General features: G+C 45.5%; 1 protein-coding gene across 1 annotated transcript; it reads right to left on the bottom strand.

The window, feature by feature from the left end:
• Nucleotides 1-3,265: 3,265 nt before the first annotated feature.
• LOC106565616 (protein Wnt-4a) lies at nt 3,266-49,735 on the bottom strand. The gene is made up of 6 exons (XM_014132920.3): nt 48,976-49,735; nt 16,000-16,081; nt 15,014-15,167; nt 13,183-13,314; nt 9,399-9,541; nt 3,266-9,309 (listed from the first exon to the last, which is right to left on the bottom strand). The coding sequence occupies exons 1-6, from the start codon at nt 49,050-49,052 to the stop codon at nt 8,839-8,841; spliced, it is 1,059 nt and encodes a 352-aa protein (XP_013988395.2). The 5' UTR covers nt 49,053-49,735; the 3' UTR covers nt 3,266-8,838.
• Between the last annotated feature and the right edge of the window lie 22,354 nt (nt 49,736-72,089).

Genomic DNA, 72,089 nt, shown 5'->3' on the forward strand with positions numbered 1-72,089 from the left:
AGAGACAGATAGAAAGGGAGACAGATAGAGACAGATAGAAAGGGAGACAGATAGAGAGGGAGACAGATAGAGACAGAAAGGGAGACAGAGACAGAGAGAAGGGATGCCATGTGGTCTGCATTTCAGGGTAATCCCTGCTCTCTGGTATGCTGGCTCTCTCTGCCTCTCTGCCTTTTTACCATCTGATTGGAGCAGAATCAGAGAAGCTGTGAAACACGAGCTTCTGTGCTGTTTCTTCCCAAACCCACTGTGACTGCTCCCATGGCCAGGGGATATGTGCCCTGATATCTGGGATGATAGATGTGCTGATCTCTGGCACATACATTGTGTTTATAGGTGTCAGTGTTGGGGAAAAGAGCCTGGGGGAGTAATGTACCTCACACACACACATAACACATAACACACATAACACACACAACACACATAACACACAAACACACAACACACACATAACACACACACACATAACACACACACACACATACACACATAACACACACACACACATAACACACACACACACGCATAACAGACACACACACACACACACACACACACACACACACATAACACACAAACACACACACACATAACACACAAACACACACACACACACATAACACACAAACACACACACACACACACACACACATAACACACAAACACACACACACACACACACACACACACACACACACACACACACACACACACACACACACATAACACACAAACACACACACACACACACACACACACACATAACACACAAACACACACACACACAACACACAAACACACACACACACACACACACACACATAACACACAAACACACACACACACAACACACAAACACACACACACACATAACACACAAACACACACACATAACACACAAACACACATAACACACACACACACACACACATAACACACAAACACACATAACACACATAACACACAAACACAGACATTTTCAATAGAAATGTGTGTCCTGCGGCGAGGGTGTGTATGGGTGTGGGTGGAGGGTATCAGACTGCAAGAAGGGTCATGTCATGAAGGCTTGTCTCTGGAGTTTCTGTGACAGTAACAAGGCAGAAAGTCATTGTGTAGATTAGATGCCATCTGTATGTTGAGTGACACCTATACACACAAGTAGCTTTTTTCCCTTTTCTATACATGTAGGGTTAATGTAGCTGTTCTCTTATATGGATACCCATCTCCATGTATATTTCCTACATACTGATAAGGTTAAGTCTCTATTTAAGTGTCAGTTAGCATTTACTCCATACCGGTCATTTATTTCTCTTTATTTCATCTTCTATTCTGTATTTGACAATGTGAACATAAACAAAGAGAAGCTCTTTCTCTCTCTCTTTCTAGGTGGGGTACAGCCAGGGTACAGCAAGTCTGTGTCAGGACTCTGTAGGCTGCTGTAGTCAGCCCCTGGTCCCTGATCCCTGGTCCCTGATCCCTGATCCCTGGTCCCTGATCCCTGGTCCCTGGTCCCTGATCCCTGGTCCCTGGTCCCTGATCCCTGGTCCCTGATCCCTGGTCCCTGATCCCTGATCCCTGGTCCCTGGTCCCTGATCCCTGATCCCTGGTCCCTGGTCCCTGATCCCTGATCCCTGATCCCTGGTCCCTGATCCCTGATCCCTGGTCCCTGGTCCCTGATCCCTGATCCCTGGTCCCTGGTCCCTGATCCCTGGTCCCTGATCCCTGGTCCCTGATCCCTGGTCCCTGATCCCTGATCCCTGGTCCCTGCCATTCCTCCTGCCTGCCACTGGGTTATTCCACGAAATGAGTGCCTTTTGTGTCCCATTGATATTTTAAGTAAAAATTGTGCACCAATATAGCATTTTCAAGTAATGTTATATTAAATTAATTTCCTTTTAAATTAGACCACATGGGGAATCTATCCGATTTTTTATATGAATAAAGACTTGCCAAAGTGCCAAAATGCATTTTAACATGTCTGTTCGTGCACCCTTTGTGACTTTTAGGAATATTTGAACCCATTTATCCCCACAATTTCACCAAGTTTTGTAGCTTAGACATTTCTGAAGATTACTATTTATTTCATGTGATTAGTCTGTCCCTCATTTTACTCATTTTAATATGGCAAAACTATTTATTGATAATATTTCTTTCAAAAGAAACATGAATGATCTAATAGTAAAATCATAGTGTAAAAGCAGGTCAGCTGGTTCTACTCATTGTGTTTTGTGGTGGAAAACTGAGCGGGTCGAGCATAACACGTCAACCCTGTTACCCATAGAGAGACAGGCTAGAAATGGAAAGAACATTATAATGTGGAAAGCTCTCCCTATTGCACACAACACGCTTCCATTCCCCCTGACACAAAGGGATTTATGGCAGATATCAACCCTGTTAAGGTCAACCCTGTTACGGTCAACCCAGTTACGGTCAACCCCGTTACGGTCAACCCCGTTAAGGTCAACCCCGTTAAGGTCAACCCCGTTATGGTCAACCCCGTTACGGTCAACCCCGTTAAGGTCAACCCTGTTAAGGTCAACCCTGTTATGGTCAACCCCGTTACGGTCAACCCCGTTAAGGTCAACCCCGTTACGATCAACCCTGTTATGGTCAACACTGTTACGGTCAACCCTGTTACGGTCAACCCTGTTACGGTCAACCCCGTTACGGTCAACCCCGTTACGGTCAACCCTGTTACGGTCAACCCCGTTAGGGTCAACCCCGTTAGGGTCAACCCCGTTACGGTCAACCCTGTTACGGTCAACCCCGTTACTATATTTGGCACTTCATAGGCACTTACTATAGTATTTTTTTATTTAACGTTTTGAAATGGGAAAACATATTTTATTAAGGCAAACATGACAGATTGATAAAATTGTGTGCAATATATATATATATTTTTTACTAAGTTACACTTCTCAAAAGGCACCGAATTGGTAGCACGCCCCCATTATTAAATAAGCTGGAAGGAATCAGGACTGGATTTGGCTTCAGGGCACAACTAGCTGGACTCAGGATATTGACAGGATATTTAAAACATTTTACGTTGGTACCCAGTCAGCTGCAATAATGGTTGTTTTAATGAGTGATATCAAGCCATCACCCACACATAAACAAACACACAGAAACACACAGAAACACAGAAACACACAGAAACACACAGAAACACACAGAAAGCATGAGATGAACATGCAACCCTGATATCAGAGTTGTTTTCTTATGTCGTAAAGAGACATGTACAAAATAAATATGACAAACAAGAGTATAATCTTTGACACAGCATATATTTCATTTTAACATACATTCATACGCAGTATAGTCTTCTTCAGTGTATAAGTCTTTACAGATCTATGTTTCTATAATGAATAGCATGTTACTATAGAAAGCTTTGGCTTATGGTGGTTGTACATGGTAGCCACACATAGGTCAGTCCCTGTGCCCTGGCAGTGACCTGGGGAGACTGTGTGTAGTGTATGGTACGCTGTGTGGCATATGGTGCGGTGTGTGTGGTGTGATGTGTGTGTGTGTATGCTTGTGTGTGTGTTGTGTGGTAATGTGTAGGTACAGTGATGTGTGTGTGTGTATGCTTTGTTGTTTGTGGTAAGGTGTAGGGACGGTGGTATATTGTGTGGTATGTGGTGTGGTGTGGTATGTGGTGTGGTATGTGGTGTGGTATGGTATGTGGTATGTGGTGTGGTATGTTGTGTGGTATGGTATGTGGTGTGGTATGGTATGTGGTGTGGTGTGGTATGTAGTGTGGTATGGTGTGGTATGGTATGTGGTGTGGTATGTGGTGTGGTATGGTATGTGGTGTGGTGTGGTATGTGGTGTGGTATGGTGTGGTATGTGATGTGGTATGTGATGTGGTATGTGGTGTGGTATTGTATGTGGTGTGGTATGTGGTGTGGTATGGTGTGGTATGGTATGTGGTATGTGGTGTGGTATTGTATGTGGTGTGGTATGTGGTATTTTATGTGGTGTGGTGTGGCGTGGTATGTGGTGTGGTACGTGGTGTGTGGTGTGGTGTGGCGTGGTATGTGCTGTGGTATGTGGTGTGGTGTGGTATGTTATGTGGTATGTTATGTGGTGTGGTATGTGGTATGTGGTGTGGTATGTGGTATGTGGTGTGGTATTGTATGTGGTGTGGTATGTGGTGTGGTATGTGGTATGTGGTGTGGTATTGTATGTGGTGTGGTATTTTATGTGGTGTGGTATGTGGTATGTGGTGTGGCGTGGTATGTGGTGTGGTATGTGGTGTGGTATGTGGTGTGGTATTGTATGTGGTGTGGTATGTGGTATTTTATGTGGTGTGGTATGTGGTATGTGGTGTGGCGTGGTATGTGGTGTGGTATGTGATGTGGTATGGTGTGTGGTATGTGGTGTGGTATGTGGTGTGATGGTATGTGGTGTGGTATGGTATGTGGTATGTGGTGTGGTATGGTATGTGGTATGTGGTGTGGTATTGTATGTGGTGTGGTATGTGGTATTTTATGTGGTGTGGTATGTGGTGTGGTGTGGCGTGGTATGTGGTCTGGTATGTGGTGTGGTGTGTGGTGTGGTGTGGTATTTTATGTGGTGTGGTGTGTGGTGTGGTATGTGGCGTGGTATGTGGCGTGTGGTGTGGTATGTGGTGTGGTATGTGGTGTGTGCGCTTAAGTCATCTTGCATAGCATCCCTGCTCCACCCAGCCCTGTCTGTATGTATCTGTCTGTATGTATCTGTATGTACTGTATCTGTCTGTCTGTATGTATCTGTCTGTATGTATCTGTATGTATGTATCTATCTTTACGTATGCGTCTGTATGTACTGTATCTGTCTCTATGTATCTGTCTGTAAACATCTGTATGTATACATCTGTATGTACTGTATGTATCTGTCTGTATGTATCTGTCTGTATGTACTGTATGTATCTGTAAGTATGTATCTGTATGTATGTATCTGTCTGTATGTATCTGTATGTATACATCTGTATGTACTGTATCTGTCTGTATGTATCTGTCTTTATGTATCTGTATGTATGCGTCTGTATGTACTGTATCTGTCTGTATGTATCTGTATGTATGCATCTGTCTGTATGTATCTGTATGTACTGTATGTATCTGTCTGTATGTATCTGTATGTACCTGTCTGTATGTATCTGTCTGTATGTATCTGTCTGTATGTATCTGTATGTACTGTATGTATCTGTCTGTATGTATCTGTATGTATGCATCTGTATGTACTGTATCTGTCTGTATGTATCTGTCTTTATGTATCTGTATGTATGTGTCTGTATGTACTGTATCTGTCTGTATGTATCTGTATGTATGCATCTGTATGTACTGTATCTGTCTGTATGTATCTGTATGTACTGTATGTATCTGTCTGTATGTATGTATATGTATGTACTGTATGTATCTGTAAGTATGTATATGTATGTATGTATCTGTCTGTATGTATCTGTCTGTAAACATCTGAATGTATACATCTGTATGTACTGTATGTATCTGTCTGTATGTATCTGTATGTACTGTATGTATCTATGTATCTGTATGTACTGTATGTATCTGTAAGTATGTATCTGTATGTATGTATCTGTCTGTATGTATCTGTATGTATGCATCTGTATGTACTGTATCTGTCTGTATGTATCTGTCTTTATGTATCTGTATGTACTCTATCTGTCTGTATGTACGCATCTGTCTGTATGTATCTGTCTGTATGTATCTGTATGTACTGTATGTATCTGTCTGTATGTATCTGTATGTACTGTATGTATCTGTCTGTATGTATCTGTCTGTATGTATCTATCTGTATGTATCTATCTGTATGTATGTATCTGTATATATGTATCTGTATGTATCTATCTGTATGTATGTATGTGTCTGTATGTATCTATCTGTATGTATGTATCTGTATGTATGTATCTGTATGTATGTATCTGTATATATGTATCTGTCTGTATGTATCTATCTGTATATATGTATCTGTATGTATGTATCTGTATATATGTATCTATCTGTATATATGTATCTGTCTGTATGTATCTGTATGTATGTATCTGTATGTATGTATCTGTATATATGTATCTGTCTGTATGTATCTGTATATATGTATCTGTATGTATGTATCTGTCTGTATGTATGTATCTGTATGTATGTATCTGTATGTATCTATCTGTATGTATGTATCTGTATGTATGTATCTGTATATATGTATCTATCTGTATATATGTATCTGTATGTATCTATCTGTATGTATGTATCTGTATGTATGTATCTGTATGTATGTATGTGTCTGTATGTATCTGTATATATGTATCTGTATGTATGTATCTATCTGTATGTATGTATCTGTATGTATCTATCTGTATGTATGTATCTGTATATATCTATCTGTCTGTATGTATCTATCTGTATACATGTATCTGTATGTATGTATCTGTATATATGTATCTGTCTGTATGTATCTGTCTGTATGTATGTATCTGTATATATGTATCTGTCTGTATGTATCTGTATATATGTATCTGTATGTATGTATCTGTATATATGTATCTGTATGTATGTATCTGTATGTATGTATCTGTCTGTATGTATCTGTATGTATGTATCTGTATGTATGTATCTGTATATATGTATCTGTATGTATGTATCTGTATGTATGTATCTGTATGTATGTATCTGTATATATGTATCTGTCTGTATGTATCTGTATATATGTATCTGTATGTATGTATCTATCTGTATGTATCTATCTGTATGTATGTATCTGTATATATCTATCTGTCTGTATGTATCTATCTGTATATATGTATCTGTATGTATGTATCTGTATATATGTATCTGTCTGTATGTATCTGTCTGTATGTATCTGTATGTATGTATCTGTATGTATGTATCTGTATATATGTATCTGTCTGTATGTATCTGTATGTATGTATCTGTCTGTATGTATCTGTATGTATGTATCTGTATGGGCAAACTTCCTCCTGGTCTGACACAGACTAAGGCTGAATTCTATCGTATTGTGGGTTATAGGCATTGAGGTTTTTTAAAGGCAACTTCCGATTGAGCAGACATATGCAGCGTTTATCATGAAAGGGATCTCCGCGAATGAGAACATTACATTTCAGAGCTGCAGTGCCTATAACCCGCGATCAGATTGAATTCCAGCCATAACTGATTCTGTGAGTAATTCTGATTTCATGAGTGGAGCAGCATCAGGGCTATACGGGACAAATGTCCACACAACTAAACCGCTACTCAACCCCAACACAACACGGTCATGTACACCTGGACCACAAATCATAATGTCTGTCAGTCAGCATTCCTACTCTGGGCGGTAAAGTCTGTTCTCTCAGACCGACAGGCAGGCGTGTCTCTCCCTTTACATCCAGTGAAGCAGCAGCAAGATGGAGGGAAAACTCAGCTCCCCCACTCTCCCCTTCCCAGGTCCAATATGTCCTGACCTCAGTTCCCCTCTCCCCTTCCCAGGTCCAATATGTCCTGACCTCAGTTCCCCTCTCCCCTTCCCAGGTCCAATATGTCCTGACCTCAGTTCCCCTCTCCCCTTCCCAGGTCCAATATGTCCTGACCTCAGTTCCCCTCTCCCCTTCCCAGGTCCAATATGTCCTGACCTCAGTTCCCCTCTCCCCTTCCCAGGTCCAATATGTCCTGACCTCAGTTCCCCTCTCCCCTTCCCAGGTCCAATATGTCCTGACCTCAGTTCCCCTCTCCCCTTCCCAGGTCCAATATGTCCTGACCTCAGTTCCCCTCTCCCCTTCCCAGGTCCAATATGTCCTGACCTCAGTTCCCCTCTCCCCTTCCCAGGTCCAATATGTCCTGACCTCAGTTCCCCTCTCCCCTTCCCAGGTCCAATATGTCCTGACCTCAGTTCCCCTCTCCCCTTCCCAGGTCCAATATGTCCTGACCTCAGTTCCCCTCTCCCCTTCCCAGGTCCAATATGTCCTGACCTCAGTTCCCCTCTCCCCTTCCCAGGTCCAATATGTCCTGACCTCAGTTCCCCTCTCCCCTTCCCAGGTCCAATATGTCCTACCCTCAGTTCCCCTCTCCCCTTCAGTCCACTCTCACCCTCACCCACCCCAAATCACTCACAACAATATCAAATAAGTTAAAAAACAAACCAAAGAGCAATCACATCAATTAGAATCAACTGTGAGTGAGTGAGGGGGAGGGAAAATACTCTCTGTTGGGACTTGGGAAAACATACACTGAGTATACCAAACATTCCACAGGGATGCTGGCCCATGTTGACTCCAATGCTTCCCACAGTTGTGCCAAGTTGGCTGGATGCCCTTTGGGTGGTGGACCATTCTTGAACCACACAGAATACTGTTGAGCGTGAAAAACCCAGCAGCGTTGCAGTTCTTGACACAAACCGGTGCGCCTGGCACCTACTACCATACCCCGTTCAAAGCACTTACATATTTTGTCTTGCCCATTCACCCTCTGAATGGCACACATACACAATCTCCTCTGCATCTACACTGATTGTAGTGGATTTAACAAGTGACATCAATAAGGAATCATAGCTTCACCTGCATTCACCTGGTCAGTCTATGTCACCTAACGTTTAGTATACTCAGTGTATATTTGTCGTTTTAGTTTTTACATCCTGTGCGTGTGTAAGATGTTCCTTTAACATTGTATGAACATGTCCTCTGTCTGGCTGTTCCCGTGGTCTTGTAAAAGGAATCAGGGTGGCTTTAAAATAGGGGGTAGAGGAAAACCACAAACACCCCTCCCACCCTCCCTTTCTCCCTCCCTCCCCAAGTGCAGGTGAGGAGGGAGAGAGTGGGGAAATTGTTTGGGTCTCCATTGGGGGTTTCCATGGTGATCACCGGCAGGTGTGCATCTCCACCATCTTGCGGCACTGTTTGCACTTGACGTAGCAGCACCAGTGGAACTTACAGCTGCACCTGTCCACCACCTCCACCTCCTCTGTCTGGAAGCCCCGGCCGCAGCACATCAGCTCACAGCCGTCAATGGCCTTCGATGTCCGGTTACACTGCCGCCCCGCTGTACCCAGCATGCCTGGTGTGCGCGGGTCGTGGTCACAGAAGTCGGGGCTGGGCTCCAGGTAGACCAGGTCTTGGTCTGTGTGAGGTTTGAACTGGGAGTTCCGTGGCACCAGGACCTTGGTGGTGCCCACCTTGCGCTGCTCCACCTCGGTGGCGCCGTCAAACTTCTCCTTGATGACGTTGCCCACCTTGCGGAATGGGGGCATGGCCTTCCAGCAGGTCTTCACCTCACAGGACCCTGACACGCCGTGACACTTACACTCCACACGCATGTGGCTCAGGATGGCCTGCAGAAGGACAGAAAGATGGTTTATCTCCTGTTCTCTTCTTTGCTGTTGAGTTTGCTAGTACATATGTTTGTTGTGATAAGTCATACCTTCCTCCCGGCCTCGTTGTTGTGTAGGTTCATGAGTGCTTTGCTGGGGGACTGTCCTTTACTCCTCTCCCTTACGTCAATGAAGGACTGAGAGAAGGCCACTCCGTATGCTATGTTATCACTACAGCCCGACCACTGGAACCCTGGAGGAAGGGAGAGGGAGAGAGACACGGAGGGAGAGAGACACGGAGGGAGAGAGACACGGAGGGAGGGAGACACGGAGAGAGACACGGAGAGAGAGAGACACGAAGAGAGACACGGAGGGAGAGAGACACGGAGGGAGAGAGACACGGAGGGAGAGAGACACGGAGGGAGAGAGACACGGAGGGAGAGAGACACGGAGAGAGACACGGAGGGAGAGAGACGCGGAGGGAGAGAGACACGGAGGGAGAGAGACACGGAGGGAGAGAGACACGGAGAGAGAGAGACACGGAGGGAGAGAGACACGGAGGGAGAGAGACACGGAGAGAGAGAGACACGGAGAGAGAGAGACACGGAGGGAGAGAGACACGGAGGGAGGGAGACACGGAGGGAGAGAGACACGGAGAGAGACACAGAGAGAGAGAGACACGGAGGGAGAGAGACACGGAGGGAGAGAGACACGGAGAGAGACACAGAGAGAGAGAGACACGGAGGGAGAGAGACACGGAGAGAGGGAGACACGGAGGGAGAGAGACACGGAGGGAGAGAGACACGGAGGGAGAGAGACACGGAGGGAGGGAGACACGGAGAGAGACACGGAGAGAGAGAGACACGGAGAGAGAGAGACACGGAGAGAGAGAGACACGGAGGGAGAGAGACACGGAGGGAGAGAGACACGGAGAGAGAGAGACACGGAGAGAGAGAGACACGGAGGGAGAGAGACACGGAGGGAGAGAGACACGGAGGGAGAGTTACACGGAGGGAGAGAGACACGGAGGGAGAGAGACACGGAGGGAGAGAGACACGGAGGGAGAGAGACACGGAGGGAGAGAGACACGGAGGGAGGGAGACACGGAGAGAGAGAGACACGGAGAGAGAGAGACACGGAGAGAGAGAGACACGGAGAGAGAGAGACACGGAGGGAGAGAGACAGGGAGGGAGAGAGACACGGAGAGAGGGAGACACAGAGGGAGAGTTACACGGAGGGAGAGAGACACGGAGAGAGAGAGACACGGAGGGAGAGAGACACGGAGAGAGAGAGACACGGAGGGAGAGAGACACAGAGGGAGAGAGACACGGAGGGAGAGAGACACGGAGAGAGAGAGACACGGAGGGAGAGAGACACGGAGAGAGAGAGACACGGAGGGAGGGAGACACGGAGAGAGAGAGACACGGAGAGAGAGAGACACGGAGAGAGAGAGACACGGAGGGAGAGAGACACGGAGGGAGAGAGACACGGAGGGAGACACGGAGGGAGAGAGACACGGAGAGAGACACGGAGAGAGAGAGACACGGAGAGAGAGAGAGACACGGAGAGAGAGAGACACGGAGGGAGAGAGACACGGAGGGAGGGAGACACGGAGAGAGACACGGAGAGAGAGAGACACGGAGAGAGAGAGACACGGAGGGAGAGAGACACGGAGGGAGGGAGACACGGAGAGAGACACGGAGGGAGAGAGACGCGGAGAGAGAGAGACACGGAGGGAGAGAGACACGGAGGGAGAGAGACACGGAGAGAGACACGGAGAGAGAGAGACACGGAGGGAGAGAGACACGGAGAGAGACACGGAGAGAGAGAGACACGGAGGGAGAGAGACACGGAGAGAGACACGGAGAGAGAGAGACACGGAGAGAGACACGGAGGGAGAGAGACGCGGAGAGAGGGAGACACGGAGGGAGAGAGACACGGAGGGAGAGAGACACGGAGAGAGACACGGAGAGAGAGAGACACGGAGAGAGACACGGAGGGAGAGAGACACGGAGAGAGAGAGACACGGAGAGAGACACGGAGAGAGAGAGACACGGAGAGAGACACGGAGGGAGAGAGACACGGAGAGAGAGAGACACGGAGAGAGAGAGACACGGAGGGAGAGAGACACGGAGGGAGAGAGACACGGAGGGAGAGAGACACGGAGGGAGAGAGACACGGAGAGAGGGAGACACGGAGAGAGAGAGACACGGAGAGAGAGAGACACGGAGGGAGAGAGACACGGAGGGAGAGAGACACGGAGGGAGAGAGACACGGAGGGAGGGAGACACGGAGAGAGACACGGAGAGAGAGAGACACGGAGAGAGAGACACACGGAGAGAGAGAGACACGGAGAGAGAGAGACACGGAGAGAGAGAGACACGGAGGGAGAGAGACACGGAGAGAGACACGGAGAGAGAGAGACACGGAGGGAGAGAGACACGGAGGGAGAGAGACACGGAGGGAGAGAGACACGGAGGGAGAGAGACACGGAGAGAGAGAGACACGGAGAGAGAGAGACACGGAGAGAGAGAGACAGAGAGTGAGAGACATGGAGAGAGACACGGAGAGAGAGAGACACGGAGGGAGAGAGACACGGAGGGAGAGAGACACGGAGGGAGAGAGACACGGAGGGAGAGAGACACGGAGAGAGAGAGACACGGAGGGAGAGAGACACGGAGGGAGAGAGACACGGAGAGAGAGAGACACGGAGGGAGGGAGACACGGAGAGAGAGAGACACGGAGGGAGAGAGACACGGAGGGAGGGAGACACGGAGGGAGAGAGACACGGAGAGAGACACGGAGAGAGAGAGACACGGAGAGAGACACGGAGGGAGAGAGACACGGAGGGAGAGAGACACGGAGGGAGGGAGACACGGAGAGAGAGAGACACGGAGAGAGAGAGACCCGGAGAGAGAGAGACACGGAGAGAGAGAGACACGGAGAGAGAGAGACACGGAGGGAGAGAGACACGGAGAGAGACACGGAGAGAGAGAGACACGGAGGGAGAGAGACACGGAGGGAGAGAGACACGGAGGGAGAGAGACACGGAGGGAGAGAGACACGGAGAGAGAGAGACACGGAGAGAGAGAGACACGGAGAGAGAGAGACAGAGAGTGAGAGACATGGAGAGAGACACGGAGAGAGAGAGACACGGAGGGAGAGAGACACGGAGGGAGAGAGACACGGAGGGAGAGAGACACGGAGGGAGAGAGACACGGAGAGAGAGAGACACGGAGGGAGAGAGACACGGAGGGAGAGAGACACGGAGAGAGAGAGACACGGAGGGAGGGAGACACGGAGAGAGAGAGACACGGAGGGAGAGAGACACGGAGGGAGGGAGACACGGAGGGAGAGAGACACGGAGAGAGACACGGAGAGAGAGAGACACGGAGAGAGAGAGACACGGAGGGAGAGAGACACGGAGGGAGAGAGACACGGAGGGAGGGAGACACGGAGAGAGAGAGACACGGAGAGAGAGAGACCCGGAGAGAGAGAGACACGGAGAGAGAGAGACACGGAGAGAGAGAGACATGGAGGGAGAGAGACATGGAGGGAGGGAGACACGGAGAGAGAGACACGGAGGGAGAGAGACACGGAGGGAAAGAGACACGGAGAGAGAGAGACACGGAGAGAGAGAGACATGGAGAGAGAGAGACACGGAGGGAGAGAGACATGGAGAGAGAGCGACACGGAGGGAGAGAGACGCGGAGAGGGACACGGAGAGAGACACGGAGAGAGACACGGAGGGAGAGAGACACGGAGAGAGAGAGAGACAGAGAGAGAGCGTTAGCAGTCAAACATCAGATAAATTTGTATGTGTGTGTGTGTGTGTGTGTGTGTGTGTGTGTGTGTGTGTGCGTGCGTGCGTGCGTGCGTGCGTGCGTGTCCTACCCTCCGGACTGACTCCGTGGATGTTGCGGTCGCAGCCACATTTCTCCAGCTCTCCGCTGCTGCAGGCCCGGGTCACAGCAAACGCCACACTGGCTGCTGAGATGGCATACACAAAGGCTGCCTCCCGAGTACCTATCACAGGCAGACAATAAATATACAACTACATTCATCACAGATCAGGCAGTACGTTTTTATCTTCAGATATAAAAGTATACTGCTCAAAAAAATAAAGGGAACACTTAAACAACACAATGTAACTCCAAGTCAATCACACTTCTGTGAAATCAAACTGTCCACTTAGGAAGCAACACTGATTGACAATACATTTCACATGCTGTTGTGCAAATGGAATAGACAACAGGTGGAAATTATAGGCAATTAGCAAGACACCCCCAATAAAGGAGTGGTTCTGCAGGTGGTAACCACAGACCACTTCTCAGTTCCTATGCTTCCTGGCTGATGTTTTGGTCACTTTTGAATGCTGGCGGTGCTTTCACTCTAGTGGTAGCATGAGACGGAGTCTACAACCCACACAAGTGGCTCAGGTAGTGCAGCTCATCCAGGATGGCACATCAATGCGAGCTGTGGCAAGAAGGTTTGCTGTGTCTGTCAGTGTAGTGTCCAGAGCATGGAGGCGCTACCAGGAGACAGGCCAGTACATCAGGAGACATGGAAGAGGCCGTAGGAGGGCAACAACCCAGCAGCAGGACCGCTACCTCCGCCTTTGTGCAAGGAGGAGCAGGAGAAGCACTGCCAGAGCCCTGCAAAATGACCTCCAGCAGGCCACAAATGTGCATGTGTCTGCTCAAATGGTCAGAAACAGACTCCATGAGGGTGGTATGAGGGCCCGATGTCCACAGGTGGGGGTTGTGCTTACAGCCCAACACCGTGCAGGATGTTTGGCATTTGCCAGAGAACACCAAGATTGGCAAATTCGCCACTGGCGCCCTGTGCTCTTCACAGATGAAAGCAGGTTCACACTCAGCACATGTGACAGACGTGACACTCTGGAGACGCCGTGGAGAACGTTCTGCTGCCTGCAACATCCTCCAGCATGACCGGTTTGGCGGTGGGTCAGTCATGGTGTGGGGTGGCATTTCTTTGGGGGGCCGCACAGCCCTCCATGTGCTCGCCAGAGGTAGCCTGACTGCCATTAGGTACCGAGATGAGATCCTCAGACCCCTTGTGAGACCATATGCTGGTGCGGTTGGCCCTGGGTTCCTCCTAATGCAAGACAATGCTAGACCTCATGTGGCTGGAGTGTGTCAGCAGTTCCTGCAAGAGGAAGGCATTGATGCTGTGGACTGGCCCGCCCGTTCCCCAGACCTGAATCCAATTGAGCACATCTGGGACATCATGTCTCGCTCCATCCACCAACGCCACGTTGCACCACAGACTGTCCAGGAGTTGGCGGATGCTTTAGTCCAGGTCTGGGAGGAGATCCCTCAGGAGACCATCCGCCACCTCATCAGGAGCATGCCCAGGCGTTGTAGGGAGGTCATACAGGCACGTGGAGGCCACACACACTACTGAGCCTCATTTTGACTTGTTTTAAGGACATTACATCAAAGTTGGATCAGCCTGTAGTGTGGTTTTCCACTTTAATTTTGAGTGTGACTCCAAATCCAGACCTCCATGGGTTGATAAATTGGATTTCCATTGATTATTTTTGTGTGATTTTGTTGTCAGCACATTCAACTATGTAAAGAAAAAAGTATTTAATAAGATTATTTCATTCATTCAGATCTAGGATGTGTTATTTTAGTGTTCCCTTTATTTTTTGGAGCAGTGTATATTTATTCTAAAATTTGTTCTTGATAATGAGCCGTACCCTGTGTGACAATCTTGCCGAAGACGGGCATGGTTTCCAGCGTGGAGCAGTTCCATCGACGGTTCCTGAACTGAAACTGGCACTCGTCTATGGCTAGCTGAGCTCCACGCCGCACAGCATCCATCACCTCCACACTGCGCTTACAGATCTGCACCTGGTTAGAATAATGATCAGAACATTACAGATCTGCTCCTGGTTAGAATATAGATCATTACATTACAGATCTGCACCTGGTTAGAATATAGATCATTACATTACAGATCTGCACCTGGTTAGAATAATGATCATAACATTACAGATCTGCTCCTGGTTAGAATAATGATCATAACATTACAGATCTGCACCTGGTTAGAATAATGATCATTACATTACAGATCTGCACCTGGTTAGAATATAGATCATTACATTACAGATCTGCACCTGGTTAGAATGTAGATCATTACATTACAGATCTGCACCTGGTTAGAATAATGATCATAACATTACAGATCTGCTCCTGGTTAGAATAATGATCATAACATTACAGATCTGCTCCTGGTTAGAATATAGATCATTACATTACAGATCTGCACCTGGTTAGAATAATGATCAGAACATTACAGATCTGCACCTGGTTAGAATGTAGATCATTACATTACAGATCTGCTCCTGGTTAGAATAATGATCATTACATTACAGATCTGCACCTGGTTAGAATAATGATCATAACATTACAGATCTGCTCCTGGTTAGAATAATGATCATAACATTACAGATCTGCTCCTGGTTAGAATAATGATCATAACATTACAGATCTGCTCCTGGTTAGAATAATGATCATAACATTACAGATCTGCTTCTGGTTAAAGAGAATGTTAAATGACTATGACTTGTAGCTTGAATTCAAAGACTTGGACATAACGTCTATAACTTATGTACCATCTTGTCATACACTGCCAACCTTACAAACCTGAAAATACCCACAGTTTGTCATGGTAGATGTGTACCTGTCTCTGGATAAGTCCTCGCAGGCGTTCGCATGTCTCCTCATCACTGATACTGCCAACCGACGACAGCTTAGCCAGGTACCTTACAGAGAAGGGGGGAGAATTAATATGAAATATTAAATTAGACAGATAACAACACAATGAACCCTCCAATTACTGAGATGATATAACAGTGTCCACAGACAGAGATGCTTCAGCATGGGCTATGTATAGGTTTAGTTCTACAGCCTGATAGGGAGAAGTTTGGCTCCCATGATGTTGTGGGAACGTTTTGGTCATCATGTTGAGAGGAGGGAAAGAGGTTTATCATCCACACCACCTCCAGGACACACAGGTCACTCCTCTCTCCTTCAGTCCCATATCTCTTTGGGTCAAAGCACCTTACAGAAATAGGCCCATTTCATACGCTCATCACAGACACACTCTTCACCAGAACTTCCCACGGAGGGGCTGTCTGAGCCTTGTCTGTGGCCCTCCCTCTCTCTCTCTTTCTCTGTCCCTCACCTTACTCTCCTCCTGCTCTCCCTCACCTTGCCCTTCTCCCTCTCTCTCTCTGTCAGTCTCTCTGTCCTTCTCTCCCTCCTATGTTGACAGGGTATCATTAGGTAAGGTTGATTGGGGTCTCTCCCAGGGCTGATAGTCCACACACCTCCTTCTAGCCTTCCACCCACCCTTCCTCTACAGCCCAGATAACCTCTTTCTCTCCCTCTCCCCATCTTTCTCTGTCTCTGTCTCTCCTTCTCTCACAGTCACCTCCTCTCGTCAATGGTCAAATAACCTCTTTCTCTCCCTCTCCCCATCTCTCTCTGTCTCTGTCTCTCCTTCTCTCACAGTCACCTCCTCTCGTCAATGGTCAAATAACCTCGACCGTGACCACTCGACCACACCCTTCCTCCGACAGTCTTGTCTATACAGCAGGGTGACCTCACTCACTATCACACCACTGCTCCCATCCTCTCCTCAGTCTGTCTGACAACAACAACCAATCACTTTCTATTCATGAAGTGCTACAGGATCAGTTCATAACCAACTGTCTACACAGGGGCGAAAATCTGATATCAACTTTGGGGGGGACAATTACATGAAATTTTCTCAAGAGCAATTCCTGAGGGGGACACCAAAAGTAGTGCTGTAACACATAACCTACATTGTAATATGGTAAATGTATATTGAGGAACCAAAGAAATAAGGTGTTTGCGTACTCCTAACTACCGGTACCCAAAACTACACAACTAATCACAACAGCAATGCCATTGCCTTTAACAAATCTTAGTTCAGTCACCAGTTTAAGTTGAGAGTGGGGGTATCCATGGCATTTTCCAATTATGTTCCTATTTTACAAGTAAAAAAAAAATGGAGAACCTTTCATAATGTTGCCAAACAAAGACTCAACAAACTTACCTGAGACTCCCTGTCTCTGCCAGTCTGTCCCTGCATATCTGTCCCCAACTCTGCTGTCTGTGTGCCATCTGTTGCCTGCTCTGCCTAATGACATCATTGTGAAACATTTCCATTAGAATTTCATTTCTTTCTTATGAACATTTTATCAACTAGTCTTTGAGATATTAGGCTACTTGGGTTCTTACTTTGCGTTTTGGTGTACTGAAAAATACTCTGATGTCCGTCTTTTATTTTTCTGCCATTTTTCTACCTGGCTGGCTGGCTACACACACACACAGTGTGTAGGTTATTTACAGTAGGAGATGGGCTTCTATCATCTTATCTTTTATCATTCTATTTGGGCTTCGATCTAAAAGGTAGCTAGCAAATGTGAAACGGATTAAAATGACAAGAGTTGACAGCTGTATGAGTTCACCATTTACACAACATATGCTGCAACCTTTTGTAATTTTAATAGTTTGTTTCATATTGGCTGGCTTCCAACAATAGCTGAATTTGCAAAGCTAGCGAGCACCAATTCAGTTTCAGTGGTGTTTGCTATAATCTTTGCTACCCGGGTTAAATAAAATAAATAAATAAAAGTTCCCTTGCGACAATTTAGCTTTTGCAACGAGACCATTAAATATATTTAAGACAATGGTAGAAGAGAGTGTAGTTCTGTTCAGTTTGGACTTCAGTTTATCGCTAACCTTATCACAGGGACTTTGAAGCACTAACTTACATCATCTGCATGCTGATCTCGGAATAAATTGACGATAGCAAAGATTCCATCTTTGACGAGGCCACATAAATGGAATAGGTACTAGCTAGCTTAATAGTTAATATTTGCGCGCTAGCTCTGCATATTCAGCTAGTGTGTGTGCGCGATTGACTGGATTAACCTCACGTCAGTTACGTTAATTGAGTGCCTTTCAGACAGTGGCTACGATCCCTCTGTTACCTTGCCAGTGGATCAAACCATTGTGAGGCAAAGGGTGGGGGGGTCGCAATCTTTTGAAACTTAAAAACGTGCTATTAAGTGTCTATAATCAGCACAATTGCTTTCATTGCGTATTATTAATATTATTTAAATTACATAGTTATGTTTCAGTGATATATTGGGGGGGACAAATCATATTTTTCCCAGGATGGGGGGGTCGTGTGTCCCCCGTCCCCCCCGGGATTTCCGCCCCTGTGTCTACACCAACAGAGAAGGTGGTAAATACTAAACAAATGACTGAACATATAGAATCACATGTTTCTCTCTTCAGTTTTGTCATGTACCTGAGAATAATGGCTGCATCATTCTCTTCATGTTAAAGTTAATCAGTTAAAGAATTATCTTCCCTCAATTTGTACATACCACTCTTCCTTCAGCACAGGAAAAAAAATGTATGAAATGTATGCATTCACTACTGTAAGTCGCTCTGGATAAGAGCGTCTGCTAAATGACTAAAATGTAAAAAAAAAAAAAAAATGTAAAATGTAATAAAAGACATTGAAGTTCCTCTACAGCTATACAACAATAAGAGCCTCAACCTTGAGCTGTGTGCTCTGTATGTCTGGGTCTACAGTCTCCAGGCATCCAGCTGTGAAACCTCTTCTGAATACTGGAGAATCCTTGTCTGGCTGTACTGCAGCTACTGACACACAGCATCTCTCCCAACACAGAAACCTGTCCCCCTCAGACTCAATACCTTTACACACACACACACACACACACACACGCACACGCACACGCACACACACACACACACACACACACACACACCACACACACACACACGCACACGCACACGCACACACACACACACACACAGATGAAAGTACTCATAAAGCACCAGTTGCTGGCATGTCACTGGCCCAGCCCTGACCCTGGAAACATTTAATAATCATTGGATAACCCACATGACAAAACGACAGATAAGCTCTACGAAGCTGGTGTTCTGGCTGTGGATTTGTGAGACGGTGCTACATGGGAAAAGACTAGCCCAGACATTTGGGAAGTGTGTGTTAGTGTGTATGTAATACTGTGTATTCAGTCATTTTACATTTATGTCATTTAGCAGATACTTATCCAGAGCGACTTACAGGAGCAATTTAGGTTAAGTGCCTTGCTCAAGGGCACATTGACAGATTTTTCTTCAGTTACTGGCCCACCGCACTTAACAGCTAGGCTACCTGCTAGGCTACCTGCTAGGCTACCTGCTAGGCTACCTGCTAGGCTACCTGCTATTGTGCAATTTTTTACATTCAGCATCTCTCCGTCAAGGGAAATATATTATTTACTTGTCATTTAGTAGATGCTCTTATCCAGAGCGACTAGGGTTAAGTACCTTGCTCAAGGGCACATTGACAGATTTTTCACCTAGTCAGCTGGGGGATTCAAACCAGGAACCTTTCGGTTACTGGTCCTTACGTAAGCGCTAGGCTACCTGCCGCCCTAACAAAGATATCTACATATACAGTGCCTTGCGAAAGTATTCGGCCCCCTTGAACTTTTCGACCTTTTGCCACATTTCAGGCTTCAAACATAAAGATATAAAACTGTATTTTTTTGTGAAGAATCAACAACAAGTGGGACACAATTATGAAGTGGAACGAAATTTATTGGATATTTCAAACTTTTTTAACAAATAAAAAACTGAAAAATTGGCCGTGCAAAATTATTCAGCCCCTTTACTTTCAGTGCAGCAAACTCTCTCCAGAAGTTCAGTGAGGATCTCTGAATGATCCAATGTTGACCTAAATGACTAATGATGATAAATAGAATCCACCTGTGTGTAATCAAGTCTCCGTATAAATGCACCTGCTCTGTGATAGTCTCAGAGGTCCGTTTAAAGCGCAGAGAGCATCATGAAGAACAAGGAACACACCAGGCAGGTCCGAGATACTGTTGTGGAGAAGTTTAAAGCCGGATTTGGATACAAAAAGATTTCCCAAGCTTTAAACATCCCAAGGAGCACTGTGCAAGCGATAATATTGAAATGGAAGGAGTATCAGACCACTGCAAATCTACGAAGACCCGGCCGTCCCTCTAAACTTTCAGCTCATACAAGGAGAAGACTGATCAGAGATGCAGCCAAGAGGCCCATGATCACTCTGGATGAACTGCAGAGATCTACAGCTGAGGTGGGAGACTCTGTCCATAGGACAACAATCAGTCGTATACTGCACAAATCTGGCCTTTATGGAAGAGTGGCAAGAAGAAAGCCATTTCTTAAAGATATCCATAAAAAGTGTTGTTTAAAGTTTGCCACTAGCCACCTGGGAGACACACCAAACATGTGGAAGAAGGTGCTCTGGTCAGATGAAACCAAAATCGAACTTTTTGGCAACAATGCAAAACGTTATGTTTGGCGTAAAAGCAACACAGCTCATCACCCTGAACACCATCCCCACTGTCAAACATGGTGGTGGCAGCATCATGGTTTGGGCCTGCTTTTCTTCAGCAGGGGCAGGGAAGATGGTTAAAATTGATGGGAAGATGGATGGAGCCAAATACAGGACCATTCTGGAAGAAAACCTGATGGAGTCTGCAAAAGACCTGAGACTGGGACGGAGATTTGTCTTCCAACAAGACAATGATCCAAAACATAAAGCAAAATCTACAATGGAATGGTTCACAAATAAACATATCCAGGTGTTAGAATGGCCAAGTCAAAGTCCAGACCTGAATCCAATCGAGAATCTGTGGAAAGAACTGAAAACTGCTGTTCACAAACGCTCTCCATCCAACCTCACTGAGCTCGAGCTGTTTTGCAAGGAGGAATGGGCAAAAATGTCAGTCTCTCGATGTGCAAAACTGATAGAGACATACCCCAAGCGACTTACAGCTGTAATCGCAGCAAAATGTGGCGCTACAAAGTATTAACTTAAGGGGGCTGAATAATTTTGCACGCCCAATTTTTCCGTTTTTTATTTGTTAAAAAAGTTTGAAATATCCAATAAATTTCGTTCCACTTCATGATTGTGTCCCGCTTGTTGTTGATTCTTCACAAAAAATTACAGTTTTATATCTTTATGTTTGAAGCCTGAAATGTGGCAAAAGGTCAAAGTTCAAGGGGGCCGAATACTTTCGCAAGGCACTGTATTTCACCTAACAAACACTTTGTAATTTTTTCAAACACATTTAACATAGGCCAGGTCCTGTTGTTACCTCTTATCCCAGCGGTAAGGCCTTGCATTAGGCCAGGTCCTGTTGTTACCTCTTATCCCAGCGGTAAGGCCTTGCATTAGGCCAGGTCCTGTTGTTACCTCTTATCCCAGCGGTAAGACCTTGCATTAGGCCAGGTCCTGTTGTTACCTCTTATCCCAGCGGTAAGGCCTTGCATTAGGCCAGGTCCTGTTGTTACCTCTTATCCCAGCGGTAAGGCCTTGCATTAGGCCAGGTCCTGTTGTTACCTCTTATCCCAGTGGTAAGGCCTTGCATTAGGCCAGGTCCTGTTGTTACCTCTTATCCCAGTGGTAAGGCCTTGCATTAGGCCAGGTCCTGTTGTTACCTCTTATCCCAGCGGTAAGGCCTTGCATTAGGCCAGGTCCTGTTGTTACCTCTTATCCCAGCGGTAAGGCCTTGCATTAGGCCAGGTCCTGTTGTTACCTCTTATCCCAGTGGTAAGAGCCTTGCATTAGGCCAGGTCCTGTTGTTACCTCTTATCCCAGTCGGTAAGAGCCTTGCATTAGGCCAGGTCCTGTTGTTACCTCTCCCGCGGTAGGCCTGCGGCCAGGCCTGGCCCTACCCAGGGAGCCTTGCATTAGGCCAGGTCCTGTTGTTACCTCTTATCCCAGTGGTAAGGCCTTGCATTAGGCCAGGTCCTGTTGTTACCTCTTATCCCAGCGGTAAGGCCTTGCATTAGGCCAGGTCCTGTTGTTACCTCTTATCCCAGCGGTAAGGCCTTGCATTAGGCCAGGTCCTGTTGTTACCTCTTATCCCAGTGGTAAGGCCTTGCATTAGGCCAGGTCCTGTTGTTACCTCTTATCCCAGCGGTAAGGCCTTGCATTAGGCCAGGTCCTGTTGTTACCTCTTATCCCAGCGGTAAGGCCTTGCATTAGGCCAGGTCCTGTTGTTACCTCTTATCCCAGCGGTAAGGCCTTGCATTAGGCCAGGTCCTGTTGTTACCTCTTATCCCAGCGGTAAGGCCTTGCATTAGGCCAGGTCTGTTGTTACCTCTTATCCCAGCGGTAAGACCTTGCATTAGGCCAGGTCCTGTAGTTACCTCTTATCCCAGTGGTAAGGCCTTGCATTAGGCCAGGTCCTGTTGTTACCTCTTATCCCAGCGGTAAGGCCTTGCATTAGGCCAGGTCCTGTTGTTACCTCTTATCCCAGCGGTAAGACCTTGCATTAGGCCAGGTCCTGTAGTTACCTCTTATCCCAGTGGTAAGGCCTTGCATTAGGCCAGGTCCTGTAGTTACCTCTTATCCCAGTGGTAAGGCCTTGCATTAGGCCAGGTCCTGTTGTTACCTCTTATCCCAGTGGTAAGGCCTTGCATTACGCCTGGGAAGAACAACACTTAAATTCGCTCAAATTGTCTGTCATTGGCTCAACATACCCCATGGCCATTGGCCCATTACCTCAAGGCACACATTTTGACTATATTAGCCCACCCAGCTACAAGGATGCACTTTCATGCAAGGTTTAGGACCTCATATTGCAGCTTATAGAGACCAACTGATCTATAAAACAATCTTAAAATGATCTACTGGGTTTAGATACAAGCATCAGGAAACCTCAAACAATAAATTCATTTGACTTGGTGAAAATCTGTTTTTTTGGACTTAACTTGCTTACCACTTTTCCCATGTGGTTTCATCCTTCACAGACCCCATGAAATGATGACCTCTTCCTAAATATTTGGTCAAAATATTCATTTTGTGTATGGCTTCCTAGAAACAATCCCGCTCTCCCCCACCCTCTATTTCCCAAGCCAGGGGTACCAAAACAACACAGAGACGTTAGGTTTTCTACAGGCATCCTCCTCCTACTTACAGCAGAATATGTTGACCTCTCTCTTTCCACTGTTTCATCTTGCTCCCCTTCTTCCTTTCTCTACCACACACTCCTCTCTCTATCCCCTTCTTCCTTTCTCTACCACACACTCCTCTCTCTATCCCCTTCTTCCTTTCTCTACCACACACTCCTCTCTCTATCCCCTTCTTCCTTTCTCTACCACACACTCCTCTCTCTATCCCCTTCTTCCTTTCTCTACCACACACTCCTCTCTCTATCCCCTTCTTCCTTTCTCTACCACACACTCCTCTCTCTATCCCCTTCTTCCTTTCTCTACCACACACTCCTCTCTCTATCCCCTTCTTCCTTTCTCTACCACACACTCCTCTCTCTATCCCCTTCCTCTCTCTACCACACACTCCTCTCTCTATCCCCTTCTTCCTTTCTCTACCACACACTCCTCTCTCTATCCCCTTCTTCCTTTCTCTACCACACACTCCTCTCTCTATCTCCTTCTTCCTTTCTCTACCACACACTCCTCTCTCTATCCCCTTCTTCCTTTCTCTACCACACACTCCTCTCTCTATCCCCTTCTTCCTTCTCTACCACACACTCCTCTCTCTATCCCCTTCTTCCTTTCTCTACCACACACTCCTCTCTCTATCCCCTTCTTCCTTTCTCTACCACACACTCCTCTCTCTATCCCCTTCCTCTCTCTACCACACACTCCTCTCTCTATCCCCATCTTCCTTTCTCTACCACACACTCCTCTCTCTATCTCCTTCTTCCTTTCTCTACCACACACTCCTCTCTCTATCTCCTTCTTCCTTTCTCTACCACACACTCCTCTCTCTATCCCCTTCCTCTCTCTACCACACACTCCTCTCTCTATCTCCTTCTTCCTCTCTCTACCACACACTCCTCTCTCTATCTCCTTCTTCCTTTCTCTACCACACACTCCTCTCTCTATCCCCTTCTTCCTTTCTCTACCACACACTCCTCTCTCTATCCCCTTCTTCCTTTCTCTACCACACACTCCTCTCTCTATCTCCTTCTTCCTTTCTCTACCACACACTCCTCTCTCTATCCCCTTCTTCCTTTCTCTACCACACACTCCTCTCTCTATCCCCTTCTTCCTTTCTCTACCACACACTCCTCTCTCTATCTCCTTCTTCCTTTCTCTACCACACACTCCTCTCTCTATCCCCTTCTTCCTTCTCTACCACACACTCCTCTCTCTATCTCCTTCTTCCTCTCTCTACCACACACTCCTCTCTCTATCCCCTTCCTCTCTCTACCACACACTCCTCTCTCTATCTCCTTCTTCCTTTCTCTACCACACACTCCTCTCTCTATCCCCTTCCTCTCTCTACCACACACTCCTCTCTCTATCTCCTTCTTCCTTTCTCTACCACACACTCCTCTCTCTATCTCCTTCTTCCTTTCTCTACCACACACTCCTCTCTCTATCTCCTTCTTCCTCTCTCTACCACACACTCCTCTCTCTATCCCCTTCCTCTCTCTACCACACACTCCTCTCTCTATCTCCTTCTTCCTTTCTCTACCACACACTCCTCTCTCTATCCCCTTCCTTTCTCTACCACACACTCCTCTCTCTATCCCCTTCCTCTCTCTACCACACACTCCTCTCTCTATCCCCTTCTTCCTTTCTCTACCACACACTCCTCTCTCTATCCCCTTCTTCCTTTCTCTACCACACACTCCTCTCTCTATCCCCTTCTTCCTTTCTCTACCACACACTCCTCTCTCTATCTCCTTCCTCTCTCTACCACACACTCCTCTCTCTATCTCCTTCTTCCTTTCTCTACCACACACTCCTCTCTCTATCCCCTTCCTCTCTCTACCACACACTCCTCTCTCTATCCCCTTCTTCCTTTCTCTACCACACACTCCTCTCTCTATCCCCTTCTTCCTTTCTCTACCACACACTCCTCTCTCTATCCCCTTCTTCCTTTCTCTACCACACACTCCTCTCTCTATCTCCTTCTTCCTCTCTCTACCACACACTCCTCTCTCTATCCCCTTCCTCTCTCTACCACACACTCCTCTCTCTATCCCCTTCTTCCTTTCTCTACCACACACTCCTCTCTCTATCCCCTTCTTCCTTTCTCTACCACACACTCCTCTCTCTATCTCCTTCTTCCTTTCTCTACCACACACTCCTCTCTCTATCCCCTTCCTTTCTCTACCACACACTCCTCTCTCTATCTCCTTCTTCCTTTCTCTACCACACACTCCTCTCTCTATCTCCTTCTTCCTCTCTCTACCACACACTCCTCTCTCTATCTCCTTCTTCCTCTCTCTACCACACACTCCTCTATCTCCTTCTTCCTTTCTCTACCACACACTCCTCTCTCTATCCCCTTCCTCTCTCTACCACACACTCCTCTCTCTATCTCCTTCTTCCTTTCTCTACCACACACTCCTCTCTCTATCCCTTCTTCCTTTCTCTACCACACACTCCTCTCTCTATCTCCTTCTTCCTTTCTCTACCACACACTCCTCTCTCTATCTCCTTCTTCCTCTCTCTACCACACACTCCTCTATCTCCTTCTTCCTTTCTCTACCACACACTCCTCTCTCTATCCCCTTCCTCTCTCTACCACACACTCCTCTCTCTATCTCCTTCTTCCTTTCTCTACCACACACTCCTCTCTCTATCCCCTTCCTCTCTCTACCACACACTCCTCTCTCTATCTCCTTCTTCCTTTCTCTACCACACACTCCTCTCTCTATCTCCTTCTTCCTTTCTCTACCACACACTCCTCTCTCTATCTCCTTCTTCCTTCTCTACCACACACTCCTCTCTCTATCCCCTTCTCTCTCTACCACACACTCCTCTCTCTATCTCCTTCTTCCTTTCTCTACCACACACTCCTCTCTCTATCTCCTTCTTCCTTTCTCTACCACACACTCCTCTCTCTATCTCCTTCTTCCTTTCTCTACCACACACTCCTCTCTCTATCTCCCTCTTCCTTTCTCTACCACACACTCCTCTCTCTATCTCCTTCTTCCTTTCTCTACCACACACTCCTCTTTCTATCCCCTTCCTCTCTCTACCACACACTCCTCTCTCTATCTCCTTCTTCCTTTCTCTACCACACACTCCTCTCTCTATCTCCTTCTTCCTTTCTCTACCACACACTCCTCTCTCTATCCCCTTCCTCTCTCTACCACACACTCCTCTCTCTATCTCCTTCTTCCTTTCTCTACCACACACTCCTCTCTCTATCTCCTTCTTCCTTTCTCTACCACACACTCCTCTCTCTATCCCCTTCCTCTCTCTACCACACACTCCTCTCTCTATCCCCTTCTTCCTTTCTCTACCACACACTCCTCTCTCTATCTCCTTCTTCCTTTCTCTACCACACACTCCTCTCTCTATCCCCTTCCTCTCTCTACCACACACTCCTCTCTCTATCTCCTTCTTCCTTACTCTACCACACACTCCTCTCTCTATCCCCTTCCTCTCTCTACCACACACTCCTCTCTCTATCTCCTTCTTCCTTTCTCTACCACACACTCCTCTCTCTATCTCCTTCTTCCTTTCTCTACCACACACTCCTCTCTCTATCTCCTTCTTCCTTTCTCTACCACACACTCCTCTCTTTATCTCCTTCTTCCTTTCTCTACCACACACTCCTCTCTCTATCCCCTTCCTCTCTCTACCACACACTCCTCTCTCTATCTCCTTCTTCCTTTCTCTACCACACACTCCTCTCTCTATCCCCTTCCTCTCTCTACCACACACTCCTCTCTCTATCTCCTTCTTCCTTTCTCTACCACACACTCCTCTCTCTATCTCCTTCTTCCTTTCTCTACCACACACTCCTCTCTCTATCCCCTTCCTCTCTCTACCACACACTCCTCTCTCTATCCCCTTCTTCCTTTCTCTACCACACACTCCTCTCTCTATCTCCTTCTTCCTTTCTCTACCACACACTCCTCTCTCTATCCCCTTCCTCTCTCTACCACACACTCCTCTCTCTATCTCCTTCTTCCTCTCTCTACCACACACTCCTCTCTCTATCCCCTTCTTCCTTTCTCTACCACACACTCCTCTCTCTATCCCCTTCCTCTCTCTACCACACACTCCTCTCTCTATCCCTTCTTCCTTTCTCTACCACACACTCCTCTCTCTATCCCCTTCTTCCTTTCTCTACCACACACTCCTCTCTCTATCCCCTTCCTCTCTCTACCACACACTCCTCTCTCTATCCCCTTCTTCCTCTCTCTACCACACACTCCTCTCTCTATCTCCTTCTTCCTTTCTCTACCACACACTCCTCTCTCTATCCCCTTCCTCTCTCTACCACACACTCCTCTCTCTATCCCCTTCTTCCTTTCTCTACCACACACTCCTCTCTCTATCTCCTTCTTCCTCTCTCTACCACACACTCCTCTCTCTATCTCCTTCTTCCTTTCTCTACCACACACTCCTCTCTCTATCCCCTTCCTCTCTCTACCACACACTCCTCTCTCTATCCCCTTCTTCCTTTCTCTACCACACACTCCTCTCTCTATCTCCTTCTTCCTTTCTCTACCACACACTCCTCTCTCTATCTCCTTCTTCCTTTCTCTACCACACACTCCTCTCTCTATCTCCTTCTTTCTCTCTCTACCACACACTCCTCTCTCTATCCCCTTCTTCCTTTCTCTACCACACACTCCTCTCTCTATCTCCTTCTTCCTCTCTCTACCACACACTCCTCTCTCTATCCCCTTCTTCCTTTCTCTACCACACACTCCTCTCTCTATCCCCTTCCTCTCTCTACCACACACTCCTCTCTCTATCCCCTTCCTCTCTCTACCACACACTCCTCTCTCTATCCCCTTCTTCCTTTCTCTACCACACACTCCTCTCTCTATCTCCTTCTTCCTTTCTCTACCACACACTCCTCTCTCTATCCCCTTCTTCCTTTCTCTACCACACACTCCTCTCTCTATCTCCTTCTTCCTCTCTCTACCACACACTCCTCTCTCTATCCCCTTCTTCCTTTCTCTACCACACACTCCTCTCTCTATCTCCTTCTTCCTTTCTCTACCACACACTCCTCTCTCTATCCCCTTCCTCTCTCTACCACACACTCCTCTCTCTATCCCCTTCTTCCTTTCTCTACCACACACTCCTCTCTCTATCTCCTTCTTCCTTTCTCTACCACACACTCCTCTCTCTATCCCCTTTTTCCTTTCTCTACCACACACTCCTCTCTCTATCTCCTTCTTCCTTTCTCTACCACACACTCCTCTCTCTATCCCCTTCCTCTCTCTACCACACACTCCTCTCTCTATCCCCTTCCTTTCTCTACCACACACTCCTCTCTCTATCTCCTTCTTCCTTTCTCTACCACACACTCCTCTCTCTATCCCCTTCCTCTCTCTACCACACACTCCTCTCTCTATCCCCTTCCTTTCTCTACCACACACTCCTCTCTCTATCTCCTTCTTCCTCTCTCTACCACACACTCCTCTCTCTATCCCCTTCTTCCTTTCTCTACCACACACTCCTCTCTCTATCCCCTTCTTCCTTTCTCTACCACACACTCCTCTCTCTATCCCCTTCTTCCTTTCTCTACCACACACTCCTCTCTCTATCTCCTTCTTCCTTTCTCTACCACACACTCCTCTCTCTATCCCCTTTTTCCTTTCTCTACCACACACTCCTCTCTCTATCTCCTTCTTCCTTTCTCTACCACACACTCCTCTCTCTATCCCCTTCTTCCTCGCTCTACCACACACTCCTCTCTCTATCCCCTTCTTCCTTTCTCTACCACACACTCCTCTCTCTATCTCCTTCTTCCTTTCTCTACCACACACTCCTCTCTCTATCCCCTTCTTCCTTTCTCTACCACACACTCCTCTCTCTATCCCCTTCCTCTCTCTACCACACACTCCTCTCTCTATCTCCTTCTTCCTTTCTCTACCACACACTCCTCTCTCTATCCCCTTTTTCCTTTCTCTACCACACACTCCTCTCTCTATCCCCTTCCTCTCTCTACCACACACTCCTCTCTCTATCCCCTTCCTCTCTGTACCACACACTCCTCTCTCTATCTCCTTCTTCCTTTCTCTACCACACACTCCTCTCTCTATCCCATTCCTCTCTCTACCACACACTCCTCTCTCTATCTCCTTCTTCCTCTCTCTACCACACACTCCTCTCTCTATCCCCTTCCTCTCTCTACCACACACTCCTCTCTCTATCTCCTTCTTCCTTTCTCTACCACACACTCCTCTCTCTATCTCCTTCTTCCTCTCTCTACCACACACTCCTCTCTCTATCCCCTTCTTCCTCTCTCTACCACACACTCCTCTCTCTATCCCCTTCTTCCTTTCTCTACCACACACTCCTCTCTCTATCCCCTTCCTCTCTCTACCACACACTCCTCTCTCTATCCCCTTCTTCCTTTCTCTACCACACACTCCTCTCTCTATCCCCTTCCTCTCTCTACCACACACTCCTCTCTCTATCTCCTTCTTCCTTTCTCTACCACACACTCCTCTCTCTATCCCCTTCTTCCTTTCTCTACCACACACTCCTCTCTCTATCCCCTTCTTCCTTTCTCTACCACACACTCCTCTCTCTATCCCCTTCCTCTCTCTACCACACACTCCTCTCTCTATCCCCTTCTTCCTTTCTCTACCACACACTCCTCTCTCTATCTCCTTCCTCTCTCTACCACACACTCCTCTCTCTATCTCCTTCTTCCTCTCTCTACCACACACTCCTCTCTCTATCCCCTTCCTCTCTCTACCACACACTCCTCTCTCTATCTCCTTCTTCCTCTCTCTACCACACACTCCTCTCTCTATCCCCTTCTTCCTTTCTCTACCACACACTCCTCTCTCTATCCCCTTCCTCTCTCTACCACACACTCCTCTCTCTATCTCCTTCTTCCTCTCTCTACCTCCACTCATTTCTTTCCACCCCATTCCCTTCCTTTATATTTCATGTCCTTTAAACTCCCTATATTTCCTGCTCTCCCTACTCCGCTAACTCTCTCTCTCTCTGGGAGGAATAGTCAGTGGGTTCGTGGGAGAATTCACCTGGAGTGGTGTGTTTTTGTTGCATTAGGCATCGCAGCCCTCACAACACCGCTGCTTCCAACAGGCTTAGTCCTGCACAACTTAGCACGCACCACTCCACTACAGCCCTACCGCTACTGTCTGAGAGACAGAGACAGACAGCAACCACTCCACTACAGCCCTACCGCTACTGTCTGAGAGACAGAGACAGACAGCAACCACTCCACTACAGCCCTACCGCTACTGTCTGAGAGACACAGACAGACAGCAACCACTCCACTACAGCCCTACCGCTACTGTCTGAGAGACAGAGACAGACAGCAACCACTCCACTACAGCCCTACCGCTACTGTCTGAGAGACAGAGACAGACAGCAACCACTCCACTACAGCCCTACCGCTACTGTCTGAGAGACAGAGACAGACAGCAACCACTCCACTACAGCCCTACCGCTACTGTCTGAGAGACACAGACAGACAGCAACCACTCCACTACAGCCCTACCGCTACTGTCTGAGAGACACAGACAGACAGCAACCACTCCACTACAGCCCTACCGCTACTGTCTGAGAGACAGAGACAGACAGCAACCACTCCACTACAGCCCTACCGCTACTGTCTGAGAGACAGAGACAGACAGCAACCACTCCACTACAGCCCTACCGCTACTGTCTGAGAGACAGAGACAGACAGCAACCACTCCACTACAGCCCTACCGCTACTGTCTGAGAGACACAGACAGACAGCAACCACTCCACTACAGCCCTACCGCTACTGTCTGAGAGACAGAGACAGACAGCAACCACTCCACTACAGCCCTACCGCTACTGTCTGAGAGACAGAGACAGACAGCAACCACTCCACTACAGCCCTACCGCTACTGTCTGAGAGACAGAGACAGACAGCAACCACTCCACTACAGCCCTACCGCTACTGTCTGAGAGACAGAGACAGACAGCAACCACTCCACTACAGCCCTACCGCTACTGTCTGAGAGACAGAGACAGACAGCAACCACTCCACTACAGCCCTACCGCTACTGTCTGAGAGACAGAGACAGACAGCAACCACTCCACTACAGCCCTACCGCTACTGTCTGAGAGACAGAGACAGACAGCAACCACTCCACTACAGCCCTACCGCTACTGTCTGAGAGACAGAGACAGCAACCACTGCAGTTCTACAGTGAAAGAGCGTGAGAGCGAGAGTGGGAGCTTGGAGTGGAGAGAAAGGAAGAGAGATAGATAGGAGAGAGAAAACATCCTTGGCGAAGCAAGTGTGATGCTCTAACGATGCCACGCTGTACACCATATATCTATGATAGATAGGTCTGTATCAACTACCCCTTCCTCCGAGGACTGATCAACCTCTAGAAGTAGCTCTACTCACACAGAGGAGGACCTCACAGAGACCAGCCCTCACACGCTCTTACAGACACCTCTCTCTGTCTCTGTCTCTCTTTCCTCTGCTGAGTACACAGGAGAGGTAAACAGGTGGAGGTTTATATAGAAGCTTAGGGAGCTGCAACAGCTAGTTTTATACTATAGTAACTTATCATTGCTTCACATACACATGGTGCACTTAATGTAAAATGTTGTCCCTGATCTGAACAGGGGCCAGGCACAACAACACTCTGACAGCACAGCTAGTGATCTGAACAGGGGCCAGGCACAACAACACTCTGACAACACAGCTAGTGATCTGAACAGGGGCCAGGCACAACAACACTCTGACAACACAGCTAGTGATCTGAACAGGGGCCAGGCACAACAACACTCTGACGACACAGCTAGTGATCTGAACAGGGGCCAGGCACAACAACACTCTGACAACACAGCTAGTGATCTGAACAGGGGCCAGGCACAACAACACTCTGACAACACAGCTAGTGATCTGAACAGGGGCCAGGCACAACAACACTCTGACGACACAGCTAGTGATCTGAACAGGGGCCAGGCACAACAACACTCTGACAGCACAGCTAGTGATCTGAACAGGGGCCAGGCACAACAACACTCTGACAACACAGCTAGTGATCTGAACAGGGGCCAGGCACAACAACACTCTGACGACACAGCTAGTGATCTGAACAGGGGCCAGGCACAACAACACTCTGACAACACAGCTAGTGGAGGACACAGCTAGTGGAGGACACAGCTAGTGGAGGACACAGTTAGTGGAGGACACAGCTAGTGGAGGACACAGCTAGTGGAGGACACAGCTAGTGGAGGACACAGTTAGTGGAGGACACAGCTAGTGGAGGACACAGTTAGTGGAGGACACAGTTAGTGGAGGACACAGCTAGTGGAGGACACAGCTAGTGGAGGACACAGCTAGTGGAGGACACAGTTAGTGGAGGACACAGTTAGTGGAGGACACAGTTAGTGGAGGACACAGCTAGTGGAGGACACAGCTAGTGGAGGACACAGTTAGTGGAGGACACAGCTAGTGGAGGACACAGCTAGTGGAGGACACAGTTAGTGGAGGACACAGCTAGTGGAGGACACAGCTAGTGGAGGACACAGCTAGTGGAGGACAAAGTTAAGCCAGCCAACAGGACAACCACAGACATTCTGGAAGCATGATTGGGAAAGTAAGTGGAAAGGTTTGTGGCAAGGCACAAGCGCACATACTCAAACATGTACACACACACACACACACACACACACACACACACACACACACACACACACACACACACACACACACACACACACACACACACACACACACACACACACACACACACACACACACACACACACACACACACACACACACACACACACACCAGTCCTAGATTACAATCTTTGGATTCCTTCATACTGTGGTTTGCCACAGCACAATAATGACCCTAGATATATGGCCATATAGAATAGATTGAATCGTACCTATGTTTCCGCATCGCGGTTGACCCTGGCTGACCCTGTGTGTGTGTGTGTGTGTGTGTGTGTGTGTGTGTGTGTGTGTGTGTGTGTGTGTGTGTGTGTGTGTGTGTGTGTGTGTGTGTGTGTGTGTGTGTGTGTGTGTGTGTGTGTGTGTGTGTGTGTGTGTGTGTGTGTGTTTCTCGTGGGGTTGGGTTTAAAGCAAAATATGAATTTCCATGATCTGAAAAAAAAAGGACAATAAAGTATTCTTCTAGTCTAGAAAACTCCAGGCCCTTTTATATGAGAGCAGCACGGATGACTCTGCACCTCCACTCACCAAGGTAGTATGATGGGATAACCTCTGCTAGACAGCAGTCAGAGACACACCTGCAACACCCAGCCTGGACTGCAGAGGGCAGCCTGATCTCAGCCTCCCCTCAGGAGTCTCCCCTCAGCAGTCTCCCCTCAGCAATCTCCCCTCAGGAGTCTCCCCTCAGGAGTCTCCCCTCAGCATTCTCCCCTCAGCATTCTCCCCTCAGCAATCTCCCATCAGAAGTCTCCCCTCAGAAGTCTCCCCTCAGCAGTCTCCCCTCAGCAATCTCCCCTCAGGAGTCTCCCCTCAGAAGTCTCCCCTCAGAAGTCTCCCCTCAGCAGTCTCCCCTGAGGAGTCTCCCCTCAGCAGTCTCCCCTGAGGAGTCTCCCCTGAGGAGTCTCCCCTCAGCCACAGAGGCAGTACAGCCACAGGCCATCAACAGCCATACCTCAAAAGAGTTCATAATTTCAGGTTTCAACCAAGAAGCTTATAATGCTCTTATATGTCGACGTCACATAATTCCATGGCAGCCATGTTAGTGCTTTCCAGGCAATGTTCTGTAAAGACTGACTCTGACAATATCAAACTCACAGTCTGCACCCGACAGCAAATGTGTTACATCAGAAACATATGTAAACATTTTAAGAAAAGGGGCAAAGAATGATACATTTGACAAGCATTAATTTAGAGCCTGATTGTCAGTAGAGAAAACAGGTGCATCTCAAGGGGAGAGGAGAGGAGAGGAGAGGAGAGGAGAGGAGAGGAGAGGAGAGGAGAGGAGAGGAGAGGAGAGGAGAGGAGAGGAGAGGAGAGGAGAGGAGAGGGGAGTGGAGGGGGGAGGAGAGGAGAGTGGAGGGGGGAGGAGAGGAGAGGGGAGTGGAGAGGAGAGGAGAGGAGAGGAGAGGAGAGGAGAGGGGGGAGGAGAGGAGAGGACTCCTATTCAGACTATTGAGATGTACTCCATAAGAATCTATGGGAATCTGGGCAGCTGTGCTGCTACAATACAGCAAATATTTTATATACAGCAAGGACATATTTCAAGAGTAATTGTAAAGACCATGATAACAATCTCAGCAATATGATGCAGATGAGGAGGAAAAGGTCAAGGAAAAGGAAAGGAAAGAGTGGAGGAGAAAGGAGTGTGATGCTGTTTACTGTTTTATTTTTTTGCAACACCTTATTGTGTACAAACCATTAGAAACACCTTCCTAATGTTGAGGCATGGATTCTACAAGGTATCGAAAGCGTTCCACAGGGATGCTGGCCCATGTTGATTCCAATGCTTCCTACAGTTGTGTCATGTTGGCTGGATGCCCTTTGGGTGGTGGACCATTCTTAATACACACAGGAAACTGTTGAGCGTGAAAAACCCAGCAGCTTTGTTGTTCTTGACACACTCAAACCGGTGCGCCTGGCACCTACTACCATACGCCATTCAAAGGCACTTCAATCTTTTGTCTTGCCTATTCACCCTCTAAATGGTACACATACACAATACATGTCTCAATTGTCTCAAGGTTTATAAATCCTTCTTCAACCTGTATCCTCTCCTTCATCTACACTGATTGAAGTGGATTTAACAAGTGACGTCTATAAGGGATCATAGCTTTCAACTGGATTCACCTGGTTAGTCTTTATTTATTTATATATATATATATATATATATATATATATATATATATAATATACCTTACTAGTCAGCATATATATATATAAATATATATATACAGTTGAAGTCGGAAGTTTACATACACTTAGGTTGGAGTCATTAAAACTCGTTTTTCAACCATTCCACAAATTTATAGTTTTGGAAAGTCGGTTAGGACATCTACTTTGTGCATGACACAAGTCATTTTTCCAACAATTGTTTACAGACAGATTATTTCACATATAATTCACTGTATCACAATTCCAGTGGGTCAGAAGTTTACATACACTAGGTTGACTGTGCCTTTAAACAGCTTGGAAAATTCCAGAAAATTATGTAATGGCAATAGAAGCTTCTGATAGGCTAATTGACATCATTTGAGTCAATTGGAGGTGTACCAGTGGATGTATTTCAAGGCCTGTCTTCAAACTCAGTGCCTCTTTGCTTGACATCATGGGCAAATCAAAAGAAATCAGCCAAGACCTCAGAAAAAAAATTCTAGTTCATCCTTGGGAGCAATTTCCAAACGCCTGAAGGTACCATGTTCATCTGTACAAACAATAGTACGCAAGTATAAACACCATGGGACCACGCAGCCGTCATACTGCTCAGGAAGGAGACGCGTTCTGTCTCCTAGAGATGAACGTACTTTGGTGCGAAAAGTGCAAATCAATCCCAGAACAATAGCAAAGGACCTTGTGAAGATGCTGGAGGAAACAGGTACTGTGGATAAAGTATCTATATCCACAGTAAAACGAGTCCTATATCGACATAACCTGAAAGGCCGCTCAGCAAGGAAGAAGCCACTGCTCCAAAACCGCCATAAAAAAGCCAGACTACAGTTAGCAGTGGCACATGCGGACAAAGATCGTACTTTTTGGAGAAATGCCCTCTGGTCTGATGAAACAAAAATAGAACTGTTTAGCCATAATGACCATCGTTATGTTTGGAGGAGAAAGGGGGAGGCTTGCAAACCGAAGAACACCATCCCAACCGTGAAGCACGGGGGTGGCAGCATCATGTTGTGGGGGTGCTTTGCTGCATGAGGGACTGCTGCACTTCACAAAATAGATGGTATCATGAGGAAGAAAAATTATGTGGATATATTGAAGCAACATCTCAAGACATCAATCAGGAAGTTAAAGCTTGGTCACAAATGGGTCTTCCAAATGGACAATGACCCCAAGCATACTTCCAAAGTTGTGGCAAAATGGCTTAAGGACAACAAAGTCAAGGTATTGGAGTGGCCATCACAAAGCCCTGACCTCAATCCTATAGAAAATTTGTGGGCAGAACTGAAAAAGCATGTGCGAGCAAGGAGGCCTACAAACCTGACTCAGTTACACCAGCTCTGTCAGAAGGAATGGGCCAACATTCACCCAACTTATTGTGGGAAGCATGTGGAAGGCCACATGAAACATTTGACCCAAGTTAAACCATTTAAAGGCAATGCTACCAAATACGAATTGAGTGTATGTAAACTGCTGACCCAATGGGAATGTGATGAAAGAAATAAAAGCTGAAATAAATCATTCTCTCTACTATTATTCTGACATTTTACATTCTTAAAATAAAGTGGTGATCCTAACTGACCTAAAACAGGGTATTTTTTACCAGGATTAATCGTCAGGAATTGTGAAAAACTGAGTTTAAATGTATTTGGCTAAGGTGTATGTAAACTTCCGACTTCAACTGTATATATATTTAAAAACATGTTTTTTTAAGGGTGATTCCTATTCGTGCTTTGAGATCATTTTTTTGTTGTTGATTTGGACTATTTACATTAAGAGTTTGGAGAGAATTCTATATTCATTATATCATTGAAAGAATGTTATTTGTTCATTTTGATTGAAATCTAATGGTTACAATGTACTCATCTTTGCTCTCATATTGACACAGTATTTCTTTGAACTTTAAAAGGGTAACTTGGTTTATGATCCAAGCTGATTGTTACAGAAGGAGGGTATAAAGAAGAAAGAAAAGGAGGACAAGGTGGACGAGGAGATTAGTTGTTGGAGGAGAGGAGAAAGAGGGGAGGAGGGAGGAAAAAGAGGAGAGGATATGAGAGAGTTGCATAGATGCACAGGAGATGGGCTGAGATGAGGAAAGGAGACAAGGAGGAGGAAAAGGAGAGGCGAGAGAAAAGAGGAGGTGGGGGAATGAGGAGTGAGACAGAGGAAAGAGGAGGTGGGGGAATGAGGAGTGAGACAGAGGAAAGAGGAGGTGGGGGAATGAGGAGTGAGACAGAGGAAAGAGGAGGTGGGGGAATGAGGAGTGAGACAGAGGAAAGAGGAGGTGGGGGAATGAGGAGTGAGACAGAGGAAAGAGGAGGTGGGGGAATGAGGAGTGAGACAGAGGAAAGAGGAGGTGGGGGAATGAGGAGTGAGACAGAGGAAAGAGGAGGTGGGGGAATGAGGAGTGAGACAGAGGAAAGAGGAGGTGGGGGAATGAGGAGTGAGACAGAGGAAAGAGGAAGTGGGGGAATGAGGAGTGAGACAGAGGAAAGAGGAGGTGGGGGAATGAGGAGTGAGACAGAGGAAAGAGGAGGTGGGGGAATGAGGAGTGAGACAGAGGAAAGAGGAGGTGGGGGAATGAGGAGTGAGACAGAGGAAAGAGGAGGTGGGGGAATGAGGAGTGAGACAGAGGAAAGAGGAGAAAGAGGAAGCAGCCCTAGTCAGAACATAAACAGTCTCACCCCAGTCACTCAGACTGACCCTACAAGTGAACTCTGACCCTAACACCTGAACCCTGGCTTTCACTCTTAGCTGCTGATGTTCATATACAGTCTGACTCTTACCCAAGCTAAACTCATACCCCATCATGGCTCCTGTAGAGCAGGAACTGTGTAGGCCTACATGAACAGAGCAGCTGGATCCAGATTGGATTTACAGGAAAGGCTTTTGCCATATGTCATGAGGGTGTCAGTACAGCATTCAATTCCATACAGTATGTAGCTCTCTTCACGACAACAGACACAGGTTGGTTCCTTGAAACGGGCGTTTATTGCATTGCATGTCTTTTTCTCCGATGCATCCACGTCACGCCGTGAGAACTATATGTTTGAATGAACACAGTAACGTTGATAAATTATACAGTACTGAAACAACGAAATACAAATGGCGCTCGGCGCAACAATACAAATGGCGCTCGGCGCAACAATACAAATGGCGCTCGGCGCAACAATACAAATGGCGCTCGGCGCAACAATACAAATGGCGCTCGGCGCAACAATACAAATGGAACTTGCCGCGACTATGAACAAAGTTCTATAGGTAGAACAAAATACCTCGTTGGCTGCTTGTCCTGAAAAGAGGTTCTTGAATCCTTAAAGTCCCTTGAAAGTCCCTTTACTGTCTTTCTTAGCCTCTGCCATCAACAATTATGACTCAGACTAAGATCTGCTTAAGTTAGATTGCACACAGTCAATTAACAAATTCCGTAGCAGTAACACAACAGAGAACGTTAGTTCCGGGATGGAACATAAAAACACAAACAATGGCCTAACGTTAATTTACCTGTTACATCACATTTAAATTCTTATCTACACATCAATAAATCATTTATTTATTTACTACATCAAATAAACCTTGAATTATGTATTAATCATGCATCGTGAACACAGCATCAACACTTACACAGTACATAAAGTTCAGTCTGTTCAAATATACCTTACTAGTCAGTTTGCAAAAACAAACCCATCCTGTTTCAAATCAAATCTCTAATGATGGTTAACATGCTCTGCTCTGTGAAGATTTGAAACCAGCGAGTTCAGAAGTTGATGATCAACACACACTCTGTCTGCATCGTTTCTTTCTACTGTTCCCGATAGTTAAACGCCTGTATATCAAGTTCCTGTTATTGTTTCTGATGTAATTACTGTGTGTTTTATGGTAATTCTTTTAGCCTTGTCACTTCTCGGCAAAGGAACATAACCATAATATTAACTAATTACTTAATTATTTGAAATTTGAATTTGTCTTTGAAAGAAACATTGATTTATGACCTAGGAATAATTGATTGAATTCTATTGTTCTCTCTGGCAGGAACAGAACCCCATTCTATTTCAGCATGGTGAGATTCAGGAGGGAGGCAACAGTCTATTGTTTAAGTCACTATCTAAATTTGTGACCAATAATGCTTAAAATAGCCATGCTCTCATGCATTTAACCATACACACACCACGTGCCAAGCTAGCCCTTACCGCAAAACTCAATCCCGCTGCCATGACGCATTGACAAGCACACACACATGCACGTACACACGCACAGACATATATGTGTGTGTGTGTGTGTGTGTGTGTGTGTGTGTGTGTGTGTGTGTGTGTATGTGTGTGTGTGTGTGTGTGTGTGTGTGTGTGTGTGTGTGTGTGTGTGTGTGTGTGTGTGTGTGTGTGTGTGTGTGTGTATGTGTGTGTGTGTGTGTGTGTGTGTGTGTGTGTGTGTGTGTGTGTGTGTGTGTGTGTGTGTGTGTATGTGTGTGTGTTAGCGATGGGGTCATGGTGTGGGCAGAGACTGTTATTTTTAGGGGAAAATGAGCACTAGTGGAGACAGCAGCAGAGCATGAAAATACACACACACACACACACACACACACACACACACACACACACACACACACACACACACACACACACACACACACACACACACACACACACACTCAGTAGAGAAGAGAAGAGGCAATAAAAGCTATGAAATCAACCTCCCGCCTGGTTTTCTAATCCCCTGGCCCCAACAGAGACTGCTCTGTGTGTGTGTGTGTGTGTGTGTGTGTGTGTGTGTGCGTACGTGCGTACGTGCGTATGTGTTTCATCAGACATCCACCTTGTACCTCTTCCTTTCTTATCTTACCCCCCCCCCCCTTTGTTTTCAGTCAATGCAGTTGTGCTTTTCCTCTGGTATTATTAGGGCTCTATGTTAGCCTGTGGGTTAGCCTGTGGGTTAGCCTGTGTGTTAGCCTGTGTGTTAGCCTGTGTGTTAGCCTGTGTGTTAGCCTGTGGGTTAGCCTGTGTGTTAGCCTGTGTGTTAGCCTGTGTGTTAGCCTGTGTGTTAGCCTGTGGGTTAGCCTGTGGGTTAGCCTGTGGGTTAGCCTGTGTGTTAGCCTGTGTGTTAGCCTGTGTGTTAGCCTGTGGGTTAGCCTGTGGGTTAGCCTGTGGGTTAGCCTGTGTGTTAGCCTGTGTGTTAGCCTGTGTGTTAGCCTGTGGGTTAGCCTGTGGGTTAGCCTGTGGGTTAGCCTGTGTGTTAGCCTGTGTGTTAGCCTGTGTGTTAGCCTGTGTGTTAGCCTGTGGGTTAGCCTGTGGGTTAGCCTGTGTGTTAGCCTGTGTGTTAGCCTGTGTGTTAGCCTGTGGGTTAGCCTGTGTGTTAGCCTGTGGGTTAGCCTGTCGGTTAGCCTGTGGGTTAGCCTGTGTGTTAGCCTGTGGGTTAGCCTGTGGGTTAGCCTGTCGGTTAGCCATAGCATATTAGCGTGAGCGGCAGGGGGTCTGGGGACAGGCCGCTGACAGGAGGACAGGAATGTGACAACACGACTACAGCTTCATCACACCACTTCGTCACCGCTGGTATTTGTATTTGCTGTGTGTGGTGTGTGTCTGTTTGCAGTGTCTGAGTGTAGTGTGTGTGTGTTTGCAGTGTCTGAGTGTAGTGTGTGTGTGTTTGCAGTGTCTGAGTGTAGTGTGTGTGTGTTTGCAGTGTCTGGGTGTAGTGTGTGTGTGTTTGCAGTGTCTGAGTGTAGTGTGTGTGTGTTTGCAGTGTCTGAGTGTAGTGTGTGTGTCTGTTTGCAGTGTCTGAGTGTAGTGTGTGTGTCTGTTTGCAGTGTCTGAGTGTAGTGTGTGTGTCTGTTTGCAGTGTCTGAGTGTAGTGTGTGTGTCTGTTTGCAGTGTCTGAGTGTAGTGTGTGTGTGTTTGCAGTGTCTGAGTGTAGTGTGTGTGTGTTTGCAGTGTCTGAGTGTAGTGTGTGTGTGTTTGCAGTGTCTGAGTGTAGTGTGTGTGTCTGTTTGCAGTGTCTGAGTGTAGTGTGTGTGTGTGTGTGTTTGCAGTGTGAGGCGCCACAGCGTAGTGCAACACCAAGGTCCCTGCTTTCTCTGGTTACTGATCAGCTGCCATCTCTTTATCGCCTGAAGAACAACTGACCATCATGGCCTTATAGTCTATTTCACACACACCAATGCTGCTCCAAGGTGGCACTGCTCACAGCGTGTAAACTCACCAGACAGTCTACAGAATCCTCAACAGGTTTGTCATTTCACAGAGCCAACATGGCGCAGTAAAATAAAAACATATTCTTTATCATAACAGACTAAGTTTAATATTTAATTGTGTTTGAATTTATATTTACTTATAGTTCAGCTTTAACTAGAAGAGCATGACCATCGTTTATTCTGTCATTTCTTTACAACAACCCTGACATATCAACTCAGCACGTGTATTAAAATCAGCAGGTTCAGGGTCGGCTTGGTTCAATCATCACTGACATTGGTCCTCAAAGGCTAATGGGCTTTACTAAGTTAAAGGTTAATGGGCTTTACTAAGTTAAAGGTTAATGGGCTTTACTAAGTTAAAGGTTAATGGGCTTTACTAAGTTAAAGGCTAATGGGCTTTACTAAGTTAAAGGTTAATGGGCTTTACTAAGTTAAAGGTTAATGGGCTTTACTAAGTTAAAGGTTAATGGGCTTTACTAAGTTAAAGGTTAATGGGCTTTACTAAGTTAAAGGTTAATGGGCTTTACTAAGTTAAAGGTTAATGGGCTTTACTAAGTTAAAGGTTAATGGGCTTTACTAAGTTAAAGGCGAATGGGCTTTACTAAGTTAAAGGTTAATGGGCTTTACCAAGTTAAAGGTTAATGGGCTTTACTAAGTTAAAGGTTAATGGGCTTTACTAAGTTAAAGGCTAATGGGCTTTACTAAGTTAAAGGTTAATGGGCTTTACTAAGTTAAAGGCTAATGGGCTTTACTAAGTTAAAGGCTAATGGGCTTTACTAAGTTAAAGGCTAATGGGCTTTACTAAGTTAAAGGCTAATGGGCTTTACTAAGTTAAAGGCTAATGGGCTTTACTAAGTTAAAGGCTAATGGGCTTTACTAAGTTAAAGGCTAATGGGCTTTACTAAGTTAAAGGTTAATGGGCTTTACTAAGTTAAAGGCTAATGGGCTTTACTAAGTTAAAGGCTAATGGGCTTTACTAAGTTAAAGGCTAATGGGCTTTACTAAGTTAAAGGCTAATGGGCTTTACTAAGTTAAAGGCTAATGGGCTTTACTAAGTTAAAGGTTAATGGGCTTTACTAAGTTAAAGGCTAATGGGCTTTACTAAGTTAAAGGTTAATGGGCTTTACTAAGTTAAAGGCTAATGGGCTTTACTAAGTTAAAGGCTAATGGGCTTTACTAAGTTAAAGGCTAATGGGCTTTACTAAGTTAAAGGCTAATGGGCTTTACTAAGTTAAAGGTTAATGGGCTTTACTAAGTTAAAGGTTAATGGGCTTTACTAAGTTAAAGGTTAATGGGCTTTACTAAGTTAAAGGTTAATGGGCTTTACTAAGTTAAAGGCTAATGGGCTTTACTAAGTTAAAGTTTAATGGGCTTTACTAAGTTAAAGGCTAATGGGCTTTACTAAGTTAAAGGCTAATGGGCTTTACTAAGTTAAAGGTTAATGGGCTTTACTAAGTTAAAGGCTAATGGGCTTTACTAAGTTAAAGGTTAATGGGCTTTACTAAGTTAAAGGTTAATGGGCTTTACTAAGTTAAAGGTTAATGGGCTTTACTAAGTTAAAGGTTAATGGGCTTTACTAAGTTAAAGGCTAATGGGCTTTACTAAGTTAAAGGTTAATGGGCTTTACTAAGTTAAAGGCTAATGGGCTTTACTAAGTTAAAGGCTAATGGGCTTTACTAAGTTAAAGGCTAATGGGCTTTACTAAGTTAAAGGCTAATGGGCTTTACTAAGTTAAAGGTTAATGGGCTTTACTAAGTTAAAGGCTAATGGGCTTTACTAAGTTAAAGGTTAATGGGCTTTACTAAGTTAAAGGCTAATGGGCTTTACTAAGTTAAAGGCTAATGGGCTTTACTAAGTTAAAGGCTAATGGGCTTTACTAAGTTAAAGGCTAATGGGCTTTACTAAGTTAAAGGTTAATGGGCTTTACTAAGTTAAAGGTTAATGGGCTTTACTAAGTTAAAGGTTAATGGGCTTTACTAAGTTAAAGGCTAATGGGCTTTACTAAGTTAAAGGTTAATGGGCTTTACTAAGTTAAAGGCTAATGGGCTTTACTAAGTTAAAGGCTAATGGGCTTTACTAAGTTAAAGGTTAATGGGCTTTACTAAGTTAAAGGCTAATGGGCTTTACTAAGTTAAAGGTTAATGGGCTTTACTAAGTTAAAGGTTAATGGGCTTTACTAAGTTAAAGGTTAATGGGCTTTACTAAGTTAAAGGTTAATGGGCTTTACTAAGTTAAAGGCTAATGGGCTTTACTAAGTTAAAGGTTAATGGGCTTTACTAAGTTAAAGGCTAATGGGCTTTACTAAGTTAAAGGCTAATGGGCTTTACTAAGTTAAAGGTTAATGGGCTTTACTAAGTTAAAGGTTAATGGGCTTTACTAAGTTAAAGGTTAATGGGCTTTACTAAGTTAAAGGTTAATGGGCTTTACTAAGTTAAAGGTTAATGGGCTTTACTAAGTTAAAGGCTAATGGGCTTTACTAAGTTAAAGGAGTTACATGAAGAATTGTTTCAGAAAATGTCCATAATATGAATTTCAGTTTATGTGAGAAAACAAGCACAGAATTGTGTAGGGAATCATTGTACCATTTAAATAGCTTTGAAATATATTTTCAATAAGAAAAAAAAACATCATTTATAAGGCTTTGAAGTTAGTGGAGGAAACTGAAAGTTAAATAGTCTCCTCCATGATCCATGCTATTCGAGATCCTTGGGGTGTTGGATAACGCTAACCTTTCCAGGATGTTGTGGAAAATAGGATGCGGGGAAGGGGGAGAGTTGTTTATATTCAGCCTAAGAGTTGTTGCAATTCACCTAGCTTCCACATGGACGAGATATTCTACATATAGCACCTTTAATATGTAGCTACTGTAGGCATATTCCTTCAAACTGGGAGATCAAGTCAATCAATAGTCTATGAAAACACTGCATGGGTGTTTAAAAAACAATTACTCAATGGGCTTGACGTTTCAAATGCGATGACCAATCTAAAACAAATAAACGAGGATTATGATATTCTCCCCGGGGCAATTCACGCGGCTTATGCTGAGTAAATAAATGAAACTGAAGCAAGAAACCAACACATCTAACCGCTGACGGGTCGCACGCACTCCGCTTTCTCTTTGACGCATGCCAGACGTCTGTCAGTTATAAGATGACGCGCCTAATCCCCCTCACACACACACACACACACACACACACAGGAGCCAGCTGTTTACCGGGCCTGGGAGCTGGAACCCCTCGAGCCTCGAGCAGGTGCAAGTCGCTAGCGCTAGGAGAGGAAAGGAAAAGGAGAGGAGGGTGAAAAGAAGGTGTTGACGGATAAACTAATGAACACTAGTACTGCAGGCCAGTCAGCCTTCTGGAGAGGCTGTAGGAGCATGACTCAGCGCTTAGTAGCCGATGAGTGGTTTAGAGAGGGAACCCGAAATTCACACGGGATATCAGGCAATAAGAAAATGATTTAGGCCAAAACCAAATAGTTCACTCAACAGTGCTCTATCAAACTGTTATGACTAAAATAATTAGTTTACCCAAAATCTTAAGCAAATTCGAAAGATAATTTTAAACATTCACGAGATTTGGCAGGTTTATAGCCTTAACGAATTGTGTCCTAAATTGGAATCAAGGATTTTATCTTTGTTGTTTTGAAGAGCCAAAAAGGCAAAAGCATGCAATTAGGTTATCCCCCCAAAAATGTGTCCTAATAATTTTTCTAATAATTGAATAACTCTTCCATCCGCTGACAATGTTCAACAGAATGAGAATGTTAGAATAGCCTACGTTGCAAATGATTGTCTGACTAACGTGCGTGACAAAATGAAACACCGTCACTAAAAACATAAATAAATACTTTCGTCGACGTCATTGAGTTATGTATTAAACAATTGTATCAGCTATTACCTGTAGGCTAATTTAAATGTATATCTGCATGTCGCTACAGGCCTTTTCGATTTCAGCAAAGAACAAAACAAGTATTTAAAAGATTATTGAGATCACCAAGAGAACATAGGCCTACAGAAATCATTTAGGCTTTTTTATTTTTCTGCGTTAGCCTAGACAATTAAAATGCGCTGAGCCATAACAAGTTGGACATGTTTCAGGAAAATGTATATAGAAGTCTACAAAATGTGGACAAATATTCTAAATCGACCCTTTCATCGAAAACAGCTATTTTTCGTCAAATAATGTCTAAATCTCCAGCTCTTGTTCAATGAGCATAACAGACATTGATAAGGAAATAACTCTGGAAAATAATACCAGCATTATGACGATGATGATGATGCTCAGTAGCTCGAAATAATCTATTCGGTCATATTCGATTCATTCATGAGATATATTATGGATAGATTTGTATTAATGTGTATAATGATCCACAGTTATATGCCCATGATTTCGATGTCAAAATTAGGGTATTACTTTCGAATTTAAAACCTCTTTAATAAAATCTACAAATTAATTAACATTTTGTCCATATACCTTCAAAATGTAGGCTACCTGACCTACATAAATATGTGTATTATTGTGCAATATAGGCCAGGCCAATACATAGGCCTATTTTAAATGTATCACTCCAGTGAATGTTCACATGATCTGACCTAGAGATAGTTTTCCTCTGCAGTGTTTGCTCTGAGAACCTGTTTCCTCTCTCGTCTACCTGTTCCCACCTGACAGGTCTCCTACCGGACCGGGGGAGACGGGGCTATGGGTTTAGGGGTGAGGGGGTGAGGGGGAGAGGTGTACATGCTCCCGGTGGGATCCCTCAAGCAGAATAATCATATTTAGCAGACTAGCGAGGGTTTTCACTTCGCGTGGAACATGCCTGCACACGCCCGCGTTCTGCACTCTCACCACGCCTTGAGTCAAAAAACACGAGCTGCCATCAAACCCTGTAGCAGTTATTAATAATCCACCATCTACGCGTAATATAATCACACAGGCTGAATGAGTGTATCATTTGAAGACATTGTAATTTATTGGGATACTATGCATTCATCATGTATACAATTTATAAATGTTTAATGCAAGATTGAATCATGGATATATGAAGTGAAATAATGATCAGAATTGGGTAGGGCTACCCTCCTGTCTACAGAGCCCATTTCTGTCATACATTAAGTTCACCAGTAATTCACTACATGCCTCACGCCATATCATACAAACACTAATCATTCAAATGAAAGTTGGTCACACAGTCTTTTAATCCTAAGAAAGAAGAACGGTAAAACAGAGTTGTTGCTCAGCTCTTTCTCTTGAGGTATGCAGACCCACCTAACCACCTCCCACGAGCTCCACCGAGAGCAAGCACGCACATGCGACGGAACAGCGAGGCTCGCGCAGTGAGGAGAAACAGGCAACAATGTGTCTATAGTGTAGTCTAGACCTAGTGACGTACTCTGTGTAGCCCACCTTTCACACTGCAGTGCCCAGGAGGCAACTGAGACGGACAACGATGGGTTTTTACCAGGACAACTGAGACTGACAACTATGGGTTTTTACCAGGATAACTGAGACTGACAACTATGGGTTTTTATTACCAGGACAACTGAGACTGACAACTATGGGTTTTTACCAGGACAACTGAGACGGACAACTATGGGTTTTTATTACCAGGACAACTGAGACTGACAACTATGGGTTTTTATTACCAGGACAACTAAGACTGACAACTATGGGTTTTTATTACCAGGACAACTGAGACTGACAACTATGGGTTTTTATTACCAGGACAACTAAGACTGACAACTATGTTTTTTTTTACCAGGACAACTAAGACTGACAACTATGGGTTTTTATTACCAGGACAACTGAGACTGACAACTATGGGTTTTTATTACCAGGACAACTGAGACTGACAACTATGGGTTTTTACCAGGACAACTGAGACTGACAACTATGGGTTTTTATTACCAGGACAACTGAGACTGACAACTATGGGTTTTTATTACCAGGACAACTGAGACTGACAACTTTGGATTTTTTACCAGGACAACTGAGACTGACAACTATGGGTTTTTACCAGGACAACTGAGACGGATAACTATGGGTTTTTATTACCAAGATAACTGAGACTGACAACTATGGGATTTTATTACCAGGACAACTGAGACTGACAACTATGGGTTTTTACCAGGACAACTGAGACTGACAACTATGGGTTTTTTACCAGGACAACTGAGACGGACAACTATGGGTTTTTATTACCAGGACAACTGAGACTGACAACTATGGGTTTTACCAGGACAACTGAGACTGACAACTATGGGTTTTTACCAGGACAACTGAGACGGATAACTATGGGTTTTTATTACCAAGATAACTGAGACTGACAACTATGGGATTTTATTACCAGGACAACTGAGACTGACAACTATGGGTTTTTACCAGGACAACTGAGACTGACAACTATGGGTTTTTTACCAGGACAACTGAGACGGACAACTATGGGTTTTTATTACCAGGACAACTGAGACTGACAACTATGGGTTTTACCAGGACAACTGAGACTGACAACTATGTTTTTTTACCAGGACAACTGAGACGGACAACTATGGGTTTTTATTACCAGGACAACTGAGACTGACAACTATGGGTTTTTATTACCAGGACAACTGAGACTGACAACTATGGGTTTTTACCAGGACAACTGAGACTGACAACTTTGGGTTTTTATTACCAGGACAACTGAGACTGACAACTATGGGTTTTTACCAGGACAACTGAGACTGACAACTATGGGTTTCTTACCAGGACAACTGAGACTGACAACTATGGGTTTTTATTACCAGGACAACTGAGACTGACAACTATGGGTTTTTATTACCAGGACAACTGAGACTGACAACTATGGGTTTTTATTACCAGGACAACTAAGACTGACAACTATGGGTTTTTATTACCAGGACAACTAAGACTGACAACTATGGGGTTTTATTACCAGGACAACTGAGACGGATAACTATGGGTTTTTATTACTAGGACAACTAAGACTGACAACTATGGGTTTTTTACCAGGACAACTGAGACTGACAACTGTGGATTTTTAGACTGACAAATAGCCAATCATGGAATAGGTCATTCCACACTCAAAATGCCCTAAAACTGACTTCAGCGATGTAAACAGCGAGGTGAGAGATTATCCTTATTGGACATCGGTGCAGACTGCAGACCAAATATAATATTGTTACGACATAGCCTATAGCATAATAACCACAAGGATACTGCCGGCTGGATGAGTGGAGTGGTCACTGGTCGGGTTAACATTTAAACAAGACAGGGCATTGAGCTGTGACCCTGCCGACAAAAACACAGAGATCACAGAAACAGGGGCAGAGACAGCGAAAATGACAGAGAATGACAGCGTTTGTGATAATGACAGGAACAAGGAAACTAGGAAAGTAATAGGTTTGGGGTGGTTTGAGGAGAGATGGGGAAAATGTTTTGGGAAGAGACGAGGGAGGTAAAAGGAGAGAGTAGGTAAAGGGATGGGATGTGGAGGCAAGGCAGAGGTTGTGGGCAGAGAGGGGAAGATGCAGAGGTTAGAGAGAAACATAGAGAGAGTTGGAGTCCACAAACTTCACTTACAGCCAGTTACTGGCGTTGGCCGAGAGCAGCGCGAGGAAGAGCATCAGCAGGGACCGTAAAACATATTCCGCGGTCATCTCGAGCGCTACCGGGGGAGAAAGAGCCCAGAGAGAGTTAAAATAATCCACACAAGGTATGGCGGTGATCTCTGCGGGGGGAGGGATGAGAGGTGGCAGCGATGGTCTCGTAAAGGACCGGAGATACGTGGGATCCCGTTAAAGACAGTTAATCCATTGTCACACATCCACAGAGATCCACCGGAGAGGCGCGAGACTCACAGCTGAATCGCCCGGTCCGTTCGTCTCCCGCTCTCTCTCCACACAGAGAGGAAAAGAAGGGAGGAGAGGGAAAAGAGAGGATGCTAAAAATACGGTAAAACTCTCTTCTCTGTGGCACGGCGCCAAACTCGGGCAGGCTGGGACTGAATTGGACCCTTCTTATTTCACGTGTTTACTCTCGTTCCTGTTTTCTTGGTAACACTACAGGGCGCGCGAGGAAAGGCCAGTAAAAAGCTACAGATTTATTCGCCAGTTGGAGTTTTAATCCCTCAGGTGCTCCTCGAGACACTCTTTGATTACGGTGCTGTGGTCCATTCCAAAGGATGGGCTTTCGTTCTCTCCACGTTGTCACACACACATTCACTTGGAAACACACTCTTCACACACTCTTTGTCACACACACTGTCTGTCTCTGTGCGTCAGTTCTGTGGATGGCACTCTGCGAGGGGAGAGAGGGTGAAAGCTGACTTTAGTGGAGGGGCGGCGCGAGGCTAAAGGGAGGTATGGGAGTGAGTTTGAAGATGAAGGCGGGTTTAGTGCGTTATGAAGGTATTGTGTGTGTGTGTGTGTGTGTGTGTGTGTGTGTGTGTGTGTGTGCGCGCGCGCTCCGTTTTAAAGCTCTCCTGGGAGGATGCAATAGCACGCAGCCATTTACCACGCACCATGGCTGGATGGACGTCGAATACTGACTTGCATCACGGGTGACCTGGCTGCGCACACACACACACACACACACACACACACACACACACACACACACACACACACACACACACACACACACACACACACACACACACACACACACACACACACACACACACACACACACACACACACACACACACACACACACACCACAAAGAGATGTGCAGCCACTTGGGTGTGAGAAGGTGGACAAAACCTTTCCGTAACTGAGTCAGACTGAAAGATCCTAACTGAGCTTCTGAAGGACAGGTTGAGTACCAGCATCAGTGAGATGTTCTGGACATGTTTACAGAACCAATACCTGCTTTTATTCCACAGGAACTCACTGCCACCACATATAATATAGCCCAAATAATGACTTGACAGATGTTATAAACAGTCATAACAGCTAATGACAAGTGAATGAACTCAGTGATGATACCGACCATGATGCATTATGCTCACCAGGGTCAGTCTGAAGATGAGGTCCTAGAATGGCCAACAGAGGGGGACAGTGAGTAATGTTGGTAGGTGTGTGAAAATCAGGATCAGAACAGTGGACTGAAGCACACACACGCACGCAAGCACGCACGCACGCAAACACACGCACGCAATCACACACACACACACGCACACACACACACACACACACACACACACACACACACACACACACACACACACACACACACACACACACACACACACACACACACACACACACACACTCAGCTGCCCAGAGTTCTATTGGGCTGATCTGATTTACTGGTCTTTGGCCGTGGGACAATCCCACAGGAACAATAGACGTGATTGGTTGTCCTGCAGACGCCAAGGACGAGGTTGTGAAAGTGTGTGTGTCCTTTATCCCCCTTCTAGTCAACCAGATCCAAAACGTACAACTATCCTCTATGGTACATTCTTATTGCCATTCCTACAAGGACATAACTGTCTTGGAACTTTGGTACCAACATGGCTTTCATGAAAACTGGGTTACTCTACCCATGACAACTCTCCGGTGTGTCCCTGGGGTGTTTCCAGCCAGCCTCATTACCTATAAATTACCTCCCGTAATGTCCCGTGTGTGTGTGTGTGTGTGTGTGTGTCTGTGTGTGTGTGTGTGTGTGTGTGTGTGTGTGTGTGTGTGTGTGTCTGTGTGTGTGTGTGTGTGTGTGTGTGTGTGTGTGTGTGTGTGTGTGTGTGTGTGTGTGTGTGTGTGTGTCTGTGTACATGTGTAAGTATGTTGTAAGTGGCTGCCAGTCCCCTGCTGTGTGTTTAAGTAAAATTAGGGCAGGCATGCGCTGCCTGTGAAAGAAACCAGTATCCCTCTATGGACCCCAGAGATCTGGGCTCACTACACAAAGCATGCAGCCAGCCCACACACTACATGCAGCCAGCCCACACACTACACCCAGCATGCAGCCAGCCCACACACTACACCCAGCATGCAGCCACCCCACACACTACACCCAGCATGCAGCCACCCCACACACTACACCCAGCATACAGCCACCCCACACACTACACCCAGCATACAGCCAGCCTGCACCCAGCATGCAGCCAGCCCACACACTACACCCAGCATGTAGCCAGCCCACACACTACACCCAGCATGCAGCCAGCCCACACACTACACCCAGCATGCAGCCAGCCCACACACTACACCCAGCATGCAGCCAGCCCACACACTACACCCAGCATACAGCCAGCCCACACACTACACCCAGCATGCAGCCAGCCCACACACTACACCCAGTATGCAGCCAGCCCACACACTACACCCAGCATGCAGCCAGCCCACACACTACACAAAGCATGCAGCCAGCCCACACACTACACCCAGCATGCAGCCAGCCCACACACTACACAAAGCATGCAGCCAGCCCACACACTACATGCAGCCAGCCCACACACTACACCCAGCATGCAGCCAGCCCACACACTACACCCAGCATACAGCCAGCCCACACACTACACCCAGCATGCAGCCAGCCCACACACTACACCCAGTATGCAGCCAGCCCACACACTACACCCAGCATGCAGCCAGCCCACACACTACACAAAGCATGCAGCCAGCCCACACACTACACCCAGCATGCAGCCAGCCCACACACTACACAAAGCATGCAGCCAGCCCACACACTACATGCAGCCAGCCCACACACTACACCCAGCATGCAGCCAGCCCACACACTACACCCAGCATACAGCCAGCCCACACACTACACCCAACATGCAGCCAGCCCACACACTACACCCAGCATGCAGCCAGCCCACACACTGCACCCAGCATGCAGCCAGCCCACACACTACACCCAGCATGTAGCCAGCCACCACACTACACCCAGCATGCAGCCAGCCCACACACTACACCCAGCATGCAGCCAGCCCACACACTACACCCAGCATGCAGCCAGCCCACACACTACACCCAGCATGCAGCCAGCCCACACACTACACCCAGCATGCAGCCAGCCCACACACTACACCCAGCATACAGCCACCCCACACCCTACACCCAGCATGCAGCCAGCCCACACACTACACTCAGCATGCAGCCACCCCACACACTACACCCAGCATGCAGCCAGCCCACACACTACACCCAGCATGCAGCCAGCCCACACACTACACCCAGCATACAGCCAGCCCACACACTACACCCAACATGCAGCCAGCCCACACACTACACCCAGCATGCAGCCAGCCCACACACTACACCCAGCATGCAGCCAGCCCACACACTACACCCAGCATGCAGCCAGCCCACACACTCACCTGTGTGCAGTATGTGTGTGTGAGAGAGATAAAGCTGTGTGAGAGGGGGTCCTGGGAGAAAGTCCTGAGTCAGGACAGCGTTCCACTAACAGCCTTGTCTCCATAGCAACATGAGCTGGCTCATCCGTCCGTCACAAAGGCATTCTGGGAGGACAGGTTTTATATAGCCTTAGCCAGCATGCTTGGCCCGTTACCCTGGAAACACCAATGTCACAGGACCCCTGTAACATTTACCCCTGGGCCTCTGACACACACACCCACTACAATACTCTGGACGTCCGGTGCCCTAAAACTTCCCCCCCCCCTCTCTCTCTCAGGACCACGAGGGAAAGTGTCTGTCTCTCATCTAAGATCACATCAGGTTAAGTGTGCATTCTCCCCACTCCTCCTCCTCCCTGCTCAAACACACACACACACACACACTTGCAAATATTGACCGTGTGGATGTTTCTCTTTCAGGGTAGTGTATGTGGTCAAACTGCGGTGCTCTAGTTGTTTAGGTGTCAGGTTGCAGTTACATGGTTCAGGTCTGGACACTATTTCTTGACATGACCTTGATGACCACATGACCATGACCTCAGCTGTAGAGGATATCTTCACATACTATATGAGCAGAATTCTCTCTCTCTCTCTCTCTCTCTCTCTCTCTCTCTCTCTCTCTCTCTCTCTCTCTCTCTCTCTCTCTCTCTCTCTCTCTCTCTCTCTCTCTCTCTCTCTGGAGTGCATGCTGGGAGTGAGTCGTGAAGCAGGAGTGATTGTGAGAGCGACTGGAATTATCTTCACTCTATTGGGTTTTGGTGTGTATATATTGGTGTGTATATATATATATATATATGTTGATTAGTTTAGTTGTTTTAAGGGTATCTTCTCTAAATATCACTAAGCACGTACAGGGGTGGTGGCATCGTTGAGGTTGGTTTTCGCGAGGGCACAACCACCGGGTGGGGCTGGTTGCAATGGCCACTCGCTGAAGTTTGGAGATTGAAAAACTTAGTCGGCGACATGGAGTAAAGATTCCTGCTGCGGCCGGGTGTTCAGTGGAAGAATGTAGCTTGGCAGTGGGTGCTATCATTGGGTATGATAGTATCAAATCAGCCTCAAGGATGAATAGCGCTGTAGTGATATTCTTAGATTCCATTGAAAAGGTGAATACGATAGTTGAGAGTGGTGTTGTGTTGCGGGAGACACAGACACCGGTATTTCCGCTTATGAATCCGGCAAAGAAAGTTATACTTTCTAACGTGCCACCATTTGTTAGAGATGAAGTGTTGGAGCGAGAGTTATCTCGTCATGGTCAAATTGTATCAACAATAAAGAAGGTTCTTTTTGGATGTAAATCTCCGTTGCTGAAACATGTCGTGTCTCATAGGAGACAAGTGCATATCATTTAAAAAAAGGACACTGATGAACTGAATTTAGCATTCAGTTTTAAGATTGATGGATTTGATTATGTCTTCTACGCTTCTACTGAATCAATGAAATGCTTTGGCTGTGGAAGAGAGGGGCATTTGGTGCGTAATTGTCCCGAGAATGAGCACGCAGAGCCCGGTAGCAGCTCTAGTGCTGGTGCAGCTAACGCACCACCGCGAAGGGATGAACATGCTAAGGGTGCAGGGGAAGGGAGAAGGTGGGCAGATGTGGTAGGAAAAGTAGGAGAGGAAGCCAGTGTGGATAAGGTGGCAATTGTGGTAGATCAGAACAAAGAGGGAGGGGAAACAGTCGGTGAGATTGCGATTGCCGTCGCTGAGGTGGTGCTGGAAAATGAAATTGGAGGTCAAGAGGAGATTGGAATAATGGAAAAGGAAGCAGCTGTTTTCAAAGTACCGAGGAGTAAGAGGAAGAATGAAAGGGGTGGGGAAGGGTCTAATTCCAAGAGGAAGGTAGAGATTGATAAATCACTTGAAGATAAACAGGTTGTAGAGATGGTGGAGTTTTCTTCTGGGGAGGATAGCGAGAGTGAGTCATCTGACGCGTCACAACAAAATAGTGAGATAAATGGGGTGGAAGGGAGGTATGGGATTGAGAAGGTACGTCAATTTCTGAAGTTGACAAAAGGGAAGAAATATATGCAGGATTACAATGTAACAGATTTTTTCCCTGAAAGCGAATTGTTTATTGATTCAGCAAAGTTTATGATGTCAAAAATAACAGGGGGAGGTTTGACAAGCCCTGAAATTGCTAGACTCAAGAAAGTGGTCGCGAGAGTGATAAGTGATGTAAATTCAAAAGAAAATGAAAGAGTTCAGTCGCAGTTTTACCTCTGTAAAGAGATGTGGTTTCTGGGTCTTCCTCTGTATTTTTTTATCACCCATGAGCAGTTTTAAGATTTCTTCTTTAAACGTAAATGGGGCAAGAGACATAAAAAAAAAGCCATAGTGTATGAGAGGGAATACTCTAAACCCTGGGTCAACAGTCACCTTCTACTGCTGAGGGAACACTCTAAACCCTGGGTCAACAGTCACCTACTGCTGAGGGAACACTCTAAACCCTGGGTCAACAGTCACCTTCTACTGCTGAGGGAATACTCTAAACCCTGGGTCAACAGTCACCTTCTACTGCTGAGGGAATACTCTAAACCCTGGGTCAACAGTCACCTTCTACTGCTGAGGGAACACTCTAAACCCTGGGTCAACAGTCACCTTCTACTGCTGAGGGAACACTCTAAACCCTGGGTCAACAGTCACCTTCTACTGCTGAGGGAACACTCTAAACCCTGGGTCAACAGTCACCTTCTACTGCTGAGGGAACACTCTAAACCCTGGGTCAACAGTCACCTACTGCTGAGGGAATACTCTAAACCCTGGGTCAACAGTCACATTCTACTGCTGAGGGAATACTCTAAACCCTGGGTCAACAGTCACCTACTGCTGAGGGAATACTCTAAACCCTGGGTCAACAGTCACCTTCTACTGCTGAGGGAATACTCTAAACCCTGGGTCAACAGTCACCTACTGCTGAGGGAATACTCTAAACCCTGGGTCAACAGTCACCTACTGCTGAGGGAATACTCTAAACCCTGGGTCAACAGTCACCTTCTACTGCTGAGGGAACACTCTAAACCCTGGGTCAACAGTCACCTTCTACTGCTGAGGGAACACTCTAAACCCTGGGTCAACAGTCACCTACTGCTGAGGGAATACTCTAAACCCTGGGTCAACAGTCACCTTCTACTGCTGAGGGAATACTCTAAACCCTGGGTCAACAGTCACCTTCTACTGCTGAGGGAACACTCTAAACCCTGGGTCAACAGTCACCTTCTGGAAATGCTGGAGTCTTTGTTTAAAGCTGTAGGGGAGATTTTCAATAACACTGTTTTTATTTTGGGGTTTCAATATAGTAAGCAACAGAAAAGAAAATGTCAACTGTAAAATTTTTTGGGGGGACAAGCTAAGATGTCAATTTTTCTGAGTAGGAAATATAAGATAGAAACGGGATATGGGGAGGAGGTAAGATGTGTTTTTAAAGGATTAGTGAAAGTAAGAATAAAAGTGGATTTTGAGTTCTTCTCAGCTGTAAAAGGTCTCCCATTGTTTGAGGGGAAGTGGGCATACGAAGGAGCGCTTTGTTTTGTAGAGGAGGGGAAACTATTTTTTGTTGATGAAATAAGTTGAATGTATATGTTCTTTTGTATTTTTTTTTTTTTTGTATTTATTTTTTTAGGAATTACATTTGTTGTTTCATTTATCTATCTATCTATCTATCTATCTATCTATCTATCTATCTATCTATCTATCTATCTATCTATCTATCTATCTATCTATCTATCTATCTATCTATCTATCTATCTATCTATCTATCTATCTATCTATCTATCTATCTATCTATCTATCTATCTATCTATCTATCATCTATCTATCTATCTATCTATCTATCTATCTATCTATCTATCTATCTATCTATCTATCTATCTATCTATCTATCTATCTATCTATCTATCTATCTATCTATCTATCTATCTATCTATCTATCTATCTATCTATCTATCTATCTATCTATCTATCTATCTATCTATCTATCTATCTATCTATCTATCTATCTATCTATCTATCTATCTATCTATCTATCTATCTATCTATCTATCTATCTATCTATCTATCTATCTATCTATCTATCTATCTATCTATCTATCTATCTATCTATCTATCTATCTATCTATCTTTCTGCCAACATCACTAATACAATCACAGATACACACTCTCTAAAACACTCACAAAGAGTCAGGGGCGGACTGGGACAAGAAATCGTCCCTGGCATTTTATCCACACCAGCCCACATCAGTTGCGCACCGCCAACTCACCCCCCATACACACCCTCCTTAGACACAGGCAGTAGTGCTGACACATACAGTTTTTCTCAGTCGCTTTGGTGAATTTTTCACATCATCCCTAACATGTGCAAAATAATAAGTGCATTTCTCAGAACAATTTGTACAAACTGCAATATACAATAGATGTGTTTCTAAAGCTAGTCAGTCACTAAAAATCCTTAGTACATCTCTCAAAAGTAAATATTCATGCCAATGATCATGTCAGTGTCATCAGAATGATAAGTCATTGAGTCATTGTTCACGAACAAAAAATGTTTAGGCATGTTGTCAATGGAACTGTGTACTTTGACAGTATTACCTGATGTAAACTTAGGCTACAGTTTGGATGACAGTTACTGTATTGAAAATGCACAAGGCTGCACTTCTATGGCATATATCAATTTCAACAGTACTATTTACATATTACTGTATGTGGGTTATTGATTGAAAGAGACTGGACAACCCAAGGGGCACAAAGGAAAAAAAACTAAATTAGAAAGAAACACAGGAACCCCCCCCTAAGGCACAACTTTTCCCGCAGCACTGTTCTAGTGCTGTCTCTACACATCCAGACGTTCCTGTCTGTCGGCCCACATATTCTCATCCACATCACACCGGATATTTTCCCTTCCAATGCAACGTGGAAAGAATCTTTTGGAATGCCTTATCCATCCTCTGCAGGCGTCTACTGTGATGTCCTCACATGCTGCATCCATTGCAGCCAGCAGGGTCATCTGTGTGTGTGGCTGACGATCGTACATCTTCCACCTCCATGCTGAAAAGAACTCCTCGATTGGGTTAAGCAATGGTGAATAAGGTGGGAGGAATTCTATGAGCATCCTCAGGTGGGTCACAAACCATTGCCTTATGATGTTTGATCGATGGAAACTCACATTATCACAAATGACCACATACTTTGGCAAATCCTCTCTAAACAGACCCCTCTCATCATCAGGGATGAGAGCCCTGTAGAGAGTCTCTAAAAAGTTGAGTAGATGCTGGGTGTTGTATGGCCCTATAAGGGGGATATGGGTTAGGACACCATGCTCCGAAATAGCAGCACACATGGTGATATTTCCTCCCCGTTGGCCTGGCAAATCCACAGTAGCTCTGTGACCGATGATATTCCGACCCCGCCTTCTGCATTTGGTCAGGTTGAAGCCAGCCTCATCCACGTATACAAAGTTGTGAGAGGGTTCACTTGATTCCAACTCCATTATACGCTATATCCCAGAACACACAGTTGAATTTGTTTTGGTAAGGAAGAGTGACATAAAATGTACATATATTGCATGTTCCTTCCACAGCAATGGAAATGTGTGCAGTTTATGCTTACTGTACTATGTATCACTATAAAATGTTGCTGTAAAGTAGTTACATAGATATATGTTTTACCTGTACATACTGGTACCGTAGCTCCTTAACTCTGTCCTCATTCCTTTGGAATGGTACACGGTACAGCTGTTTCATACTCATCTGGTTTCTATGCAGCACCCTGTCGATGGTTGAGATGCTAACCGTATGGATGTTTTCAAAGACATCGTTGTCTTCTATAATGGTCCTTTGTATTTCCCTGAGTCTCATGGCATTGTTTGCTCGGACCATGGTGCAAATAGCCTCCTCCTGTTGAGGTGTGAAAAGGCGTCCTCTGCCACCAGTTTGAGGTAATCTTGCAGTCCTATGTGGGGAAAAATGCAGTGATGCATCGCACACTTTCACATAGACAAAAACTATGCAAACACACATTTTACTGTAAAACATACAGGTGGGTGCATGTAAGGTGCAGTATGTATCTGTATAGAGTATATTTCTGTATGCTGTGAAATACAAGTGGACTACTGTAATATGAAGCATTGTAGGAAGTATACAGTATACTGCTTATATACAGTAACTGTGCACTGTACATTGGTGGACATACCTGTTCTCTCTTCGAAACGTTTGAACTATTGAGGACACGGTTGATCTCCCAATATTCGGCTGCACCCTTCGACCCGCCTCAGCCATTGAAAGGCCATGATTGACAACATGGTCTACAATAGTGGCCCTTATGTCATCAGATATGCGCCTATGTCCTCTTCTGCCTCTTCCTCTGTTTTGCCTTCCATCACGCATCCTTGCTCCTCTTCTTCCTCCTATTGGCTGTTGACCCTGTTCGTTTCCTGGTCCATCCATTATTGGAAAATTGCAACTCTGTGTGGTCTGTCTATATATGCTTGCCAATTGATTCTCCATGCACCTTTGAGCAATTTAGACAACTGGTTGATTGTTGGTTGAACTAACACTTTACATTCCTTCATGAGTGAGGGTCAATTTCACCTGCACCATTCATCAATTCACCTTTTTGTACAAAAGGTCTAATAGAAATGTGTAAAACTATGCTTGACAGTTTATGACAAATAGTTCAACAATTTTGCATGTAATGGCTTATGCAAGGAACTAATGCCTAGATGTTTTGAGGGGTAAGACTATTCAACAGAGAACCATCTACTATATTTTGATCAACATGACATGAGCAATTGAAAATGTGGAAAAAAGCTGACACTTGTACATTATCAATTGCAATATGTACAAAAGCAATTGCAATTTGTTCAAAGGAATAAGAAATTGCTTTAATGATGTGCACAAGTGACTAGATGATTTGGAATTTGTACAAGTAGTATCAAGAATGGCACTTTTGATCTAAGAAATGCACCAAAGCGACTGAGAAAAACTGTAACACATTGGCAGTACAGTACAGCGTTTCTGTACCAGTGACTGGCGAGACATGGTCCTCCTCTTTTTAACCAGTTCATGTTTAAAACAAATACAATATGTAAAACACCTCTGGAGATACAACTCACCACTATAACTGTTCCTCTGTCTGGAGATACAACTCACCACTATAACTGTTCCTCTGGAGATACAACTCACCACTACAACTGTTCCTCTGGAGATACAACTCACCACTATAACTGTTCCTCTGTCTGGAGATACAACTCACCACTACAACTGTTCCTCTGGAGATACAACTCACCACTATAACTGTTCCTCTGTCTGGAGATACAACTCACCACTATAACTGTCCTCTGTCTGGAGATACAACTCACCACTATAACTGTTCCTCTGTCTGGAGATACAACTCACCACTATAACTGTTCCTCTGGAGATACAACTCACCACTATAACTGTTCCTCTGTCTGGAGATACAACTCACCACTATAACTGTCCTCTGTCTGGAGATACAACTCACCACTATAACTGTTCCTCTGGAGATACAACTCACCACTATAACTGTTCCTCTGTCTGGAGATACAACTCACCACTACAACTGTACCTGTCTGGAGATACAACTCACCACTATAACTGTTCCTCTGTCTGAAGATACAACTCACCACTATAACTGTTCCTCTGTCTGGAGATACAACTCACCACTACAACTGTTCCTCTGTCTGGAGATACAACTCACCACTATAACTGTCCCTCTGTCTGGGGGTACAACTCACCACTATAACTGTGCCTCTGTCTGGAGATACAACTCACCACTATAACTGTTCCTCTGTCTGGAGATACAACTCACCACTATAACTGTGCCTCTGTCTGAAGATACAACTCACCACTATAACTGTTCCTCTGTCTGGAGATACAACTCACCACTACAACTGTTCCTCTGTCCTGTCTCAGCCTCCAGTATTTATGCTGCAGTAGTTTATGTGTCGGGGGGCTAGGGTCAGTCTGTTACATCTGGAGTATTTCTCTTGTCTTATCCGGTGTCCTGTGTGAATTTAAATATGCTCTCTCTAATTCTCTCTTTCTCTCTTTCTGTCTTTCTCTCGGAGGACCTGAGCCCTAGGACCATGCCTCAGGACTACCTGGTATGATGACTCCTTGCTGTCCCCAGTCCACCTGGCCGTGCTGCTGCTCCAGTTTCAACTGTTCTGCCTGCGGCTATGGAACCCTGACCTGTTCACCGGACGTGCTTGTTGCACCCTCGACAACTACTATGATTATTATTATTTGACCATGCTGGTCATTTCTGAACATTTTAACATTTTAACATCTTGACCATGTTCTGTTATAATATCCACCCTGCACAGCCAGAAGAGGACTGGCCACCCCTCATAACCTGGTTCCTCTCTAGGTTTCTTCCTAGGTTTTTGGCCTTTCTAGGGAGTTTTTCCTAGGGAGTTTTTCCTAGCCACTGTGCTTCTTTCACATGCTTTGCTTGCTGTTTGGGGTTTTAGGCTGGGTTTCTGTACAGCACTTTGAGATATCAGCTGATGTACGAAGGGCTATATAAAAATAAATTTGATTGATTGATTGATTGGAGATACAACTCACCACTATGACTGTTCCTCTGTCTGGAGATACAACTCACCACTATAACTGTTCCTCTGTCTGGAGATACAACTCATCACTATAACAGTTTCTCTGGAGATACAACTCACCACTATAACTGTTCCTCTGTCTGGAGATACAACTCACCACTATAACTGTTCCTCTGTCTGGAGATACAACTCACCACTATAACTATACTCTGTCTGGAGATACAACTCTCCACTATAACTGTTCCTCTGTCTGGAGATACAACTCACCACTATAACTGTTCCTCTGTCTGGAGATACAACTCACCACTATAACTGTTCCTCTGTCTGGAGATACAACTCACCACTATAACTGTTCCTCTGTCTGGAGATACAACTCACCAATATAACTGTCCTCTGGAGATACAACTCACCACTATAACTGTTCCTCTGTCTGGAGATACAACTCACCACTATAACTATACTCTGTCTGGAGATACAACTCACCACTATAACTGTTCCTCTGTCTGGAGATACAACTCACCACTATAACTGTTCCTCTGTCTGGAGATACAACTCACCACTATAACTGTTCCTCTGTCTGGAGATACAACTCACCACTATAACTGTTCCTCTGTCTGGAGATACAACTCACCACTATAACTGTCCTCTGTCTGGAGATACAACTCACCACTATAACTGTTCCTCTGGAGATACAACTCACCACTATAACTGTTCCTCTGTCTGGAGATACAACTCACCACTACAACTGTACCTCTGTCTGGAGATACAACTCACCACTATAACTGTTCCTCTGTCTGGAGATACAACTCACCACTATAACTGTTCCTCTGTCTGGAGATACAACTCACCACTATAACTGTGCCTCTGTCTGGAGATACAACTCACCACTATAACTGTGCCTCTGTCTGAAGATACAACTCACCACTATAACTGTTCCTCTGTCTGGAGATACAACTCACCACTACAACTGTTCCTCTGTCTGGAGATACAACTCACCACTATAACTGTCCCTCTGCCTGGAGGTACAACTCACCACTATAACTGTGCCTCTGTCTGGAGATACAACTCACCACTATAACCTTTCCTCTGTCTGGAGATACAACTCACCACTACAACTGTTCCTCTGTCTGGAGATACAACTCACCACTATAACTGTCCCTCTGCCTGGAGGTACAACTCACCACTATAACTGTGCCTCTGTCTGGAGATACAACTCACCACTATAACCTTTCCTCTGTCTGGAGATACAACTCACCACTATAACTGTGCCTCTGTCTGAAGATACAACTCACCACTATAACTGTTCCTCTGTCTGGAGATACAACTCACCACTACAACTGTTCCTCTGTCCTGTCTCAGCCTCCAGTATTTATGCTGCAGTAGTTTATGTGTCGGGGGGCTAGGGTCAGTCTGTTACATCTGGAGTATTTCTCTTGTCTTATCCGGTGTCCTGTGTGAATTTAAATATGCTCTCTCTAATTCTCTCTTTCTCTCTTTCTGTCTTTCTCTCGGAGGACCTGAGCCCTAGGACCATGCCTCAGGACTACCTGGTATGATGACTCCTTGCTGTCCCCAGTCCACCTGGCCGTGCTGCTGCTCCAGTTTCAACTGTTCTGCCTGCGGCTATGGAACCCTGACCTGTTCACCGGACGTGCTTGTTGCACCCTCGACAACTACTATGATTATTATTATTTGACCATGCTGGTCATTTCTGAACATTTTAACATTTTAACATCTTGACCATGTTCTGTTATAATATCCACCCTGCACAGCCAGAAGAGGACTGGCCACCCCTCATAGCCTGGTTCCACTCTAGGTTTCTTCCTAGGTTTTTGGCCTTTCTAGGGAGTTTTTCCTAGGGAGTTTTTCCTAGCCACCGTGCTTCTTTCACATGCTTTGCTTGCTGTTTGGGGTTTTAGGCTGGGTTTCTGTACAGCACTTTGAGATATCAGCTGATGTACGAAGGGCTATATAAAAATACATTTGATTGATTGATTGATTGGAGATACAACTCACCACTATGACTGTTCCTCTGTCTGGAGATACAACTCACCACTATAACTGTTCCTCTGTCTGGAGATACAACTCACCACTATAACTGTTCCTCTGTCTGGAGATACAACTCACCACTATAACTGTTCCTCTGTCTGGAGATACAACTCACCACTATAACTGTTCCTCTGTCTGGAGATACAACTCACCACTATAACTGTTCCTCTGTCTGGAGATACAACTCACCACTATAACTGTTCCTCTGTCTGGAGATACAACTCACCACTATAACTGTTCCTCTGTCTGGAGATACAACTCACCACTATAACTGTTCCTCTGGAGATACAACTCACCACTATAACTGTTCCTCTGGAGATACAACTCACCACTATAACTGTTCCTCTGTCTGGAGATACAACTCACCACTATAACTGTTCCTCTGTCTGGAGATACAACTCACCACTATAACTGTTCCTCTGGAGATACAACTCACCACTATAACTGTTCCTCTGGAGATACAACTCACCACTATAACTGTTCCTCTGTCTGGAGATACAACTCACCACTATAACTGTTCCTCTGGAGATACAACTCACCACTACAACTGTTCCTCTGGAGATACAACTCACCACAACAACTGTCTGTCTGGAGATACAACTCACCACTATAACTGTCTGTCTGGAGATACAACTCACCACTACAACTGTTCCTCTGTCTGGAGATACAACTCACCACTATAACTGTCCCTCTGCCTGGAGGTACAACTCACCACTATAACTGTGCCTCTGTCTGGAGATACAACTCACCACTATAACCTTTCCTCTGTCTGGAGATACAACTCACCACTACAACTGTTCCTCTGTCTGGAGATACAACTCACCACTATAACTGTCCCTCTGCCTGGAGGTACAACTCACCACTATAACTGTGCCTCTGTCTGGAGATACAACTCACCACTATAACCTTTCCTCTGTCTGGAGATACAACTCACCACTATAACTGTGCCTCTGTCTGAAGATACAACTCACCACTATAACTGTTCCTCTGTCTGGAGATACAACTCACCACTACAACTGTTCCTCTGTCCTGTCTCAGCCTCCAGTATTTATGCTGCAGTAGTTTATGTGTCGGGGGGCTAGGGTCAGTCTGTTACATCTGGAGTATTTCTCTTGTCTTATCCGGTGTCCTGTGTGAATTTAAATATGCTCTCTCTAATTCTCTCTTTCTCTCTTTCTGTCTTTCTCTCGGAGGACCTGAGCCCTAGGACCATGCCTCAGGACTACCTGGTATGATGACTCCTTGCTGTCCCCAGTCCACCTGGCCGTGCTGCTGCTCCAGTTTCAACTGTTCTGCCTGCGGCTATGGAACCCTGACCTGTTCACCGGACGTGCTTGTTGCACCCTCGACAACTACTATGATTATTATTATTTGACCATGCTGGTCATTTCTGAACATTTTAACATTTTAACATCTTGACCATGTTCTGTTATAATATCCACCCTGCACAGCCAGAAGAGGACTGGCCACCCCTCATAGCCTGGTTCCACTCTAGGTTTCTTCCTAGGTTTTTGGCCTTTCTAGGGAGTTTTTCCTAGGGAGTTTTTCCTAGCCACCGTGCTTCTTTCACATGCTTTGCTTGCTGTTTGGGGTTTTAGGCTGGGTTTCTGTACAGCACTTTGAGATATCAGCTGATGTACGAAGGGCTATATAAAAATACATTTGATTGATTGATTGATTGGAGATACAACTCACCACTATGACTGTTCCTCTGTCTGGAGATACAACTCACCACTATAACTGTTCCTCTGTCTGGAGATACAACTCACCACTATAACTGTTCCTCTGTCTGGAGATACAACTCACCACTATAACTGTTCCTCTGTCTGGAGATACAACTCACCACTATAACTGTTCCTCTGTCTGGAGATACAACTCACCACTATAACTGTTCCTCTGTCTGGAGATACAACTCACCACTATAACTGTTCCTCTGTCTGGAGATACAACTCACCACTATAACTGTTCCTCTGTCTGGAGATACAACTCACCACTATAACTGTTCCTCTGGAGATACAACTCACCACTATAACTGTTCCTCTGGAGATACAACTCACCACTATAACTGTTCCTCTGTCTGGAGATACAACTCACCACTATAACTGTTCCTCTGTCTGGAGATACAACTCACCACTATAACTGTTCCTCTGGAGATACAACTCACCACTATAACTGTTCCTCTGGAGATACAACTCACCACTATAACTGTTCCTCTGTCTGGAGATACAACTCACCACTATAACTGTTCCTCTGGAGATACAACTCACCACTACAACTGTTCCTCTGGAGATACAACTCACCACAACAACTGTCTGTCTGGAGATACAACTCACCACTATAACTGTCTGTCTGGAGATACAACTCACCACTACAACTGTACCTCTGTCTGGAGATACAACTCACCACTACAACTGTTCCTCTGTCTGGAGAAACAACTCACCACTACAACTGTTCCTCTGGAGATACAACTCACCACTATAACTGTTCCTCTGTCTGGAGATACAACTCACCACTATAACTGTTCCTCTGTCTGGAGATACAACTCACCACTATAACTGTTCCTCTGTCTGGAGATACAACTCACCACTACAACTGTACCTGTCTGGAGATACAACTCACCACTATAACTGTTCCTCTGGAGATACAACTCACCACTATAACTGTTCCTCTGTCTGGAGATACAACTCACCACTATAATTGTTCCTCTGTCTGGAGATACAACTCACCACTATAACTGTTCCTCTGTCTGGAGATAAAACTCACCACTATAACTGTGCCTCTGTCTGAAGATACAACTCACCACTATAACTGTTCCTCTGTCTGGAGATACAACTCACCACTACAACTGTTCCTCTGTCTGGAGATACAACTCACCACTATAACTGTCCCTCTGTCTGGGGGTACAACTCACCACTATAACTGTGCCTCTGTCTGGAGATACAACTCACCACTATAACCTTTCCTCTGTCTGGAGATACAACTCACCACTATAACTGTGCCTCTGTCTGAAGATACAACTCACCACTATAACTGTTCCTCTGTCTGGAGATACAACTCACCACTACAACTGTTCCTCTGTCCTGTCTCAGCCTCCAGTATTTATGCTGCAGTAGTTTATGTGTCGGGGGGCTAGGGTCAGTCTGTTACATCTGGAGTATTTCTCTTGTCTTATCCGGTGTCCTGTGTGAATTTAAATATGCTCTCTCTAATTCTCTCTTTCTCTCTTTCTGTCTTTCTCTCGGAGGACCTGAGCCCTAGGACCATGCCTCAGGACTACCTGGTATGATGACTCCTTGCTGTCCCCAGTCCACCTGGCCGTGCTGCTGCTCCAGTTTCAACTGTTCTGCCTGCGGCTATGGAACCCTGACCTGTTCACCGGACGTGCTTGTTGCACCCTCGACAACTACTATGATTATTATTATTTGACCATGCTGGTCATTTCTGAACATTTTAACATTTTAACATCTTGACCATGTTCTGTTATAATATCCACCCTGCACAGCCAGAAGAGGACTGGCCACCCCTCATAACCTGGTTCCTCTCTAGGTTTCTTCCTAGGTTTTTGGCCTTTCTAGGGAGTTTTTCCTAGGGAGTTTTTCCTAGCCACTGTGCTTCTTTCACATGCTTTGCTTGCTGTTTGGGGTTTTAGGCTGGGTTTCTGTACAGCACTTTGAGATATAAGCTGATGTACGAAGGGCTATATAAAAATAAATTTGATTGATTGATTGATTGGAGATACAACTCACCACTATGACTGTTCCTCTGTCTGGAGATACAACTCACCACTATAACTGTTCCTCTGTCTGGAGATACAACTCACCACTATAACTGTTCCTCTGGAGATACAACTCACCACTATAACTGTTCCTCTGTCTGGAGATACAACTCACCACTACAACTGTTCCTCTGAAGATACAACTCATCACTATAACAGTTTCTCTGGAGATACAACTCACCACTATAACTGTTCCTCTGTCTGGAGATACAACTCACCACTATAACTGTTCCTCTGTCTGGAGATACAACTCACCACTATAACTATACTCTGTCTGGAGATACAACTCTCCACTATAACTGTTCCTCTGTCTGGAGATACAACTCACCACTATAACTGTTCCTCTGTCTGGAGATACAACTCACCACTATAACTGTTCCTCTGTCTGGAGATACAACTCACCACTATAACTGTCCTCTGTCTGGAGATACAACTCACCACTATAACTGTTCCTCTGGAGATACAACTCACCACTATAACTGTTCCTCTGTCTGGAGATACAACTCACCACTACAACTGTACCTCTGTCTGGAGATACAACTCACCACTATAACTGTTCCTCTGTCTGGAGATACAACTCACCACTATAACTGTTCCTCTGTCTGGAGATACAACTCACCACTATAACTGTGCCTCTGTCTGGAGATACAACTCACCACTATAACTGTGCCTCTGTCTGAAGATACAACTCACCACTATAACTGTTCCTCTGTCTGGAGATACAACTCACCACTATAACTATACTCTGTCTGGAGATACAACTCACCACTATAACTGTTCCTCTGTCTGGAGATACAACTCACCACTATAACTGTTCCTCTGTCTGGAGATACAACTCACCACTATAACTGTTCCTCTGTCTGGAGATACAACTCACCACTATAACTGTTCCTCTGTCTGGAGATACAACTCACCACTATAACTGTCCTCTGTCTGGAGATACAACTCACCACTATAACTGTTCCTCTGGAGATACAACTCACCACTATAACTGTTCCTCTGTCTGGAGATACAACTCACCACTACAACTGTACCTCTGTCTGGAGATACAACTCACCACTATAACTGTTCCTCTGTCTGGAGATACAACTCACCACTATAACTGTTCCTCTGTCTGGAGATACAACTCACCACTATAACTGTGCCTCTGTCTGGAGATACAACTCACCACTATAACTGTGCCTCTGTCTGAAGATACAACTCACCACTATAACTGTTCCTCTGTCTGGAGATACAACTCACCACTACAACTGTTCCTCTGTCTGGAGATACAACTCACCACTATAACTGTCCCTCTGCCTGGAGGTACAACTCACCACTATAACTGTGCCTCTGTCTGGAGATACAACTCACCACTATAACCTTTCCTCTGTCTGGAGATACAACTCACCACTATAACTGTGCCTCTGTCTGAAGATACAACTCACCACTATAACTGTTCCTCTGTCTGGAGATACAACTCACCACTACAACTGTTCCTCTGTCCTGTCTCAGCCTCCAGTATTTATGCTGCAGTAGTTTATGTGTCGGGGGGCTAGGGTCAGTCTGTTACATCTGGAGTATTTCTCTTGTCTTATCCGGTGTCCTGTGTGAATTTAAATATGCTCTCTCTAATTCTCTCTTTCTCTCTTTCTGTCTTTCTCTCGGAGGACCTGAGCCCTAGGACCATGCCTCAGGACTACCTGGTATGATGACTCCTTGCTGTCCCCAGTCCACCTGGCCGTGCTGCTGCTCCAGTTTCAACTGTTCTGCCTGCGGCTATGGAACCCTGACCTGTTCACCGGACGTGCTTGTTGCACCCTCGACAACTACTATGATTATTATTATTTGACCATGCTGGTCATTTCTGAACATTTTAACATTTTAACATCTTGACCATGTTCTGTTATAATATCCACCCTGCACAGCCAGAAGAGGACTGGCCACCCCTCATAGCCTGGTTCCACTCTAGGTTTCTTCCTAGGTTTTTGGCCTTTCTAGGGAGTTTTTCCTAGGGAGTTTTTCCTAGCCACCGTGCTTCTTTCACATGCTTTGCTTGCTGTTTGGGGTTTTAGGCTGGGTTTCTGTACAGCACTTTGAGATATCAGCTGATGTACGAAGGGCTATATAAAAATACATTTGATTGATTGATTGATTGGAGATACAACTCACCACTATGACTGTTCCTCTGTCTGGAGATACAACTCACCACTATAACTGTTCCTCTGTCTGGAGATACAACTCACCACTATAACTGTTCCTCTGTCTGGAGATACAACTCACCACTATAACTGTTCCTCTGTCTGGAGATACAACTCACCACTATAACTGTTCCTCTGTCTGGAGATACAAATCACCACTATAACTGTTCCTCTGTCTGGAGATACAACTCACCACTATAACTGTTCCTCTGTCTGGAGATACAACTCACCACTATAACTGTTCCTCTGTCTGGAGATACAACTCACCACTATAACTGTTCCTCTGGAGATACAACTCACCACTATAACTGTTCCTCTGGAGATACAACTCACCACTATAACTGTTCCTCTGTCTGGAGATACAACTCACCACTATAACTGTTCCTCTGTCTGGAGATACAACTCACCACTATAACTGTTCCTCTGGAGATACAACTCACCACTATAACTGTTCCTCTGGAGATACAACTCACCACTATAACTGTTCCTCTGGAGATACAACTCACCACTATAACTGTTCCTCTGTCTGGAGATACAACTCACCACTATAACTGTTCCTCTGGAGATACAACTCACCACTACAACTGTTCCTCTGGAGATACAACTCACCACAACAACTGTCTGTCTGGAGATACAACTCACCACTATAACTGTCTGTCTGGAGATACAACTCACCACTACAACTGTACCTCTGTCTGGAGATACAACTCACCACTACAACTGTTCCTCTGTCTGGAGAAACAACTCACCACTACAACTGTTCCTCTGGAGATACAACTCACCACTATAACTGTTCCTCTGTCTGGAGATACAACTCACCACTATAACTGTTCCTCTGTCTGGAGATACAACTCACCACTATAACTGTTCCTCTGTCTGGAGATACAACTCACCACTATAACTGTTCCTCTGTCTGGAGATACAACTCACCACTATAACTGTTCCTCTGTCTGGAGATACAACTCACCACTATAACTGTTCCTCTGTCTGGAGATACAACTCACCACTATAACTGTTCCTCTGTCTGGAGATACAACTCACCACTATAACTGTTCCTCTGGAGATACAACTCACCACTATAACTGTTCCTCTGGAGATACAACTCACCACTATAACTGTTCCTCTGGAGATACAACTCACCACTATAACTGTTCCTCTGTCTGGAGATACAACTCACCACTATAACTGTTCCTCTGGAGATACAACTCACCACTACAACTGTTCCTCTGGAGATACAACTCACCACAACAACTGTCTGTCTGGAGATACAACTCACCACTATAACTGTCTGTCTGGAGATACAACTCACCACTACAACTGTACCTCTGTCTGGAGATACAACTCACCACTACAACTGTTCCTCTGTCTGGAGAAACAACTCACCACTACAACTGTTCCTCTGGAGATACAACTCACCACTATAACTGTTCCTCTGTCTGGAGATACAACTCACCACTATAACTGTTCCTCTGTCTGGAGATACAACTCACCACTATAACTGTTCCTCTGTCTGGAGATACAACTCACCACTATAACTGTTCCTCTGTCTGGAGATACAACTCACCACTATAACTGTTCCTCTGTCTGGAGATACAACTCACCACTATAACTGTTCCTCTGTCTGGAGATACAACTCACCACTACAACTGTTCCTCTGTCTGGAGATACAACTCACCACTACAAATGTTCCTCTGTCTGGAGATACAACTCACCACTACAACTGTTCCTCTGGAGATACAACTCACCACTATAACTGTTCCTCTGGAGATACAACTCACCACTATAACTGTTCCTCTGGAGATACAACTCACCACTATAACTGTTCCTCTGTCTGGAGATACAACTCACCACTATAACTGTTCCTCTGGAGATACAACTCACCACTACATCTGTTCCTCTGGAGATACAACTCACCACAACAACTGTACCTCTGTCTGGCTGTACAACTCACCACTATAACTGTTCCTCTGTCTGGAGATACAACTCACCACTACAACTGTTCCTCTGTCCTGTCTCAGCCTCCAGTATTTATGCTGCAGTAGTTTATGTGTCGGGGGGCTAGGGTCAGTCTGTTACATCTGGAGTATTTCTCTTGTCTTATCCGGTGTCCTGTGTGAATTTAAATATGCTCTCTCTAATTCTCTCTTTCTCTCTTTCTGTCTTTCTCTCGGAGGACCTGAGCCCTAGGACCATGCCTCAGGACTACCTGGTATGATGACTCCTTGCTGTCCCCAGTCCACCTGGCCGTGCTGCTGCTCCAGTTTCAACTGTTCTGCCTGCGGCTATGGAACCCTGACCTGTTCACCGGACGTGCTTGTTGCACCCTCGACAACTACTATGATTATTATTATTTGACCATGCTGGTCATTTCTGAACATTTTAACATTTTAACATCTTGACCATGTTCTGTTATAATATCCACCCTGCACAGCCAGAAGAGGACTGGCCACCCCTCATAACCTGGTTCCTCTCTAGGTTTCTTCCTAGGTTTTTGGCCTTTCTAGGGAGTTTTTCCTAGGGAGTTTTTCCTAGCCACTGTGCTTCTTTCACATGCTTTGCTTGCTGTTTGGGGTTTTAGGCTGGGTTTCTGTACAGCACTTTGAGATATCAGCTGATGTACGAAGGGCTATATAAAAATACATTTGATTGATTGATTGATTGGAGATACAACTCACCACTATGACTGTTCCTCTGTCTGGAGATACAACTCACCACTATAACTGTTCCTCTGTCTGGAGATACAACTCACCACTATAA

The sequence above is a fragment of the Salmo salar genome, chromosome 12 (assembly GCF_965601325.2).
Source record: "Salmo salar chromosome 12, fSalSal1, whole genome shotgun sequence".
Lineage (NCBI taxonomy): Eukaryota > Metazoa > Chordata > Actinopteri > Salmoniformes > Salmonidae > Salmo > Salmo salar.

What these genes read in the sequence shown, in the direction of transcription:
- LOC106565616 (XM_014132920.3), bottom strand. Translation starts at nt 49,052, where the DNA reads ATGACCGCGGAATATGTTTTACGGTCCCTGCTGATGCTCTTCCTCGCG. An exon ending in CCACGGAGTCAGTCCGGAGG is followed by an intron (nt 9,542 to 13,182) that starts GTAGGACACGCA and finishes CCCTTCCTCCAG; the next exon opens with GGTTCCAGTGGTCGGGCTGT. An exon ending in ACAACGAGGCCGGGAGGAAG is followed by an intron (nt 9,310 to 9,398) that starts GTATGACTTATC and finishes GTCCTTCTGCAG; the next exon opens with GCCATCCTGAGCCACATGCG.